The sequence below is a fragment of the Diadema antillarum genome, unplaced genomic scaffold (assembly GCF_040938485.1).
Source record: "Diadema antillarum isolate AM-2024a unplaced genomic scaffold, OU_Dant_1.0 seq00001376_RagTag, whole genome shotgun sequence".
Lineage (NCBI taxonomy): Eukaryota > Metazoa > Echinodermata > Echinoidea > Diadematoida > Diadematidae > Diadema > Diadema antillarum.
In genome coordinates, this window is record NW_027272136.1 from 216,966 (window position 1) to 289,054 (window position 72,089).

A 72,089-nucleotide genomic window follows, 5' to 3' on the forward strand; every position below is an offset into this window, starting at 1 on the left:
AAATTGTCTGCTGCCCTCAACGAACCCGAATCGGTCTATACAAATGAAATTCTTCTGCTCGTGGGCAAACTGGAACTCTGAGCTGGCTTGGTGCTTTAAAAGTGAGAGAGTAGTTTGATCCACATCAGAAATGATATCAGAAACCCTTTTCTTCATCCTAGTGGAAAATATATTACATATTTGTTCTTTCACTTTTACGACTCCTGAAATAAATATATTTTTTTAAAAACCTACATAGATGTGTAAATAAACAAAATTTGTTTTGACAGACTTCTATAATATACCAAGAATCCATTTTTACAGTCACAACTCTTTGAGTAATAATGACTGCTCATGTTTCTCATAACAAAATGATTATAAGTAAATTTTCTTTGTGATGCCAACAGTTGTAGAATGAATGAAAGGTTCTTGTTTCCATTCAAAATGCAGTACATATTGTACAGGTTAATATTACATGATTTAGTACTCAGCTTGGCTAAAGATCAACTAGGTTTTCAATTACATGGTAATGTTAATTACTTGAACACCAAACAATTTACAATAAACTGCATCAAAATATCAAAATGCTAATGTGAGACAGCAAAGTCTATCTCCTTCTTTCCAGTATAAGTTTGTTATGTACATGTACCTCAGTTGGGTTAGGTTCTTAGACAGTCCCACATCTCATTAACTTGTATTCTATTTCTGTCCCACCATTCTCATTCCTTTCCCATCCATGTTATTCCTTCCCCATTCATGTTTACAGTTATCACCTCAGCTTGTTGTCACATCTGATCCTTTTGTTTATCATTCCATGTCTGCAGTTCTCACCCCAGCTTCTAGCCACAGTCATCCAGTGTGTTTTCATTGGTTGTCTTCATGAATAGGGTTCCTTCATTTTAGTTGGTCTCTTCCATTTCTGCTACTCCTATTGGTCCTCTTAGTTCATTTAAATATGTAAATATGTAAATACAGTTTATGCAGATCATGTTCATGATGTTGAGTTTTGCTGAGGGCAGGTCAGCCTGAAAATAAAGCAGTGTGCTCCTCAGGACTTGAAGCGTGCAGGCCTCATGTTTACAGTCTGTGTCCCTAACCCTGTAGCTATCTTACACTAACTTAAGGTAAATGGCTTTGAATCACCTGAGTTGACAGAGGATATCATCATGGGTGGGAGTTGGCAAAGGCAAAAATGATGGGGGGAGGTTGGAAAAGAAACATTCTTCTTGCAGCCAGACTGATGGCTCATTAGGTGACCGATTTTGCTGTTTCATCATACAATTTGTATGTTATTGGTGTTGAAAATATTTTGTCATTTCGTTGGTGATGTTTACAGCAGAGAGAGTGGTTTTATCTTCAAGCGGTTGAAGACTCCATAAATTTTAAGAGATAGAATGCAAAACGCACTTTCACATTTCAGTTTGGGATTGGGCAGCAATTTGAAATGACATTTTGATGCACCATATTCTGACACAATATGAGAAACAGTTTGCCTTAGAGGTAAACAACTAAATGGGAATGATGAGATGTCATGACACATCAAAAAAAGATATCGTGAAGTTGGCTAGCCTGAGCCATTGCATGATCAGCCCCTTCACAGACAGTAAGCCAGCCACTGGGGACAGACTCAATCCCGTAGAATGCACCTGCAATGGCTCCTGCCATTGACCCTATGGTGTCTGTGTCCCCGTCAAGAGCGATGGCATACATCACGGTGCGCTCGAGGGCGCAAGACAGGTCGATACCCCTCACAGGTTTCTGGCAGCGGAGGAAGGAGTAGACAGCAGCTGGGACACTCTTGTGGGCTAATATTTCGTTTCCTGGGGTCAACATTGGAAGAAGGTGTGACAATTAGGTGCAGGGTCAGAACTCACTTGACTTTTTAATGTATCATCAGATTTCTCTCATTCTTTTTAGCCAGTGTCATAATTCAACTTCCCAACATTTCATAAGGCATGATGGTGACCAGTTGGGGGAGGCATTGATAAGTGAAGCTGAATGACTTTCTCATGCAGCCACTGGTCATCTTGACCTTATGCACTACCACTACTACAAAAGTCTACTGGTCACAAAGCCTTATAAATTTGTGACAAAATGTCATGAAATCAATATAACTTGTTGAGATGGCACTGTTGGTGCCCTTTGCTGATGACTGTTAGTCGCTTCCAATGACCAACATAGGTTCAGTATCATCTGCAAGCATGTAAACTGTTATGGAGTATGTGTGAGAGAGTGTGTGTTAGTGAGTGCGAGTGTGTTTGTGTGTGTCTTTGTGTGTGTGTTGTGTGTAGTGTGTGTAGGACAAGGATGAACCCTAGTATAGGGCCTGAAACCCAGGCTGCATGAAGTGAGGTGGGTTCTTCTATGCTGCATATATTGCCACTTTCTCATAACTCGGGAATTCTATAGTACATATGTCTTATCGGAGGAGACAGTATGACTAAAACACCAGATAGCTCATCTGGACCCATCAAGCATCAGAGCCCCGAATCTTTGATTTTGCACGGCTGACATGCCATTAACTCAGACCCCGTTTACAGTGCGGGGCTGGGCCGAGCCGCCGCCGAGCCCGGCCTCAATTGCGGGGCCGAGCCCCACAATTTTGTCTGTTTACAGTGCCGGGCTCGGCCCAGGCTTTTAATTCAAACCTTTCGATATTTTGTCGTAGTGGCGCTCTGCTTGTAAACAAACACAATTTGGTATACAGTGCACTCCCGTTATAACGAAATGCTCGGGACCACCAGTTTTCTTTCGTTATAACGATTTCGTTATAACACCGAACAAATACAATATAAAGCGAAAACAAGGAAACCACGCATATTAAATCATATTCTGTTTGATGAATACTCATCATACACTGGAAAGCTACATGGAATGGGATGGTACCTTTTCAATTTTGTTTAAATATTTCATTTAAAAGAGAGCATAATGTTGTTTGTATTGTCATACATGTATAGAAAATGATGGTTTAGGATTCGGTTACAGTTCGCTATTCCAAAGGTTCGTTTTGTACTAAAGTTCGTTACTCTGAAGGATCCTTATTCCGAAGTTTCGCCATTCCTGGGATTCCGAAGGTTTGTTCATCTGAAGCTTCGCTCTTCCGAAGATTCGTTATTCCAAAAGTTCATAATTTAGAAGGTTCGTTGATCGGAAAATGAAATGAAATTCATCATTCCGAAGATTTGTTAATCAAAAACTGAGAAAGGTTCACTATTCCGAAGGTTCGTTGATTGGAAAATAAAATGAGGTTCGTCATTCCGAAGGTTTGTAAATCAAAAACTGAGAAAGGTTTTCTATTCCGAAGGTTCGTTGTTCCGAAGGTTTTTTAATCCAAAAATGAAATAAGGTTTGTTATTCTGAAGAAGGTTTGTTAATCACAAAATGAGAAAGGTTAGTTATTTCGAAGGTTCGGATATCTTCAGATGATTATAAGCTAGGTTAGTGGATTCACCTTTTTCTCTCTTGGATTAACAAAACTTTTTTTTTTATGTTCTGATTAACAAACGTTTGGAATTTCTATCATTTTCAGACTAACGAACCTTCGTAATAAGAACCATATTTCATATTGTCGGATTAACGAACCTTAAATTGATAACGAACCTTTGGATGGACTAACGGCAAAATGTTCGTAATAACAAACCCTATTTCGTTTCCAAACTAACGGACATTTTAGGTGTATCGGAAACTGTGTGTTTTGTAATAAAGAACCTTCAGAACAATAAAACGAACAGTTATTTTAATAATTTCAGATTACCCATCGGAAACTGTGCGTGACACACGGAGCGAACACACAGTGATGTGAAGCGTTCGCCCATGCAGAGAAGCTATAAATGCTTGTTCCACTACGTATTTTCGAAAGCGATCCGCATTTCGTTATAACGGAGCACATTTCTTTTGTTTTTCTTTGTCAGTGGCGCTCGAAAAAGACTTCGTTATGACCGTGTTCGTTATAAGCGAATTTTGTACCATAGGCTTTAATGGCGATAATTTTGGGACCAGAAGTTTTACTTCGTTATAACCGTGTTCGTTGTAACAAGAGTGCACTGTAGTCTGGTTTCCAGACCCTTTGCCAACTGGACTACGCGTCGCCGCCGCCTTTGCCGAAGGAAAAATCCTTTGCAGGACAAAACCACCTTAAACTATGCTAGCTGTCGACGTTGAGGGCATTAATATCCTGAATAGCGAAATAGTACAGCAGAGGGTCTGGAAGCCAGACTAAATTTGGTACCGCATTTGGCGCAGTTTGCGTTTACACTGAGAAAAGGCCGGGCTCGGCCACGGCCGAGACCACCTCCAGAGCGTGGCCAAATGCGCGACCAATTTTGGCCCCGCATTTGGCCTTTTGCGCGTTTACACTGAAATGAAGGCCAGGCTTGGCCGCGGCCGAGCCCGGCCTTTTTGCTCACTGTAAACGGGGTCCAAGCCAGCTCATTGCTCATAGCATGTATGTGTATGCGTGCACAAACACACACTCATGCACACACACTCCTACACACAAGATATTAGTGTTTGAAATGCTGTTGCTCCTACCTAACTCAGCAGCTATCCTCTTGATGTCTGCATTCTCCTTCAGAAGAGTTTTCATCAACCTCAACTTCTGGCAGTATACTTTTGCTTCATCCTGCTCAGGTGTACCATCTCCTTTCCTGTCGATGCAAAAGTTATGAATTTTTAAAGTTTTGGTGTTGGAATCGCTGGATGAGGAGACTTCTTGAGGTTATGGCATCATGTGTGGACACCAATACAAAGAAAATATAAAGGGAATTCCACAAAAATTCATTTTTCATGAAAATTACACATTCCATCAACTTGATACTGACATAATTATGTTAAGAGTAGCAATTATTCCCCCTGCTTTCTGAAAGCGGTTTAATAGTCAAGTGCTCTTTCATTATGCTAGGAAAGTGAATTTTTGCAGAATTTTCTTTATATTCTAAGACTGCATGACTAAGACTGCATGATGTGCAGATACCTGGAGACTTTAGCTTCAGGGGGAACAGCCACCACCTCCTCTTTCTCCATCACCTCTAGGAGCCTGTCGACGAAAGTGTTGGCATCAAACGATGACGGGTCTGAGTGGAGTGCCAGATGAACCGCCAAACACTGAAGGATGGCCCCATTGTAGCCCTTGGCATTGGCATGGGTCAGCTGGGCACTCTGACGAGCTGCCTGACATGTCCAAAGGATCATGAATAGGGGTAACTTACCTGGTACAGTCAAACCTGTCTATAGCGGCCACCCAAGGGAGACGGAAAAAGTGGCCGTTATAGACAGGTGGCCGCTATAGACAGGTAATCCAACTTTGTGTGCATTGCTTACATGTACATGTATCATCGTTGTATCCTTACATGTACATGTACATAATTGTATGTGAGTACGTATGCACACACAGTGTATTTCATGCATTTAACCATGCCGGTGTATATGAAATTGTTGCACAGTATAGTATGTGTATTGTCGTGAAGTAAGCTTAACAAAAGTGCATTATTATGACTGAATGAGGGATGAATGCCGCGGTGACTATCACCGAACGTTGCCCGCATGGCTACAAAGCAGAAAAACACGCTGAATTATCATCTCGGCTACGGCTCCTTAGGGTTTTTGGCTGCTATAGACAGGTTAAAATCTACCGCGGGAAACAAAATTTGTGGCCGCTGGCCACGTTAGACGGGTGGCCGCTATACACAGGGTCTTTAACAGGGCATTTCTCTCGGGGGGATTTTTCAGTGGCCGCTGTAGACAGGTGGTCGCTATAGACAGATGGCCGCTAAGGCAGGTTTGACTGTATATATAAAAGTGGCTATATTGAAATGATAACAATAAAATGGTAATACATCTACTACTACTACTATTACTACTACTACTACTATTACCACTATTACTACTACTACTACTACTATTACTACTACTACTACTATTACCACTATTACTACTACTACTACTACTGCTACTGCTGCTACTACTACCACTACTACTACTACTACTACTACTACTGCTACTACTACTACTACTACTACAACTACTACTACTACTACTGCTACTACTACTACTACTACTACTACTACTACTGATATCCCTGCTAAAACCACTGCTACTTTTAGCTACTACTACTTATATCACTGCTAAAACCACTGCTACTTTTAGCTACTACTCTAGCAAGGCACCTTGCCCATATTGCTGCTCTCAACCATGGAGTATAAATGGGTGCCCCATAGGATGAGCATGTTTATGTTGGTTGATCAGCATGTGCACGCCTGTGAAATAATGACCGGCTGGAATGCTCCCCACGAAGTGGAGAGTGAGCACTGTCAGTGCTGGTTGGAAATAATGTATCCAGTGACCAGGGTAATAAATAGTCTGTAAAGTGTATTGAAATTCTTGAGATTCTGATGGAATCCCATTTTCTTTGCTCAATTTTCCACTTAAATTCTTAACAGTGAGCTTTCGCAAGCACAACGCGGCCGGTAGTTGAGTGTGCTGTGTGCAAACTTTGCTTCTGCACATGATCAAATCCGAGAAACGTCCTGTCCTGGGGAAAACGAGAATGGTACTCGGCCAAAATACCGTTCGGTCCCTATGCTGGGCTGGATTCAACCAGCCAATCAGCGATCTTGTCGCTACGCCTCCATCCAAACAGGAAAGCGAAACTGCTTAGATATGGGGACGGGAGTCCAAGTACAGGGACTGTCACAGCCGATTGCTTTCGTGTACTCTCAGTCTTTCCGTCCTGTAACGAAAGCTCCCTATAAAGTCTGAAATGCGCTTTGTAAAAACTAGCTATTGTTATTATTGTCATCACTATGACTTCTACTACCATTAGTCGTAACATGATAATTTATAAAGTAACAGTAGTTTAAATAGTAGTAGTAGTCGTAGTAGTAGTTATAGCAGATCATCATCATCATCATTAGGATGAGCATAACTGCAATTACAGCATTAACCTATTGAGGACGAGTCCCGAATATACTCGGGCAGGTGTCTATGGGATATGTGTGTTGTAGCAAAATCAGGCCGTCCTCAACAGGCTAATGATGCTATCGAAATCATGAATATGCTGAAGAAAGTTTGTGCACTATGAAAAGCAATCAAAAGCATCTTAACACAGAAATTAACAATGCATGTAGCAAAAGTTGATGCTAGACACCTCAATCATTTGGTCAAAGTTGTCGGCAGGACACAGACCAACTGGCGCCACTCTCATGGCTCCTCCATTGCCATAGGAACCAGATCCCCCAAACTGTGTCCTGGCTGGCTGGTAGACATCATCAAGATCCTCCCCCAGAGGTTTCAAGATAGAGATAACATCAGCTCCATAGCCTCTGTTGGGACTCTGGATATATTCAGCAGCAAATCTGAAAGCAGAAAGGACACAAATCATTATTCACAGCATCAACACAAAAGAAAGAAAAGAATAAGGAGAAAGAAGAACAGGATATAACTGTTCAGATTTCACTATGGTCTTACATCTGATTAGATCTAGTAAAGTCTTTGAGTAATTGAAAGAAACAATTAAATAACTAGATATATCGCTACGGCTACTGATATGCCTCCGCCATAATGCATGGTTCTCCTAATAGGTCTATAGTACAATGTCTTGACAATGTGTGATGACAGTTTCACACAATTGGCAAAATATTAAAATGACAGGTTTGACACAAATGTGCTGAATGTTCACTTTCCTAGAACTAGGTTCAATTGGATGAATGATTGAAATGTCAGAGTGCAGGTGTTTGGGGAACTGATGATTTTTACTTGACTTTTGACCCTTTTATAAGTTTATGCATTGAGTAATTTTCAAGGTATTGAGAAAAAGTATATAATTTCAGTATCAAATGGGAAAATAGCATTATCTAAACCTGGCCTTTGACCTTTGACCTCACAGTTCCAAAGAGAATCACTGTTAGGTTGAACATGCATAAATATGTAAGTTTCATGATGATACCTTGAGTTACTTTCGAGATATGGAGGAAAAAGTGCAATTTAGCACTTTCACTTGACCTTTTACCTTTTGACCTTTGACCTTTTGGCAAGAGACTTCCCCAAAAATATATATTGGGCAATACATGCCATACATCAAGTTTAAAAAAAAAAAAAAATAAAAAAGCAAAAGGGAATCAATCCCCCCTGAGATCTCGGCCATCGATTGCACAATAACATCATGAAAATTGGCACACATGTTACCTGTGGCGTAATCTACCAAAATATAAAAAAAAAATGAAATTTTCATTCTTTATGACTGATATTAAGTGACAAAGTATACTCAGTACTGCTGTATTTACTCTCAGCATTTCTGGTTTAGGGCAAGTCCAAGATAACACGCGCGTGACGTATGGGACATTCAGAGACTTTTATGACCTGAAAAATGGTGTTAATGGCCTTTGATCTTATTGAACTTTATCATGGTGATTGATATCTAGGAGAAGTATAATCATGTAAAAAATGGAGAAAAATGACCATCACAATTATATTCCAGAAGAGAAAATATGTGCCGTTACGTATGGGACCAGAAAATTTTTGTTTTTTTGAACATTTTTTTCAACCTCAAGTAAAATCAGTTGAAACTACTCAAATACTGATCCAGATTGTCAAGGAAACAATATTCCCCAAATATTTACCATCATAATCATATTCAATCATATCTTTATATTTTTATGACCAACCTGAGTATGCATGCCCTTTGTCCCCCATTTGTTTAGTGTGTTGAGAACCATGTTTATGAGTATTTTGCAAAATAATTTTGCAAAATACCCATAAACAAATTTTTGCATAATTATTGATGTAGAATCAGTTGAAATTACTCAAATACTGATCCAGATTGTCAAGGGAACAATATTCCCCAAATATTTACCATCATAATCATATTTAATCATATTCTATATTTTTATGACCAATCTGAGTATGTAGGATGCCCTGTATTTTTATCAGGATAGTTACTACTAAAAGATTGAATAGCATTGAAGTGTTTACTTCCATTGATGACGGGCAGTTTGCCATTCAGTTTCGATAAAAACACAACTTGACACAAGAAATATTACGGTAATTTTAATAAATATGCAATACCTGCTGCGTGGAACCCCAGTAATCGAGTAGATATATGATGTCTGTCTAGCAATCAGGTCATTGATTCGAGTCACACCTCAGTATGTATACCCATGAATTTTGTCATGGCTACTTCTGAAAACTGAATAAGGACAATTTGTTTATCACTTGCAATAAAAAAAAAAAATGGTACAAAAAACACTAATTTGAAGTAACATCTTCATTATCATCACATACATGTGTTATACAATGCAGCTACAACATAGCTAGAGCTCTACATTGTGTGGTGAACAGTACCCAATATACTACAATGTAGTAGTTGAACTGCAATTTTTCAATCTGCTTGTGTATTCGGTTTCAGAACCCTTAAATCAGAGGTCTCTACTTAAAGGGACTGTATAGTTCTGGTTCAGATGGGAATTCTGATTTCAACTTTTACAAGATAATTAGCACTTCTTTTATGAAATATTTAAATAGCATACAATTCTAGGAGGAATTTAAAGTTAACATGACAAAAATCCGTTTTGAAATGGCTGAGATATCCAGAAACGTGGTGTCCTAACAAAAGATGGGTCACATTTTTTATTAAGACCACTTCATTTTACTTTGTATTTGTTTGTTTTTTGATATCTCAGTCATTTCAAATTGGATCTCCATCAGATAAACTTTGAATTCCTCTAGTCTTAGAATTGTATGCTCTTTAATAATTCATATAATTGGTTTCCAATCATCTCGAAAAATGTTGAAAACTGAATCCCCATTTCTACAAAAACTACACCATCCCTTTAATGCTGATTTTCATTGTGTATTTTGCCATCTCCCCCTCCCCCTTTCTGAAAATTGTTCAGTCAAGTACATGTATTGTTTCAAGTGTCTATAACTCAAAAGTAGCTGCAAAGTTGGGATGCTTTCTTCAGGATTATTGACCATTTGTGTACTGAGAGACCTTCCCAGCTAGCTACATGCATTCACATGCAATATGTATGAGGATGTCCCATACGTAACGCATTTGTCCCATACGTAACATTATTTCATTGCCTAATAAAAAATATTTCTTTTACTATTTTTTCTTCTTTCTATGTTATTTAACTTCTCTAAACAATAAATTAGAACTTTCCAAAAGGGCATTCAAATAACCTTAGCAATCTCAGAAAAAACCTAAAAAAAATGACCTCAATTTGTTACGTATGGGACATCTCATGATAGGACACGAGCTAATTTGCATAATCATTTGCATAATCCCTAAATTTTCATACCAAGTTAAACTATTTGATGAACTTCTTATGTCCACATATTAATCAAATATCATTTGCTTTCCTTTGAATAAATATTAATTTTTATAAATGTCCCATACGTAACAGTGTGTTTCACATTTATGCAAATGAAGCCCTTGAAATTTGCATAAATTTACGTAATATCATTTTTTCCTCCATGGAAATCAAAACTTCAACTCATAAGCTTCAAAATGATACCAAACATGTCAATATTGAGCAAAGATGAAATTTTGCCTTCTGAGGGGACCTTATCTTGGACTTGCCCTTTAATGGAATAGAATTTCTTAAAGATTCTCTCTAATAGGGTTCTGGGCTCCCTGCCTGCCCTGCCCCCCCCCCCCCCCCCCCCCCCCCCCCCCCCCCCCCCCCCCCCCCCCAGTGGGAGCATGGTGCCCATTTGTACAAATTCAGATCCAATAAACCTAGGGGCACTACCTGCCAAGTTTGGTGAAAATCCATCATGGGATTTTCAAAAAAAGCTGATAATGTGAAAAGTTTGCGCATGATGCACATGTTATATGATGAACAATTGCTATAGCTCACTTGAACCTTTGGTTCAAAAGTGACAATATCCCAAAGTTGCAGTTTCTCACTACTAACGCTGTTGAAAATCTGGGCTTAAATGTTTTCTTGATGAATATTCTTCTTTGTATCTTCATATCCAGAGAACTTTGGTGTACATATGATCGTAACAAAATTAAGAGATAAGTATTGCCTATTGGTAGGATGGTCAAAATACAAACTGATATCAATAAATGACAAGTACACTTGACAAAGGTATCCTTCACATCAGCTTAAGTTGTCAAATCAAGCAGACTAGATCAACATCAAGATGTCTGCTATATGATATGCACTATGATACTGATAATGCCCAATGTGGACTTACTTCTTGGCCAAATCGCTGCCATTGAGCTTTCCTCTATTATCAATCAGGGACTGTGCAACACTGCGAGCCATTGCTGTGTCATCGGTGTAGCAGAGATAATCTGTCAAAAACAGTTTTCACCCACAAAACTCTTTAAATTACTTTTTTTTCTTTTTACATGCAGATAGTACTCACTACACATATTCAAATATATACAAACATGGGTTTATTCAGTGACTGTTTGCAAAACTCATATATGTACAGGATCTCCCAACTTATTTATTTATTTATTTATTTTTTTTTTGGTCTGCATCCTCACCGCATCCTTCACAAAGTTGTAGTAGAAATATCAATGAAATGAATACTAAAGCATGTAGCAGTATAACAGAATTGAACAACTTCATTAGCCTTTGATAATCATCATCATCTATCATCACCACCACCACCTTAATTCATATGGCATTGTCATGAGGAAAATGAATAGCGTAATACATTGTATCATTTACATTTCTTGTACAGTGTACAATGTAAAGCGTTTCATGCTCTTAAAGACAATTGTATCAAGACAGTTGCTGGGTAAGGGAGAATCATTCTCTCTAGAAGAAATTGTGCTTATATAGTTTACCATCTAGACATCTATTATATTTAAAAACTGAAACACCCGAACTCTGCATTTTCAATGAGAACATGTTACAAACTGATAAAAATATTAGCTTCCTATTATTTTTACAAATTCCATACCCTTTTCTGTTATATCTGTTCCAATCTGTTGAAAGAATTGCACGAGTTCCTGGAAGGTGTTAGCAGGCACACCTTTGACCTCATAAGGTGCACCAAGGCAGTCTCCTGCCACTGCACTCACCAGGCAGCCTTGGAATCTAGAGCGGAGGCTTGGGTTACCTGCTGCCATCTTCAGCATGCTAGTTGCCAGTGAAGTCAAACTCTGCTATGAAGGCACTACCTTGATCTTCTACTATAGTCTGTAAATCTTGAAGCTAGCAGATGTACACAAACTATTACTGCAACCATAAATATAATAGTGATCAATAATAATGATTAAATGTTACATAACATAATGATAATAAAAAATACAGCCAACTGCATTGCATATCAGTTCGGGAAACCCACTCACAAGGGGGGCCCCTCCTTATAAGTAACCCGTCCCCCTTATAAGTAACCCCGTCCCCCTTATAAGTAACCCCCGGGGCACCCCTTATAAGGAGTCTCCACGCTTTTTTGCAATGCAACGCGAAAATGAAAGGACTGCGGCAATTCGCTTGATTATGTCCATAAAGCTTCACAAGTTTCCTAGTTACTCACGAAATTTGAGCAAAATCGGTTTGAGGCATCATATCTAAAATCATGGATTTAAATGCGATGTCCAACGACCCATGCGAATGCTGAAATGCGAGCGATTACTGGCGTGAGTGTCGCCAGGCGCGGCGGCGCGGCAATGCTTGAGTGCAGACGTGGCGACTGAGTACGGAGACTCTCTCGTACTCAGTCGCCACGTCTGCACTCAAGCATTGCCGCGCCGCCGCGCCTGGCGACACTCGCGCCAGTAATCGCTCGCATTTCAGCATTCGCATGGGTCGTTTGACATCGCATTTAAATCCATGATTTTAGATATGATGCTTCAAACCGATTTTGCTCAAATTTCGTGAGTAACTAGGAAACTTGTGAAGCTTTATGGACATAATCAAGCGAATTGCCGCAGTCCTTTCATTTTCGCGTTGCATTGCAAAAAAGCGTGGAGACTCCTTATAAGGGGTGCCCCGGGGGTTACTTATAAGGGGGACGGGGTTACTTATAAGGGGGACGGGTTACTTATAAGGAGGGGCCCCCCTTGTGAGTGGGTTTCCCGAACTGATATTCAATAACACTGTTACAAATAATAAAGAAGTACCAGTGGTATATTAATCATATTCTACTATTCACTAACATTGATGAGAATTTGAAAGCTGCTGTCACTGCTCTTCCTTTAAAATGAAGAGGCACAACCATTGTAGAAATTATACATTATCTTTAAAATAAATGGGTGGGTCATACTACATGTGTCATGTATTCTTTTGCGAGAAAGTAACATATTCTTCTGAAATATTAACCGAGATTTTGTGTGGCTATATAAAAAAAACCAAAAAAAAAAACAAAAACAAAAAAACAAAAGTGAGCATACCTACGAATTTGCAGAGAGGAACTTGGGAGAAGACAGATGATTTAAACATCAACATGTTATGAAAACTATGTCAACCATTCAAAATTGCCTCTACATCTGCCCGGCCTTGTTAGCATTTCACACACCTTGAAAAAAGTTGTCACAGACGAGTCAACTTAATTATGAACATCATTTTGCTTTTGATATTTACTGTAATGTACTTACATTCTGATGATCGGAAGTTTTAACTAAGGAGAGAAAGAGACTTAAGTCTTAACGTTAGAGAGTCACACAGAAAGACTTACTGTGGGACTACAGTACTGATGTGACGGTGTACCTCGATTCAGTGACTGATTGATGAAGAAGGCGTAACTGCTTGGTTACTTGGTTCTGGGACCACACAGGTGACGAAAATAACAAAACCACTTTCCAGTCGAACTGGACTTAGCTCGGCCTAAACTATGACTTACAAATGCAGCAGTGACAAGGCCATGCAACTCCGGACATGGACATCGCTCGAAAAGCAGTCATGTTAGTCTCTGTTCATGTTTTCTGCTTTGACATGTGGTGGCGCTAGATTTGTAAACACAGCACGCACTCATTTCTAGTTTATTCAGCTCCAAACGCGTCTGCCGTATCCACGGATACAGACATGCATGTAGACATAAAATTATATCTAGATCATGTCATTTAGACGTTGTGATGAGGAGCCATCATGTCTCTTGAATCATTCCAAGCTGCTCTAACTCTTGGTATGACAGGTAGTGCATTCGGCAGTAGAAATGAAGACTGGGGACATGCGGAATCTAGCGCTGAAAAACAGCGGGTAGTTCAACAGCTTGGTGGTGTCGGGGCAATTACTGTCGGCCCGCCCGCCTGGCCCGTACCCGAGGAGAGCGTCTTCACCGTAGCTACGGTTCAATCCGTGGCAACGGGCAAAACCGGTGGTGATTTAATCCGTGATATTGCAATGAGATACGCCGATAGTCTGGCCACCGACATGCACAACCGACCTATAAGTACCTACATGCTAAGGGAAGTTTCTCGCTTGCAGCCGGCCGATCTCGAAGACGGCATATTCCAAGATTACAACGACCACGCAACTCACTCCTCAGCAGCTCTGCGAGGCCTGTGTGCGGGACTGCGATACCACAAGGCCAAACACGTTCGGGAGCTAGTAGCAGCCACTGTCGACATCGCTAGGATTCTTCATCACCACCCTGTAGCCTACATGGGTGCAGTGACGGCAGCCCTGTTTACTTCATACGCCATACAAGAAAAAGAAATGCGAGAGTGGGGCGCGGGACTCCTGACTACCCTCCCCATGATTTTGGAGTTTGTGGCCTCAAGCGGCAGAGACGTCATCCAGAACATGTCAACATACCAGGTGCATACCTCAGCCAATGTCTCATGTAGAGCCTACTTGAGGGTTCATAAGTTCAACAATATGCTGTACAGACATACCGTAGATGCAACTCTTCCATAGTAGCTCTTACAACATACCAGTAATCTCTTCTTCTTCTTGTCTTCTTGTCAGTAGTCTGCTTCCTTCAACCTTGAAGATTCTTGCAGAACTTGGTGATAGTGTGTGTCATAGGGGTAAGGTGCATGTGCCAATAATTCACAGGGTGCAAGTAAAAACTGCCTTGAATCTAGCTGTTGCTGCCTTCCGTCAGCAGGAGACGAAAGGCGTTAACTGAAGAGGCCGTCACAACATCGTCAGGGAGGGCATTCCAGGATCTAACAGTTCTAGGAAAGAACGAGTTTTGGTGCTGTTGTGTCTGGGATTGAGGGATGAGGTAGCCTTGGGTGTTCACACCTCTGGATGGTCTGGTGGATTTGGTGATGAAAGCCTCACAGTTGAATGGTACAAGCTGGGTGTGGATCTTGTAGAACATCACAAGACGCAGATGTTCACGTCTCTGTTGTAGTGATGTCCATCCCAGCTCCTGCAGCATTGATGATACACTTGATGTATTCCGATATCGGTTTAGAGTGTATCTGGCTGCCCTCCGCTGGATCATCTCAATCTTGCTGATCTTGCTGATCTCACATGTGCAAATAACGAGATACAGGAATCTAGGCATATGTGTATTCCCAAATATAATTTGTTTGTGAGCTTTACTGCACAAAAATGTTATGACAAATACTTCAAATGAATAATTTTCATTTCCTCAGATTGGTATCATTGTTTGGAGGATAGTGTGAAAAATTAACAAAAAGGTGGGAAATAGGACAAGGATGAGATATATCGTGAAATATATAGTCGTATAGTCTTGCGCATACAATATGATATTTTACATTATGCAGTGAATATATGAGTTATATTGATACAGTGTTATGTATTACAACATGATTATAATGTGATATGTAATATAATAGACTAATATGATAGATTTTGATGTATACAGTATATTTATGACATTTGATATACCATTATGTAATAGGTTAATCGTGATAAATCTAATATCATGTTATATGAGAATACATCTTTTCAATTTGACAGGTGTTTGAACAGACATGGAGGGAGTATCTTCACATGCGGGGGATAACTGATGGGGAGCGGCAGCCAAATTTCCCTCGGAAATATGACATAAAGAAGCGTGACATGCTCTACCAGAGCTTTGCTCTCCCCAACAAAGAGCTAGGGTCAACTGGACTGGATGCAACTCTTATAGCGTATGTACAATTTGTTATGAAACAAATTCATGCACCAGAGGTCATTTTGGTGTTGATGAAAAATAAAATACAGAAAATTGTGAAACAGTGATGCTCTTTTAAGATTAGGAGTATATGAGAAATCCTTTGTGTTATGTTGAAGTACACAGAAAGTTGTGAAATAGAATGATGCTCTTTTCAGATCAGGATTATATGAGAAATTCTTTGTGTTATTTTGAAATACATCTTTACTGAATATTGCCATTTTAGTAGATTTCAGAAAACTATAAACACTTTATTTTTCTCAAGTATATTATCCTGATGTTACCTATACATGTACAATGTACATTGTATTCTAAATTGAATAGTTTATTCTCCTTACAGTTCCACTTAATTTGTATACAGGCAAATCCCTGTACAACTATTGAAGTCCTTGAGACTGGCTGCTTTCTTTTGTTATATCAAATTTCATCATAGCAAAACAAAATATAAAGATACATGTATATAGATATTTTTACTCTGCTGAAACAAAATTTCATTGTAGCCATTTTCGTTACTGAGGGAGTACCTGATTATTCCACTTTTACAAGTTTTTTTAATGGAGGTAGCCCATTATAGCTAGGGAAATATTTTAATGAAATCATATCCATCATTGTTCTCTTCTTTATCTTGACAAAAACTATAGATATGTTTGTAGCACTTGATGTTCTCTTGGTTCAGGTATGATGCCCTGCTGTCGTCGGGTAGCAGCTGGGAGGCTCTTTGCAACAACTCCATGTTCCACTCTGGCCAGGGAAAAGTGTCTGGCGCCCTCGCAGCCAGCTGGTGGGGCATTCAGCACGGCTTCAGTCCCGTGCCCTTGTGTAATTATAATCACGTAGAATTCAAAGATCGCCTGCTTGAGTGTGCATCCAAGCTGTATGAACTCAGCTGGTGATGGCAGTCCCGAGCTTCCATGAAGAAAATTCAACCATTGATGATACACTGCATTCATTTATACACTGCTCTAATCTTATAAACTCACTCATCTGTGTATCAAATGTTATACAACACCTCAGAATGATGTCGAATTGTGATTGGCCAAGAACATGTCACATGACATTCAATAGAAAATACCTATCAAACTCATTGAGAGTGACAGCCATACAATAGGCCCCTGGCATGGGCCTATTGCACGACTCGAAGGTACTATAGCACGGCTTCGTGGGGGGCTACTAATGCATGGCCGCTCACAGAGTTCTGTGGCTCACAGCAGCAAAGCGCCTGCAAACTACATTGTACGTGCTGGCCGGCTGCGCTGCGATGCGCTGCCGGTAAACAGACCAATCGCGGCGGAGTACAGTGTACTGCAACGTTAACGTGTACGCGCAGCTACTTTACCTAGCTAGTTGCATGTATTGCGGCCTACCTACTGCTGTGTTTTTAGTTTTGACTCTGATCTGCTACGTGGACCACAGTGATCCCAAAATCAAGACTTCATTTCAAGTTGAGAAACCGTAATTTGATTATTTTTCTGTGTTTTTATACAAAATCATTTTCGGAAATAGAGAAAGTCTAGACCTACTACTAGATCTACCGACATCTCAGGTAGGCTTAACAGTCGGGCCTAACTCGATCTAACGTTAGCGTAGAATGGGTATAGACCCTGCGGAGTTTGTGATACCGGTACCTGTGACTGTGTGGTCGAATCATGACGAGTGTTTGAAAGCAGTACACAGGGTGGTTTACAATTCTCAGCCTAATTGTTACATTTATTTTTGGGCCTTCCTGAGTTAGCGGTGACTAATTTAGTACTGTGATTGTGGACAAGGTGTTGTATAAAACGAATAATTTATGATTTTGTTCGTGCATTGGGGCACGTAATACCGCACTCGGCGCGAGATTCGCCACTGGTCTATTCAACGCGGCGCTACGCGCCTCAGTTGAATAGACCAGTGACTTATCTCGCGCCTCGTGCGGTATTCGTGCCCTATGCACTCACAACTCATAAATTATTCGTATACTATCCTCTGGAGTGACTTCATTCCAAATAGAAATATTAGTGCTATGCTACATTGTTGATACTGTATCAGTGATTGAGATCACACTTCAGTGCTGTACTTTGTGGTATATTTGTCTTTGTTTGCTTACTCGGTGTTTATTTTCAAGAAAGTGAGTATTATAATGCTTGATAATCTTCCAAATGTTTGCACTTATGATCCCATTTCTGAGTGGTTTTGCCGTGAGCAAACATTACAGCCTTAATAGGATTGCTGTTACAGGTAAGATAAGTTACCGGTTATGGTACTCAATCAGTATCGTTCTCTCTTTCCTTTAGAAATGTGTTCGTGCTGCCATGTCTTTAGATTTTGTCCATTTCGCTTTTTTTCTTTTTTGTCTTTCTGAAGTATGCATGTATTTACCATTTACTGCTATATCGTCAGCCTTAAGTGTACACAATTGTCTGTTGACTATTTATGCAAAGATGCTGGTATTCAAATCCGAAGACAATATATATATATATGTATATATCTATATATATATATATATATATATATATATATATATATCAGGGGCGGATCCAGGGAGGATCGCAACCGGCGCACGCCCCCCTTTATTTTTTGTTGAAACAAAAGAAATAAAAAGAAAAAAATGGGGGGAGGGGTGCGTGCGCCCCCCTTTAATTTTGTAAACGCGCCCCCTCTTTACGGAATTCCTGGATCCGCCCCTGTATATATATATATATATATATATATATATATACATGTATATGAGATAATATATATACATATATATCATTATTATTATTATCATTATCATTATTGTTTTATTTTTTTTTTACTGCAATGAAACAAGTGCGCAAACCAGTGTGTCACTAATGTTTGTAAACATTCTTAGATGGCTGTGAGGAAGGGGAAGGTGTGAAACATCTCATTCCAATTTTGCTGAATACTATGGTGTTGGAACACAATATGGTAGCAATATGACATCATTTGTACATGGTTCATTTAACATTTATTTTCTAGACTGCAAAACGATTACAAGGAGATGAAGACTCAGCGTGACTGTATACAATCATCAGTAGTTTAGATATCCATATGGTGTATGAAAAATCTTTCTCTGGTAGTAAATGTAAAGACAAAAAATAAGGATTCTGAAATAATTATGTGAAATATCTATACTGCTCAAATCAGTGATTTTACTCTGAACAAGGAGGTCCTAGGCTCCTATTATAGTGCCTTCTTGCTCTGACTAACACAGACCTTTCAAAAGGAAAGTAATCAATACTTGAATTTTAGTCCCAGAATAAATGAAAAACCATACCATTCTCAATTAGAATTACTTCTGTTGTATTTTCTAGGTTAGCAATATTGTAATGCAATCTTATCATATATGAAACTTAGCGATAGATGACAGCACTCCAGGTTTTAACTTCAATATGAAAGTGACACATTGTAATTATGTTAATGATGTGATGCAGATTGATATCATGCCTTTCATAATGAGTAACCAGATGAGTTTATTTATGTAAGTTTCAAATGTTTTGTACAAGGCTGATGCCATAACTGACTGTAGATGTCTGTTGGAAACTTACGCAAAACTTCTATTACTGGCTAAATGATGTGCAGTCTGTAATATGAAGTCACATACAGTGTGAATAGCAAATGTACCTACAGTGTATTATTCATAGCAATATCACTTCTAGTATAGAAGTTCAGACCTATGCACTTGTGGCACTCTGTGCTTGCACAAATTGTCTGTTTTTATATTTATGCCCGACAGGTGTGCTAGACTATTGTGATTATTTCATATGTAGACGTAAGAGAGTCAATCTTCAGCCAGTGCCCAGTGACATTAATCATAACATTCATATCAGATAAATAATTATTGCTTTGGGAGAGGAAAACTGGGGAGAAGTACATTTTTATCACAACATATTAAATGTAAGTAAGTATTCTAAATCAGACTAAGTTCAAATTGACGCCATATAAATGCTGGTTATTATCATTATTGGTGGAACCTATAATGTATCAAAGTTTAAAAGATGGTGATTTTAAGATAATAAATGTTGAATTATTTGACAAAACACAGAGGGTGAGCTATAAAGTATATTTTCATTACAGTTTCAGGTCAGAAGGTACTACAGTGGACTCCCGTTATAACCTCGGGACTGGCATTTTTCTTTCATTATATTGAAATTTCGTAATAAACGAACAATAAAAAAACAACAAAGAGCGGATGATGTTGCAGCCTGAATTTCTACTTCGTTATAACCGATAACCGTGTTCGTTAAAACGAGAGTGCATTGTAGATGTATCTTTCATTGCCGCTTGAGTATGAGGTCAAAACTATCACTTAAAACACCTTTGTTTTACTTAAAAATGTTAAAGGCCTGGCAGGATTTATACAACTGCAGAAACTTTTAAAAAGGAAAAATTAAACCAATTATGTTCAATAACTAAGACCTTTCAATGCAGATCTACACAGGCAATTCGCCTACACAGGCAAAAGGTTTGCCATTTGGAACAACCGTTTGACAAAGAATAAATAAGACCGATCACTCATTTCCACACTTCCAAAGGAATTTCTCGTAGAATCAATGGTGTAATACGGTCATTTGCATAATCAAGTTTATGATGATTGTACAATATTGTTTATTCAAGATCACAATCACAACACCGCCTTTTGCCAAAACTAAAGAATTGTATCAACCATGCACATACAATTTGTATTGCGCGGAAAAGAATATTACCATGAAAAGAAATTACAGTACATTGTATTTGGGATTATAAAGTTGTATTTGTTGAAATGGTAGTGTATGCATACCCTGTAGTTTAGTTTTAATCCTCTCTGCCCCCTGCATTATCTTTATTCGTTGTTGTGCTTCTATTTCTCGTAAAAAACAACAACCTCAATGCTTGATATCTTTTCCCGATAAATATGACCCTCACTAATTCTCAAAATAGATGTGACATATAGCGCTTTCCTCATTTATTCATGAATGCGGGTTTGGAGGGAAGGGAAGGGTATAGGAGGTTAATGCATACTCCCGGATGGGGTGGGGGTGGGTGTCTGGATTTAGGGAAGTAAGTTGGTTGGGTATAGGCTGACAGAAGTCTATGTGGATTAGTGGGAATGGGTATGATGTAGAGTTGGGGTTCATATAGGTAGGGAGGGTCTTTGTCGCTTTGTTTGCAAGCGGCTGTTTCCGCAAAGTTATTTTCTCTCGTTGTCTGATTATGAGGTTATCATAAATCAACACAAATCAACATGCATTTGGATTTCAGGGCCCCTTTAATCAAAAACTGAAAATAGACATCCGGTGGCAATTGTAATACGTATCATTTCTTTCTATAGCTCAGTCGGTAGAGCACCGGGCTAGCTCCGCAGGAATCGGGTTCTAATCCCGATGGAATCCCATTTTCTTTGCTCATTTTTCCACGTATCATGATGTGCAACTTAAGGGTTTCTGCACACGGATCAACTTTCTTACATGGGACTCGACTCTTCCAGTAATGATCGAATCGCTTGTGGGGCTGTTGTTCATCCATGCATCCCGCCATCATGGGGAAAATCTGCACGAACTATGCGACAGAAAGCCATGCATAATTAGCTCATGTACACTCTTTATTTTTCTCTCAGTTGGTTTGATATCTCTCGTTTTCATAGCGGCATAATGCATAAGCTGACCCGATGTAACAATTTATTATGAAATTCATGTTCAATCAAAGAATGAAATTAATGTGCAAACAGTGAGTGACCGAATGGAATGTCAGCTATAGTTGACACGTCAGCAGGGATCCATTTCATTGAGTTTTGTAATGAATGCAATAACAACCTTTTTTTTCTATTAACAGTACCAAAATTTGGCAATTTTGGCAACATCCACACGACAGCAAGCCTGCATAGCATAACACAAAGCTTGCTGTCGGGTGAATGTGCAAGCAGGCACCAGTACTTGTAAGGATCACATGAATAATAATACATAACGGCGCGGATGCTTCTCTCAGAGAATTTGAAGACCAACATGCCTTCGGATTTTTTTTCTGCTCATGCGCAAAGAGAACTCTGAACTGGCTTCATGGTGTCAATACATATACATGTACATCGTACGTTATCCAATACAATAGTTTCCCCGTGATACTTTAACTTCACACGAAACACCTTCAGATTAAAAGAGTGTAAAACCACAGAGACAGACACTCACTTGAAATAAAATACATATGCTTCTGCAAATTTAAATATTATAAATGCATAGTAAGTTATGGTGGACTGTCATTGGAATAAGTCACATGTATGGGACACGACACAGCATACAAATCAAAATGGATATACAAACACCTAACGAAGTATCCAGCATGGAAGCTAAGCCAGCGTTCCGAGCTGGACCGTGACAAGAGACAATTTGGCACAAACAAACCGCTTACGCATGGACACACGCACTTGCACACACGCACACATACACACACACACCTTTTTTTCAATAATCTTTATTCTTCCGTTGACTCGTTTACTGACATATGTCTCGGATAATGTTACATACAGTAATATTATTCATCCGAACCAAAAGTTAAAACTGGATATTTTGACACACCTGACATTCCAGTCATCAAAATTAAAGATTGAAATGTAAGAAAAAAGCACACACACACACACACACATACACACAAACAAACGCACAACTGTAGTGTAGGCCTACAGCAAAACAGAATTTAGTCATATTGTATATTGAGCAAAGACCCCACTCCCCCGCAGCCCTCCACAGCTGCCCCTCATAACCCTGCTATTTATGATGACACGTATTTTTTTTTTTTTCATTCCCCTTCACCCCTTCTTGCCCTTGCACCTGTCAACCTCCCCCTCCCCGGCTTTCTATACACAAATACCTGGTACACATACATACAGACGCACACACACACTACACGCGAAGAAAAAAAACAACACACATACATATACACACAATTATACACACCCATACTTGCACACAAACAACACACGCACGTACTACACCCGAAAAATGAATACACACACACGCAAATGCATTTTATGACAAATATTGGTATACTGCTTTCATGCCCAATATAGCCTCCGCAAGAAGTGCAAGCTTACAGACGAAAGTTTTTCGAACAGGAGTACATGGGGAAATGTAGGGGGAAAGAGAAGAAAAGAAATTGAGAAAAAAAGACAGTAAAAGAAAAAAGAGAGATCGAAAAAGAAGGGAAAGAGGGGAGAGAGAAAAAGAAGGATAAAAGAAAAAAAAAAGATCAAGAGGGAAAGAGACAACTCCGCGCTAAAAACAGACTCGTTTACAAGCAAATACCATGCAGAACCTTAAACTGCAACCAAAACACACTAATTTACAAATCATTGACAACAACAACAACAAAATGTGTCCTTCAGTTAACTAGGAACGCTCTTAGCTATGATTCCACTAAAAACCAAACAATATTCCAGACTTATATAAAGCTTCTCGACACTTTGTAATGTGTTACCTCCAAGCCTTTATCACTAAATTCTGTTAGGCTTCTGTCATTTCCACAATAACATTTCGTATGTTTTCTTTAGAGGGCATCCTTTTTTTTTTCTATCCTAGATGTAAAAATCATGTATTTCATTAGAATAATCAAACTATTTACACACTTCAATCTTTTGAAAAACCCGAAATTCCACAAAATATCTCTCTCCATTCCATGTGTTTTAATTCATAAGATTGTATTCCAAAGTAGTCCTATGAGGGTTTGACCATAAAATTACAATAAATACACACACACACACACACACACACACACACACACACACAGAATCATGAACGTGAAGGAGCCGGTAAGGAAATCATGTAAGGTGTTAACACCATTTGCTGATTTTATTTTTTTTATCTCTTTTATTATCTACGTTCCAAAAATTAGCAGCTAGCTTTCATTCATACAAGGCTATGATAGACGGCCGTGTACGTCACTGCGGTTATTATACTAGTATGCGCTTTAACAATATTAACAAACGTATACACTCGACATGCGACCCATATTATGCCCATGTCTACATGACAAAAGCAAAGCCTAAATATCCCTAAAGAATTTAGGAAGGCACCTTAACCAAAATGCCTGGGACCAAAATGTTATTCGGAGTTGACCACACATGTTTGTTTCTCACTTCTAAACGTGTCGACGACTTGATTTTTAGCTAAAATCTAACCATTTGATTTCTTTTTAACACTGTGATACCTCATTGGAAACTAAGTGTCTCAAGATATCCGCGAGACCGTGTTTGTTATAGTCATATAGGTACTGCGTTATGTTAAAATAGAGCTTTTCAAGCTAGAGTTACCGCAGCGACGTCCGGGTAACGTCACGTCAGAGTATCTTTTTTTTAACCTTGCCTCTTAAAACAATACCAGCAAAATGTTGCTCGGATGTCGCGGTAACTTTTTTTTTGCCAAATTCTACCCTCGCATTGCCCTGGTATTACCGCGACATTATCCTGGCAACCCTTCTATTTTTGAACGTAACTGCGGTAACATCACTTTGATAGACTGAACCAGAGATCAGTGATTGCATGTACACATTGTACATAATCCAGAACAATAGGCCGCACTGGCCGCGCTGGCCGGTAGGCGTGGTAGTCTCGTCAGTGGACACACCCTCTCCGTGGAAACCAGCCCGGGTAAGGTTTTCAATGTGTGTCTGTTAAAACGGTACCCCTTTGCTCGTCTGCAGTTTTGTTGGAATTTTATAGGAATTTTGTTCTCCGGACTTTGTCGTGACGTTGCCGCGGTAAGGTCTGTTAAAACAGGGTTTAAGTCACTCCCCCCCCCCCCCCCGTATGTCCTGTGTCACAAATTAATTTTCTGGAATAGAAATGACCAACGAAATATTGGGGGGGGGGGGGGGAGAGTTTGTGCATATGGTGATGGGTGTTATCGATATCAAATTCTTATATACCTTAAAATGTGATATAAACTATAGACTTTAGACAAAACAAACGTAAAAACCCCGAAAAGAAAACAAAACAAGAATACAATGACTGTCCATACATGCTAGATTATACATGCATTCTTTATGTGGAAGCTCTCAACCTCATAATCTTAAGCCGCATGATAGACGAATAGATACGTAGTGTACATAGGATTCGGAACAATTTCTCTTTTACTTCTTCTTCTTCTTCTTCTCCTCCTTCTTTCTTTGATCGAGTTGGGTGTGAGAGAGAAGCTGAGTGTTTACATAAAATGTATTGGAAAAGTGCGTGAGTTGAGAAAGTTAAAATGGCGGCACTTGCATTTTTACAGAAAGACACCAAAGCACCAATACGAGGCTAGCGAAAAAAAAAACCCCAAAAACATAGATTGTGAGGAAGGACATGATCTGAGGTTTACGTCTGGTATATAGCAGATATAATCATGATATCACTTCGCTATCTGTTTTTATTGGCAGTGTTCTTATGCTCCTCAGTTGCTATCGTTGATTATCGGTCATTTGTATTTGACTCAAAGCAAACCTTTCTCAGACTATATAAATCTATATTGTTCGAACAGCGTAAAAGTTAACATACACAAAAATACTTATTCTGTGCAAATTGTACCGTGCATTTTAATGCAACTGTTCAAAGATAATCAAAAGGAATACACAAATCAGCCTCTATGTGATACGAGTCAAAGAATCATAATGTAGTGGCTTAAATGTCATAGTTTGTGCTGTCATAAGTGATGAATACAAAACGATATACAATGATTTTGATATCATCATTTGATTAAATACGACTCAAATACACACTTTAAAGGCCTATTATATGTTAAACGCCATGGATGACATGGCGGTTTAGATTTTGTTTCCTTGATGTATTTCTTTTACATGAATTCGATTACACAAATACATAATCAAAGTCTATAGATGTTCATAAATCTCCACGAACATCCGGTTATCTATACGGTTATCCATAAGGATCGGTATCTGACTGAGAATCCGAATCGTCCTGCATGACCTGGGGCCAGCGGATGTTGTTTCTCCTCATGAAATAGATAATACCCAGTGTTATCAGGTAGAAGATGACTTCGATGCCTAGAAGAATGGTGGCATGCCACCAGTCCGTGAAGATAGTGAGATGGATCTTGGGTAGTTCGGAGGAGGCGCTGGTGGCGTTGTCCACATCTGCATCGGTCCTTCTCGCCAAATCCTCAGCCGTTTGTGCATCCACCATGGCTGCGACCACAGACCCGACGTCGCCCCCAAGTGGCGATGTCGAGGTCTCTGCTGAATACTCCAAGGCGGGAAGAATCGTTGGTCGTCGATGGGCTACGAAAATTCTCACTGATCCAGTCTTTGATCCGACATCGAACTCGGATTTATGAACAACCGATGTTGTTGACGAACCTAACGTATTCTCAATATCTTGGAGAGACTCGGGCGTTTCTGTTGAAGGTCTGACACTCGTATTTGGCGACGTCAATGAAGATAAGAATGCCTTATAATTGTGAGTCGCTATACAGTCGAGAAGAAGTGTTCAAATCATTGGGAGTAAGCAGCTCTTCAGACGAGAACATCACCATCAACGCTTTCGTCGTCGATGACGAGGACTTTGTCGAGAATGACGGTAACGGTGAACCGGGCGATAGAAGACTTTTTCTCGTATCTGGAAAAAGATAATTACATTGTACGAGGCATAGATAAGTGAGGATCATAAAGTAGTTTTAAGTGACCAAAAGGGAATTAAACAGTCTGCATATATGAAGAGCTCAGCTTCAAAAACCAAAAGCAAGAACAGAGAAATAAATTTTACTCAAAACACAAAGTACGGGACATTTCAGGGTAGCAGTGCAGGTATAAGCAGATAACAAGTCTGAAAATACTTGTATTGAATCGTTCATTAAATACTTTATATACGTTAATTCTTATTTTTTTCCCTCCATGTCTCGCATCTAAATATCAAAAATCAGTTTCAGGGCTGGTGTGAATTTTCCAGCACTTCACGCGGACATGTGTCGGCCATGGACAGCAGCCGCTGTCACACCGACGCCTTATCAGCAGTGGAGGAATTAGAGGCTCGTGAATACCATGTTGACAGCCTAATGACACATCGAACACTACTTCATCAAGCCGTAATAGCCATCGTGACAGGAATCGTTTCTGGGAGCTATCATAGGAATGCAGAAATTGGGGCCCCACATTCAAGCGACACAGCCAGTCAACTTTTTGTAATGGACAAACGTTTTTTTTTTTTTTTTTTTTTTTTTTTTTTTTTTTTTTTTTTTTTTTTTTTTTTAATATCTGCGACTGACACTGAGGTGTCAAACGAGATGATGTAAAGGCCCATCCCTCCTTCCCTCCCATCCTCCCGGTTTGGTGTAATAATGTGCAGGTAAAATGTTAGAGGTAAAAATGTCAGAAGTAAAAATGTCACAGGTAAAAATGTCACAGGTAAAAATGTCAGAAGTAAAAACGTCAGCGGTAAAAATGTCAGGGCAATAATGTCAGTGGTAAAAATGTCAGAGGTAAAAATGTCAGAAGTAAAAATGTCAGAGGCAAAAATGTCAGAGTTATAAATGTCAGAAGTAAAAAATGTCAGAGGTAAAAATGTCAGGGGTAAAAATATCAGAAGTAAAAATGTCAGAAGTAATGACAGAGGTTATGTCAGAGGTAATGTCAGAGTTAATTATGTCGGAGGTAAAAATGTCAAGAGGTATAAATATAATAACCTACCCAGAGCAAACTGTATTTATCGAATTACCAATTCCAAACTGCAGATTTGAAGAATATTTAGGTAATAATGTCTTTAAAAGAGAGCAATCTCAATATTCTGAGTTTTTTTTTTTCCAGTGCAGTGGCGTAATCTGTCTGTTCAGAGGAATATTAAACCAGCTAAGAGCCTATAGCATATGGGAAATTATTATTATTACTATTATCATCATCATTATTGTTATTATCATTATTAGTGATATAAGGGGTTCCAACAATGCCGCAAACCCCTTAAACAGTATAATCCCACGTTGTTACGCCCAATGAAGTTATCACACACACACGAACCTACTTTTAGTAATAACGTTTACTTCTACTCAGATGTACATACTCTTACATACACACTCTTACACAAACGAATTCTGCCTATACGTCCAGGTCATGGTATGGTCATTATTGTTCAATTTTTTGCAACTGTTTAGTGTGAAGAAGTGAATGACGCATATTCTAAGCAAACCGCTAATTTTCCACCTGTCTTATGTTATTTTCTCAAATTCAGGCGGGTTTCGTATCTATCTCGCAAGGCCCGATCACGACATAAATGTGCAAGTGAAAAAAAAAAATAAAAAACGCAAACAAACAAACTACAGTAGATGTACCGGCAGACATCAACATCAATATTTTGATACAAGGTTCAAGTATCACATGGCGCAAAAACAAATATCTTGAAGTTCAATGAACACATTGTGACCAGTTTACAAACTTATGCCTATTACAACTGGAGACGAACTTTAGCAATAGACTGTTCTAGTAAGAGTGAAAACCGATAGTTTGCTATGGGATTTCTCTTGTGTTGTAACTCAATTATTGGTCCTTTCCATTAAACTGCAGAGGGTATCCGCGAAAAAAAAAGATGCAGGAAAGTGTAGGGGAGACCGGAAATGGGGCATTTTTGCATCATCATTAATATTCCTTATAACTTTTAGAATAATTTGTCAAGCTAGGTCATGATCATAATTATGTACTATAGATTCTGAAGCTTATAGTAGAGTATTTAGTGATACCCCCATATATATTAGACATTTTCGTGTATTAATGATTTGCTAAACCCTTAATTTCGGGGGAAATTGAACACCTCGGGGAGAAATGGAACAACATGGGGAGAAATCTGACAACCATGCACAAAAGAATCCGTAAACTTATAACAAAATATAGACTTGTGATAAAGCAAACACCTTTTTAATTTGTTTGCTTGTTTGCTTGCTTTTATTTCTGCATTCAATCAGATGCAATTTGAATGCAAACTTCAAAAAGTACAAAGACAAAGAATAACAAGTGCAGTGAAATAAATCGATAACAGTACATAAATAGATACACATAGGTGATTGCATTGAGCAATGTAGATACACAGAAACATAAAATAAAATATACAGTATTTTTTCAGTAAACAACAGAGATAATTGAATGCAGGAGACCACCATCATAAGCGATTAAGCTTGAAACGGATGGAGGCCTCATAAAATGACTATCCAACGACATAACTCTCTTGGAGGAAGGTGATCAGGTGAGTGCAGTGCAGTTGCAGGTGAGAGTGCAAGATGCAGTTGAAGGAAGAAAATAGAGATTGACAATAAGATGACAATCTATACTATAAATATTTGTTAGCTCAATTGGTTTGGAGAATATAATTGTATCAAATATCGTTTAAGTGAAGCTTTCAAAGAATAAATACTTGAACAAAACTTTATATCATCCGGGAGATTATTCCAAATATCCGGACCCGAATGTCTTATAGATTTATGTGTCACTAATAATTTGGAATTCAAAAGGTGGAAATTTCTACATATACGAGTAGGGTACGAATGGACAGAAGTATTGAACCTAAACATGTTATCAAACGATGATGGAAGTTGATGATGTATATATTTAAACATAATTACTGCTACTTGAATAATATTAAAATCAAAAACCTTCAATGTTTTAAGCTCATGAAATAAAGAATCAGTATGAGCCAGAAAATGCGATCCTGTACAAATACGTATAACTTTCTTTTGTAATTTAAATATAGAATTTATTTTGGTAGAGCCGCAAGTACCCCATACAACATTGCAATAACTTATATATGGGAGAATTGAGGAATTATATAATAGAAATAAAGTTGAACGAGGAAGAAAGAACTTCAGCTTGGAAATTATCCCTATATTTCTAGAAATACACGTTGTAACATGATGTAAATGCTCATTCCAAGTCAAACTTTCATCTATATATACTCCTCGAAATTTTGAATTCATTTTCCTTTCTAATGGGATATCATCAATGTTAATATGTATCAACGTATCTTCATTATGAGAATGAAGTTTGAAATGAATAAAATGAGTCTTTTCATATTCAAAGAAAGTTTATTAGACTTAAACCAATTTGATACTTTACTAATTTCAATATTTAAAGTATCATTTAAAATCTTAAGATCTTTATGAGAATAAAATATATTCGTATCATCAGCAAATAGAACAAAAGAGAGAAGAGAGGATGTATTTATGATATCATTAACATAAAGAAGGAATAATAATGGGCCCAGAATTGAACCTTGAGGAACACCACATTTAATTAAAAGGGGGTCAGATTCACAACCATTAAAAATAACATATTGTCTTCTATTAGTTAGATAATCTTTAAGCCATAAAAGTGCTTGTCCTCGAATACCATAATGACTAAGTTTGGTGAGTAAAATAGAATGATCAAGAGTATCGAATGCTTTACTCAAATCACAAAATATACCTGCAACATGTTCTTTGTTTGCAAAAGCACTCGTAATTTTATCATAAATTTGTATTAGTGCTTAATCAGTTGAATAATTTTTTCTGAAACCATATTGATTGGGAATAAGTAAATCATACTTATCAATAAATTTAAGAAGTCTATTATAAACAATTTTTTCTAAGATTTTGGATATACTAGGCAATAAAGTAATAGGACGATAATTGCTAATTTCATGAGGATCATCTTTTTTATGAACAGGATTAACTTTCGCTATTTTCAGCAGATCAGGGAAAATACCTTGTGATAAAGAAAGATTAAATATATAACATAACGGTTCTGCGAGTGGATAAACTATTTCTTTCAATAACACCATACTTATTTTATCAGAACCACAAGATTTAGAGCTATTTAAAGATTTAGTGATACTAATGATTTCACTGGGACTTGTTGGATTAAAATAAATAGACTCTTGATTTTGGTCAAAAAGATAATCTGTAAAATGAGCAGAAGTATTGCTAATTTTAGTAGCAAGTTCCGGACCGATGTTAACGAAAAATGAGTTAAATGAATTAGCATACATATTGGGATCATTTATTTTAATACCGTTTAATGTGATATCATCCGTTGGCGGAGAATCAGGCTTTTTACCTAGGACCTCTTTAATAATTTTCCATGTTGCATTAATATTCGAAGAAACCTTTTTCATTCTATCAGAGAAATATAATCTGCGGGATAAACTAATCAATTTTGTCAATTTATCGATAAACTTTGTACATATTCAAATTGAATTCAGTTGGGTTACGAATATGTAACTTATACAAAAAATTACGAGTGTTTATGGATTTCAAAATACCTTTTTGTAATCCAAGGATTTCTTGGTTTACTTCGGTTACTTTTTATTCTACATAAAGGAATACTATTTTCATAATAATACAATAATTTATCATTAAAACATTTATATGCCAAATCAACATTGTTAATACTATAAATATCTGTCCATTCCTCTAAAAATAAATTATGTTTCAATAATTCCACATTACGTTTTGACTCTTTATAATACCATATTTTATCATGTAATTCATTACGACCCAATTTACATTCACAAAGTGAAAATATTGGTAAATGATCAGAAACTTCAGAACATAATATACCCCCCCATAATTGTATTATTATACACATTCGAAAATATATTATCAATCTGAGTTGATGAGTGTGGATTTATCCTGGTGGGTTTATTGATAATCGACATAAAACCATATGAATACATTAAATGCATAAAATTAAGGGAATTATTGTTATCGGATGTGGGGGAAAAGTTAATGTTGAAATCACCAAAATAAAAACATGTTTACTTTCATTACCTATTTTATGGAGATATAAATCCAATTCATCACAAAATAATTCACAATTCAGATCAGGGGGTCGATAAATTAAACCTATGATAACGTTTTTAGAGATTGGGTTCTCAATTTCAATAAATAACGTTTCTGCATATCTTAACGTGCTTTCAGAACGGATTTTGAACTGTAAATTTTGCGCAATATAAAACGCAACACCGCCACCCCTTTTTCCTTGACGATCAGCCCTAACTAATTTATGATTGGGTAAATTAAAGATATCTGGGGAGTTTTGATGTAACCAAGTTTCACTTATTCCAATAACAGAAAATTCAAAATTGTTTAAAGACTGCAAAAGATTTTCCAAATATTCAAAATTTTTATTCAAACTCCTAGAGTTTATATGAAGAAGTGAAATATTATCTGAACTATACGGTACAATATCATTGAATTCAAGGGGTGTGTAATTAAGATATAAGACAAAAAGGGAATAATTTGTGAACAGAAGTTTTTTTTCTTTTATAAGAGACGTATTGGGATAGAATGATAAATTGTTGAAGATGCCTGTATATTATTTATGACAAAAAAATGGTATGGAAATGGTAGGTTTGTTTGTAAATTGATGTTTGGGACAAAAAATTAGGCCAACTCCGAGTACTTTAGGCAGGAGAAAATCTTAATTGCGCAATATAAAGATTTCCTAAGGTTTTCTATAAAGAAGACAGGATAACATAACAGCAGATATGGGGATGGGCAGGCAATGCGCATCCGTGTAGGGAGTGTTTGCACTTTACAGCAGTGAACGGATTGGTTGATTCTGCCTACGGAATCATCGCTTCACATCAGTGATTATTGTCTTTCGATGTGGAAAACAAACCCACGTTGGCGAAAGTATTGTCGGTTGCTGAGCTGAGCGGAGAAAATTTAGAGGTCGATTTGCTTTTGCTTTTGTTTTTTGCTTTTTGCTTTTATTGTATAATGTTTCTTCGGTTTCTTCACATCGCTTGCGCCCAAGGCTATAACAACGAGAATGTTCTTGCCAATTGATGTTTATATCAATGTCTAATCTGTCTATCTACACACACACGAAAAACTCCACTCCAAAATTTCATCAATTTCATAAGAATGGGAAAAATTCCCAGCAGAACAGTGCAAAAATGATCCAAATCGGATAAGAAATAGAAAGTTATGACATCTTGACATTTCAAATTTTTTTGGAAAACACTTTGTAACCAGTCGTTATGAATAATAATTCAAAAGCAAGAAGTTGATGGTGTCATGCTCTCACAATTTTTTATTCATTTCATAGAGGGATGACATAAAAATCTTATATTTTGGCAGTATAAGTAACACTTGCCTTAACACCACCCCCACCCCCCACCACCCACCCCCCCAAAAAAAATGAATCAATGTTAACTCTTGTATATTTTGGTGTGAGAACATGTTTTACCTGTATTAGCTAAAAACAATTTTTTTTTTCTGAATTTCATAAATAACATATACAATGAAAAATTGTGAGGGCATGGCATCATCTCGCTCAGTGAATATCTATAAGAACTGGTCAAGAAATGTGTTCCAAAGAAATGTGAAAATTTCAAAATGTCATCAGTAATTATCTTCCTTATTTTTTATCCGATTCGTATCTTTTTTTTGGCAACGTTCTGTAAGGATTTTTTCTTTCTTTCTTCTAGAGTTCATTCATTTTTGGATTCACCAGTAATGCCCATGATTTCTGCACTGTGGAGACATGTTATATGGAGGCATCGCCCATTCGATGTTCTCAAAGGTAGTGCCTAATAATGTTGCGCCTCCAATTGGGGAAGCCGAGGAAAGGAAGCGCAAACTGCAGTTTGAGGATATGGTGGGGGAGGGGGGGGGGGGAGGGGGGATGAATAATGCACTGTAGATATTATGGCGTACGTGCTAGTAATGTACCTAATAGTATTAGGCCTACACTTAATCGGCTTCAGTTGGCGATTAATCAGCATATTCATTACACATGCTTCGTCCACACGTACCTCATTTACGTGGAATTAAAGCCATGAGCGCCATCAGAGGGGCGGCTTTGATTGCCTATAATGATTATGACTAATCACTGGTATTGAAGGACGATGTCAGACCGTTGCGTGCGTCGTCCCTTCAAGAGTCAATTTCAAAAGTAGTGTGCAGTTGATATGGCCGGGAGCATGGACACACAGAACTGCAAACTACAACTGGACTCCATCCTCATTGTTCTGTGTCGTACAAAATGCCGAAGTCGTGCAAACTTGCTTTCTGTTTAGCTGTAAACTGTTTGAATGCAGGCGTGTTTGTTCCATCTGTTAAATGTCAATGAAAGTTTGCTGTTTGCCCAGTGGGCTCATTAGGCTGCCTAAACGGTAAATACATGATCTTTAATGCGTGGTCTTCTGTGACTATTAAAAATAAACCATCCCTGTGTCTACTTGTGCAAAACAACATTGTAACTAGATGACATATTCTTCGTTTATTAAAACAATACTCCATTTCTTTATAAAAAATCCTTTTAGTGTTTTTTTTTTTCCCCAAAGGCTACCTATAGTGATATATCACGTGACTAAATAGTCAAGAACATTATTCATGGCAGGTTCGATACACATGATGAAGAGATAGCGGAACATTTTTTTAAGTTTGCTGCTACAGGAATTCTGATAGCTCAACCTCAGGCCGGGTTCCATGTGGTTATAACATCGATCCCTTCATAGCATTTTAAACCCTATGGATGAAACAGTCGGTTTATGTTGTCTTCCTTAATAGTAATGTAATGTAATGTAATGTCTTAATGTAATGTCTTCCTTGTAATGGCACTATACCAACCCATTATATCTCGCACAAAAGATGCGAAAGCGTGCAGAAATTATTTGCATATCATTGTCAGCGCTGATAATCTCTTTGATGGTTATGTTCTCTATGTATTCCAGTCATCGCTTTGCAATCATGAAGACTTCGGTTCTTTTGTTGTTGTTTTTTTCCGGATTATTACCTGTCCATGATTTAAGAAGGGCCCTAGTTTTCACCGCATCCAACACGCTTGAAAGCAGCGGATCAAAGTCTTACTAGTATAGTTCATATCGCTATACTACATAAATAAAAGCAAAGGAGGATGGAAAACGTTTCTCTCTGCTCATAAAAATTTCGATTGGTTTGAATCTTTTTCCGTATTCGTCCAATCAACTATGAACAATGCATATACATGAACAGTACAATTCAGGGTGTTCAATAGTTAGGCCGTAAGTACGTAGTACGTACAGTCATATTTTGCGAAGTGTAAGGGTGTAAATTAAATTTGCTGTCAATTAAAGATAACAAACGCATGGCACACTAACATGATATAAAAAATGAGGCATACATTCATTACTCATGATCAGGTGGAGAAATTATAAAGAGGTGAGATTTTTAAAAAAATCAACTGCTTGTCTGTCGAGACACTTACAGAAAATTACAGTACAAAAATAAATAAATCATAGCATAATGTCGAACACAGTCTATAAGGGATAATCATGCAAGCGTGTTGATCATGAATGAAACTCCAAGGAATCTGTACAGGCTGTTTATGTCTGTTTGCTTTATTATATCTGAAGACAATGACAATAATACGGCATCAGCCGTGTATGCATTGGGTAGGGCAGGAGATGTCTTTGACAGTGATCCCTTTATAAAATTAGAAGATCCCTTTGTAAATGGGCGTGTATCATTGTTCATGACACTTTCCATGATGTACAGCATAGCATGGTGATTTTGCAAATGATGCAGGGTATCAAAATGCATATCGATGTCATTGAGAATGTTCATGGCTTAATGAGTACATTGTTCTATTAAATTGTCGAATGATCTCGAATTATCCACAAAAGAGTATTGAAGAATACTGCATGACAGGGTATATTATTCGTCGTATCAATGCGTACAATGATAGGCCTATGTAAGGATATAACCATTTTGGAAACTACATTGTGCTCGAGAGAGATTGAACAGTATTATAATGAAAATCATGCATTTATGGACCAACAATTCATTTAATCATAAACATTATCGTGGACACTAAAGTAGGTTGACACGAGTAGAAAAGTCCTTATTTTGTTTCGCAGAGAGAAGTATACAATACACGATCTATTTTCGCTGACGCCATCCACTCTCTCCGTCTTTAACTAGGGTAGGGTGATCTGATTCTGATTCTGATTCTGATTTTATTTCTGAATTTCTTTTTCATACATAAATGAAATACAAAGTCAATTGAACAAACAAATTGAGCACAGTATAAATTGAATCTGACAATTAAAATAAATAAATGATTAATTCAAATATTCAACTTTTTCCCCTGACACAATTTAAAATGAAAATGAATTATTTTGTGCATACATTTATGCAAATATAATTTACAGTATATCTCTTGCTCAAAGACAAATTAGGCAATTCTTGATGTACAGAAATTCAGGAGACCATCATCATAAGCAAGCGCTTGACGAGGACAATGGCCTTTGCATAACATCATTCGGGCCCTGCCAACCACCCAATCTTTTCTCACCGCATTAATTCCCCTCCCCATCAGTTTCTAGTCATAAAGGGTTAAACGACGTCTGTCATTTTTTTTTCTTCTAGCAAATGAAAAAAAAAAGCCTTTTTTTTTTGGGGGGGGGGGGGTTTACCTAGCGATCAATTCGAATCAAGCGATACGCCCAGATTGCAAATCCATTGCGCAAAACCAATAAACTGTACACGCTCTTCCAAAAAGAGTATCATAAAAGAAGTAACAAATAGAAATGTCGCTATGGCGACTGGTATAATGCCTCCGCCATAATGCATGGTTCTCCTATGGGCTTTTTACACTTGTAAATTTTTGCTTAGTCCCGTACCAACGGTGGGGCTAAGGGGGGGGGGGGGGCCTTCATGATGACAACTTGAGTCACTCTTGAGATGTGGAGGAAGAAGTGAAATTTAGCACTTTCACTTGACCTTTGACCTTTTGGCAAGCAACTTCCCAGAGAATCTCTATTGGGTAATACATGTATACACCAAGTTTCAAGAAAAATCCTGCAGGCATTGCATAAATATGAGGGAAAAAGTGAAATTTTGAGGAGTTAACCCTAACCTTTCACTCTGACCTTTGACCCCATGACCCCCAAATTTCCTAGATAATCACTGCCAGTCAGTACATGCATATGTACTAAGTTCCATGAAGAAACATGAACCACTTCGAGATATGGAGAAAAAATGAAATTTTAAAATTTTCACTTGACCTTTGACCTTTGAACTTTGACCTCATGACCAAAAACTCTGTCTACAGAATCTTCATTTCGTAGTAGATGTATACACTTTGCTTCAAGAAAACACCTTCAAGCATTGCATAGACATGGGGGAAATAGTGAAATTTTGACCATTTGACCTAGACCTTTGACTTTTGACCTTGAGTATGTGCACCCAAAAGTTGATAGGCACAACTTCACTCACTCATACATACACATGCCAAGTTTCATTACGATACCTCAAACAGTTTTTTTAGTTACGCTGTCCACAAAATCGATTACGGACGGACGGAAGGACGGAAGGACGGAAGGACGGACAACCCGAAAGCATAATGCCTTCGGCGACACTTCGTGGCGGAGGCATAAAACAGATGAGATCACAGCAAATTAAAACATCACTCAGGAAGATCACTGTTACTTTTGCCTGTAACGCTTTCACTTCTTTTTTCTTCGACAACTAAATTTTAAAAAATGTAGGCCCACTTTTTTTTTCATGTTAATCTCTCTCCATATAACCATGCGTCACCATCACGGCATGAAAACTCGGAAATATAGTGAACTGCATGTATATTAGAGGTTCAGCATTTCCTAAACTATTCACTATGCCTTCTGTTGGGTACCAATAGACATTCAGGTTGGTGTTTGGTTGCCTTCAGAACTCTGCTATATGCATTCGGAAGCATTCAGAGCTTACTGCTTGCTAGGATGGAAAGCGCAGTGAGCCTAATCTAATATAATAATTATCATACCGCAGAGCTTCGGTGCATTTCTTCTATTTCCCGCCTGCCCCTTTCAACATACTGTAGCCATTGGAGAGGAAATTTCGAAGGACAGATAGATACAATCATTTCTCTCAACTGCATTATGGCAGCAGTTAAACTGACGAACAACTCAATGAAAGTGCAATGCCATATTGACACCTTGATTAAAATGACATCCGAACAGAAAATACAGATTAGGTAAGACGATATATGATTGGTAGAAGTTTCATAACTGAAAATCCTCTGAATTTATTCTCAAATGCAGTTGAACGCAATATCGCTGTTTCGTGAATGTGTGAATCTTAAAATTCTTGAACTTTCTTGTTGTTGGTCAGTTTGATGAGACATATGCCGTTGTTCCCTTGTAACTTTTTTTTTGGGGGGGGGGGGGTAGGGAGAGGTTGTTTTAACGAGTCCAAAGTGAATATGGTGTGGTGTGCACTTAAAGATTCAGGAAAATTCCAGGAAAGCTAACGTGAAAGAGGTTTTGAGATGCGAAGTGCTGCGTATAGACATGTATGCCCAAGAGTAATACGCGTGAACAAACGCTAACTGTATGGTCTGTTGAATTTCATGTATACTGATTTCGTCCCATGGTAGGAAATTTGATGATATCTGACATTTGCAGCAGAAGCGGTAGCATGAACTCGGTCTATCAAAATTCAAGACTCCTCCGGCTTTCAAACATTGCACACATACACACTCCATTTACATCGTGAAGCGTTTATCAGTCCTGTTTTGTCAAGCACGAGGAATTTATGATTCTATTGTGCCCAGTCATTATTCATCTTTCTTTTTTCTTTCTTGCAATTTGCTCTCTTACAGTAATATTGTAAGTAAAAGTCTTTCTTTTGATGCATTTCTTGGAAGCGAGCAGTGTCGAGCTCGCTGTTGCTACAATTCTCCCAACTTATCGAAGACAAAAAAAAAGAAAGGAAGAAAGAACGAAAAAGTGTAGTTGCATGCACTCCATGTCTACTGTACTTGCAATAAACTAAGCCAGGTCACACACAAGAAACAAACATTGGCGTTCAAATGAGACGAAAATGATCAACACCTTCCCCAGGGCGGTGAGTTGGCTCAGTCAGTAGCGCGTCTACCTCACGATCCCAAGGGCGCGGGTTCGAATCCGAGTCTGGACTGAGCAATGTTAAGTGTAGGCATACCGTCCCCTCTAGCAAGAGGCAAGGCAAAACACTCTGTCCCTCGGATAGGACATAAAATGGAGGTCCCGTGTATGAGAGAGTAACAACTCATGCACGCTAAAGATCCCGCTTCATTCATTCATCGCAAAGGGCAGGGTGTTTAACCCGGTGAAGTGGTCCCACCTCACATCCAACTGGACCCCATGGAAGACCAGCTTAACGTAGCTGCATGTGGGCTATCCATCCATCTTCTCAGATGGAAATGAGCAAACAAACAAACAAACAAAACAAAAACCGATATCACTACTGCCTATACAAGACAGAACGTGAAATTTCAAAATTCTCCACCTCACCGATTTTTCCGTTTATTGCCGAACGCCTTGTTTGCCCTTGCCATGTTAATAACTTGCTTGCCTGCAAATTCTACCTGCTCACCCCGTTCCGACATAACCAGTGCCGTGGAGTCAGTGGGAATCTAAGTTGAGGGGAGGGGGTGTGAAGTTTTGTAGTGTTCCATAATTATAACTATATGGTGTATCTTAATCAATATGACCCCTCACACGAAGCAAAGTGTTCGCTAGCCTTCGAAACAAGGCTAATGAACAGTTTGCCTTGAACAAGCCTTTATAAAGAGTAGGCCTACAACCATTGCAATGCTTCAAGTGTAGAGTCAAGGTCAAGTTGTTTAAGTGTTACTTACCTTAATTGAAATATCAAATGAATTTAACTGAGAGCGACTGAGAAAATCAAATTAAAGGCTGCATGCGCCGGAAGTCATGCAACAATACCAATACAGCAGAAAGACAACAACGCAGCGATGCTGTTGGTATGCAGGGAATTTGTCATTATAAATGCTTTTGGATTACATTGTTCTCTTTTGTGTGTGTGTGTGTGTGTGTGTGTGTGCGCGCGTGTCTGTCTGTTTTTGGGGGTTAAATCTGGAGAAGATTTTGACTCACCGATGAAGTATTGTCTTATAACGCAAGGGATATTTGGAGAGGAATGGAGAGGAACATTACAAAAAAGCAGAATCAGCAGAAAGACGACAACAATAATGTTTACAAAGGCAATCGATCTTAAAGTCAGTGGCAGAAACAGCTGCATACTTATTGAACAAACACAAAACGTTTTAAATGTGAAAAATCCTGAAAGCTAAACGGAAAAAAAGAAACAATGATGACGCACAAAAAAAAGTATTGCTGACCATGATGGCATGAAAGTATTAAGTGATAAATAATCAAAAAGGCAGAAAACTTACTAAGTCTATAAAACACATAAGACCTCACACGATGGCTGTAAAAACCTGTATCTTCAATAATATGTATCTCAGGGAAATATTCGTTATAATTTTAGGATTGTAGAAGTGATGTGTCGGATTGTGCGAAGAAGAGAACCGTCACTATTTATCGAGAAGTGATTAATCTGGAAGAGAAGAGAAGGCCAGACGACGTAAGAAGTAGTAGTCAATCCGTCAGGAGTTACGGGAAGAGATACAGCAACCTGAAGGCTGCAAAAAAAAAAAAAATGGGGAAGGAACAAAACGAAACTGGAAACAAAACTCTCATACGCTATTAATCTCCTCTTAAATAATGGATCCTCGGAAATGAGAGAGGAAGTACCACTTCTTACCCTCAATCTCTTTATACACATTCAAGGTCTGAAGACTCGCAGAAGACGATGATGGGCATGCCATAACGAACATTTTCAGGAAGTTTCAAAAACAAAAAATGACAATGCCTATACATGCACAAAAATGTTCCGGTATGTTTGTCTGTCCTATGGGGTGCTGTATTCTGGTGATTGTTCCCAATATCTTCGACATGGGGTCATTTTTTTTTTCTCTTCCAGGTGAAATCATCAATGTGAGAAATGACGTTAGGGTTGTTTCAGCGACATTCTCTGCTTCACACTGTAGTTTCTTTATGGATCGATCGTGAAAATCCATCATGTGTAAACGGAACGATGTCCTCTTATACTCTGATGACAGTTAGTGGAATAGCTATAACACTAAACATCCCAACCTATAACTTCCATGAAATAACTTTTTTCATAAAGCCTGCATTGGTAATTCCTTCGGTGACGTTTGCCAGATGACTGTATAATTGGACATTTCTCGACACAACACAGATCGTTAGTTTGAACTATTAAGTGTATCATCCTTCTCTGTAGGCTTGAGCCAAAATGTAGAACTCCATTTCTCAAACGTGGGCGGAACAAAGCTCAGCTCAGTGGCCATAGAAGAAACGGAATGGTATAATATTGACACTATGATATGTTCGTTTATTTTATAAAATGCCGTCTAGGATTTGAACGCTATACTGTATGCGTTCGTGCATAACGGGCCCCATCACCACTAGGAACTCGACTTGCAATTTATCAAATTCAACTTGACATCGAATACAAGTATCGCTCGTTGGATATCTTCAGTTACATTTCTAGCCACAAGCTCTTGATGATCTCTAACAAAACGAGAGAGGAGTCCGCAGGGTTCACAGTGATGGTACTTTCCAGATGGGTTCCAGATGGGAGACACGAGTATATTTAGTGTCGTTTAGCCCTGTTATTTCTTTTTCGACATGGTGTTAGAACTACTTAATTCGTTCCCACTGAGCAGGGAATTGGATAACTTTTTTAAAGCTGTTCAGTAAATTGGCAAAAGTGCATGGCATTAGATGGAGTCTGCGATAGAACAGTGGAGTACGGTGTACAAAAATCTGCCACACGAAAGACAGATTAAGACCGAGAGAGAGAAGGGAGATGGGATAAAATCACCTCTGTGCAGACACGGACATAGTACAGTGTCCATCCGGAAGCCATGCATGTAGAACCATAGCAAACCCTGACCCAATTGGCAAAAGCTCGCTCAAGGAATCACCCGGCCTAGCCATGTGGCCCAGCCATGTTTGCAGATCAAGCAGACGAAGCAGCTTGGCAAGTGGTCCGCTGAATTTCACATGCATCGATTCACCTGATTTCCCAAGTATCCTTGAACTCGCTGAGAGAAAATAGAAAAAGACGAGGCAAATCAGATAGAAAGAAAATGAGAAAGAGAGAAAGTGGGGGGGGGGGGGGCTGAATTTTTCTAAATGTCACCAACATCGATAATCGAGACTCTCCAGAAAACGCATTGGCATTTTACGCCACATCATTAGGCCTACATACATTATTAGCAACTTTTGTTCTGACAACTTCTCACGTCTCTCTTTTTTTAACGTTGCAGTCCAGATTTGAAAACGAATACATGGTATAATCTGACAAATTCATAGCAATGAATGGCTATGATTATGATTATGATTATGATGATGATGATTATTATCATCATTATTATTATTACTATTATCATTATTATTATCATAAGGTGATAAGTGCAGGGGGAAATCAACAAGCTTTACCATTGTGTTGGGCATCTCTCCCTTGGGGTGCATTAGTAGTGATATAATCTTATCAGTTTGAGGGTTTGCTTTCAATATCTCTGTGTTTCCCTGTCACTGTGACGAATAGAAGAGTAATCTGCGTTTTATCCAATAATCTAACGCTTTTAATTGCCAAGGATAGGACTGAGTAATGCCAGTGAGTTTGCTTAGTGTATTATAAAGTAATTATGATAGGCAACTTATAATATTTTGTTGTTGTTTTTAAAGAATATCAATAAATCGAAACAATCGTGGTAGATCCTTCAGCTACACTTACTTCCATTCAGAATAAGTCATCATTGCGACATCATTGCGAATATCATCTAAGAATGCTCTTTCCGTTTGTTTGTCTGTCTGCCTGATTGTAAGTATATGTGAAGTTCTATGAGTCATGTTTTTGGTGTGTTTACCATAATGCAAACAAGAACACATTATGATTTCAAAACAACATTTTCACAACGTTCAGCAGGAAAAAAAAATACACCCGGTAAGGTATGACCTTCCTCCCGACTCCTTCAAACAGTATGCACACGTTTAAATATATATGGATGGTTGGCAAGAGAAGTGAAATCGTTACTATGCACCTGCTCTCTTGTCTTGTCAAAACCGGGCTTTGAGCTGCATGCCCAGATCATGTCGTGTTTGAGGTGAAATCAAGACGAACTCCGTACACACATACACTATGTTAAGTGTATTTGCACGATGGATCTGTATGGGAGATCCTGGCGCCTATTCGTTTGAGATTCAGTCGTTTCATTATTGATATCGTGAGAAATGTATGAATGTTTGCATTAAACATTAACATAAAATTGAAATCTCGTGAAATATTACAAATGAACACGTGAAATATCAAGCCTACTGATTAACACTCAACACCGTCGATTCGTTGGAAATATCAATTCGAATACCTTCGTCTATTTTGTTTCGTGAAGTGTGTGAAACACCAAAGTAATCATTCTCTATATAAAAGCAACACACGTTTATGCCACTCACGCACACATTTTACTTACATCAGCCTCCTTCCCCCCCCCCCCCCCGCTCTCTCTCTCTCTCTCTCTCTCTCTCTCTCTCTCTCTCTTATTTAATTCCGTCTTGCGATATGCATTGTGACAGCTGACCCTGTTTCCGTGTACGTAATATTTCGTTATCTGGTTTTGTGTCTGGTATACTAACAGTATTTCAATAACGTATTGCTGTAATGTTAGCCATAAGAAAGAACAAATGTCAAGCTATAATGTGTGCTGGAGTTAGCTTTTCACATGTGTAACGATAAACACTTTTTTTTTTCAAACTATACTCCGTGGAATCATTAGCAGTAAAATTACATAAAGAACATCCTATTTCCTTGCACATACCAAGATGGAACTGCCATACGTTAGAAATATAAGGTGCTTTAAACTACAAGAAGTCCCACCTAAATTATATGACATAGTGTTACCCTTGTAATGCTTATTAACAGGGCTGCTAACATGAGGGGTTGTGTAGTAGGTATTATTTTTTTTCTAAAATCCTTGCTCTCATATTTTCGCGTAATAAGTTCATTAATTCATCAGGCTGACGGGGCAAGTAAACTTCACTTCGCATACTGTAATTTGCTAATCCATGCAGCTTGACGAAAATATTATAATGGTCACAATCCACCATGTGTGAATTTGTGTGTGCTTGCGCGTGTGTATAGGCCTACTATACATTGATACACGGGTACTATGCATGTATGTGTGTGTGTGTTTGTGTGTGTGTGTGTGTGTGTGGTGTATCTGAGAAATGAAGGAAAACCCCATAAATTAGGATGATTCCCAGGACGGTTGCCAGGACGACTTAGATTGAATACTGCTGGGAGCATAGTGCGTATACGATCACCAAACTACCGGAAGATTCATGCACTGCAATAAGTCTCAGGAGATTGAAGAAGGAAAGTAGTACTTACTGCCTCTGGCCTGGAATATTCGGTCTTTGTATTCGATTTTAGGTACAGCAACAACAGCAGATATACGGTACACTGATACATTCACACTTAAAAATTACTGTTCAGGTTCTACTGTTCTTCAGAAGAGAAAAACTATTTTTGAAAAAGATAAGAAGAAAAGGATCATATAATTCTAATCGTGACCTTTCAATAGACGTCTCGACAGTGCTAATTCTAATCTTAAAAAGAGAACGACACCAGAATCTGAAGATAAAAAGGCAATAGGTGCACGATGATATTGGCTGTCAAGAATAAATACGGTGCATCTATTAACTTGACATTTCGTGGCCATATTAGGCCTTTATGCAATGTGATGCATATCTCAATGAGACAAGGATATAGTTATAAGAGGAAAATATCGAGATACATGCAGTGAGCTTTCTTAAAACCCCTCATCGTTTCAAGCACTATGTTCTACATACAATGAATAAACTATCTCATCCTCACCGTGCCTTCTTTGCATGACTTCACTCATGAAACCTCATCCAGTCCCACATTTGCTATGCTGGCTCGGTGCCAAGAATAATAAGGACGGGATCACAAAACTGCGTCAGCATGTTATACATGACTATAAAGATGCCGGGAACATAAGTATGATTTCCGGGCTCTCAGACCTACAAACCGGGATACGGCAAAAAAAGAGACTAGTATCTGCTTGAGCATGATGTCAAGTGATTTCTCCCTGAGTAGCTTTCTTGTAGACCTGATTACCAGCGAAATTTGATTTATTGAAACGCAAGCGGAAAGAGGACAGCAGAGTAAAAGCCTTTGGTGGTCTCCTATAATGATGAAAGAAAGAAATTCTGCGCAAACCCTTGGTAAAGAAGACTGTTGCAGCGTGCTTCACTACATGGTTTCTGGTTTTAAAAAAAATGTGAAGAAGCCGATCAGACGCTGACATCTTCTTGTTTGTTTTTGTAATAACAGCTTTATATCTTCCGAAGACGTAAATGCAAAGTCGTTTTCTTTCGCTTCCAAGGAGATAAATCGTGACGGTATTACAGGCACTCTATTACCCATGGGGGACTGTGTAGACTATCTAAAAGGATACTTTCCAAGCATTGTCAAGGCACGCTGCCCGATATAGTGAAAATTCACGCTGTACTGCATTCCGTCCTCAAGGGGAAATTGTATACACGTTGAGCAGGAATAAGTAATGTGTGAGCTTTCATATCCCTTCTGAGATTTTACCGGGCATGCGCCAAATGACAGCTGAAAGGTCATCGCATTTTGGAATCTCTTATTGATCTACCGGAAGATAAGAAATCAAGCGAACATTTGTTAAAGCGCGAAATTTATCGATCGTTTTCAGAGAAGAAATATGAGGGGCGAAAACGTTGAGAAAAAAAAGAAGACTGGTTTGCGTATCCTTAAAAAATAGAAATTTCTTAGCTATAATGATACAGCAAATCAGAACTTCTATTCATCTCTTAGTTTCTAGTAAAACTTGTTACTTGTCTTTGTGTTGACTTGCAACATGGGTACACATTATATTCCAACTTCAGTATATTATCATCTACGTAAGATATTGTTGCGACTGATCATTTTGACATAAGTCTTGGCATTTGTGTCATTACGTTATCACTATACTACGCTACACTTTACCTCGAATACCCCCCCCCCCCCTGTAATCGGCAAAAACACAGATGCCAATGCAAGGTGTGCATGGAATCCTGAAATCTTATTTCATAAAGATGAATAAAATATGAGATCGAAAATGAAAAAAAAAAATGCGACTGTCTGAAGCCATTCTAGTGCATAGAGATGCTTGCAAAAAAAGGAGAGAAAAAGTTGGTGAGGGTGGTGGCGGATCGGGGGGGGGGGGGTTAGGGGTTTACCCCCCCCCCCCCCTCCTCCCCTTCGGCTTCTTATTGTTTTTTTTTTTTTGGGGGGGGGGTGCTTTAGGGGTTTAGCCTCACCCCCCCCCCCCCCCCCCCGGCCGCTTGAGCTTCCCCCCCTTTTTTTTTGACTTGTTTATAGCGGAGAAGTGACAGCAAAACGAACTGTGAGGACTTTTTTCATCTATTCATTTTTTGCTTGTCTTGACCCAAACTAAACCCTACCACCAACCCCTTTTCAGCAAAAAGCTGGATACGCCCTGGAAAAGGATGACGTTCATTATTACTGACGATAACAATGGCAATTATGAAGGTATAATAGCTGTGTTATGATAATGATAATAACAATCGTAATGATACAAGTAACAACAACTCTAATCATAATGATACATTATAGTGTTTCTACATGAATCGGTTTCAGGGCGTTTTACTGATTAAAGCGACAGGAAGATCGATCAGTTATTGAATTAGTCTTCGGGATTTTTTTTTATGCCTCCGCCACGAAGTGGTGCCGGAGGCATTATGTTTTCGGGTTGTCCGTCCGTTCGTCCGCCCCGTGCGTGCGTCCGTCCGTCCGTCCGTCCGTCCGTACGTCCGTCCGCATTCGTTTACGCGATAACTTGAGAAATATGGACTGGAATTTTACCAGACTTGGTCCAAGTATAAAGTATGATGGGACAATTACATGATTAGTTTTTTAGTGAAATCGGACAGAGGTCAAAGGTCAAAGATCAAGGTCAAATCCTAAAATTTATCTGTTTATGTGATAACTCAAAACTGGATGAAGCAGCTTTCACCAAACTTGGTCCAAGGATGATGTATGATAAGGCAATTAGTTGAGAAGATTTTAGTGACATTGGCAAGAGGTCAAAGGTCAAAAGGTCAAGGTCAAAATGTAATGCTAAAAATGTTGCTATTTTCCCCATATCTATGCAATGCCCAAAGGTATTTCATTGAAACTTATGTTGTAGACATGTATTACTGCGTAAAGATTTTCTAGAGAGAGTTTCATGTCATAAGGTCAAAGGTCAAAAGGTCAAAGGTGAGGTGAAAATGTTGCAATTTCACTTTTCTCGCAAATGCTTCAACGTATCTTCATGGAACTTGGTACATATGCATGTACTGACTGGCAGGGATTATCTAGGGAATTTTGGGGTCATGGGTCAATAGTCAAGGTCAAGGTCAACTCCTCAAAATTTTACTGTTTCCCTCATATACTAGTATATAATGCAATGCTTGCATTATTAATTTTAAAACTTAATATATACATGTATTATCTAATGGAGATTCTCTGTGAAATTTCCAGCCAGAAGGTCAAAGGTTAAAGATTAAGGATCAAAGGTCAGGTTTAAATGAAAAAAAAAATCTATTTTGTACTGTAATTACACTCTTCGTTCATACCTTGAAAATTACTCAATGCATAAACTTATAACAGGGTCGGTCAGAAGTCAAGTAGAAATCCTCAATTCCCCAAATATAATGTACCTGCACTCTTAGACAATTATAGCAAACCCAGTTTGAGGAAAGTGAACATTCAAGACATTTCTGACAAACCTGTCATATCAATATTTTGCTAGTTATGTGAAACTGTCATCACACATTGTGAAGACATTGTACTATACACCTACTGGGAGAATCATGCATTATGGCGGAGGCATCAGTCGCCATAGCGACATTTCTAGTTGTCTTCAAGTTTTAAGTGAGGGTGCATTACGAATGTTTGCTGGAAACAGTAGTCAAAACGTGTAGGATTTGGAAGCAATGTCTGTTACTGTAGATATCAATCATAATATATTAGGGCCTATGATTTGTCGGTATATCAATGAAAACGTGGACAAGTTATGACGAGAAAGCTGTCAGTGATAACCAACCACTAATTACTTCCGCTGGTAAAGGTATACGTTGAATCATCTGATGGGAGGTATTATGATACCTCCTGCTCGAAGTTAATTGACACATTGGTACACGTGAATAAAACCCGGCCCCATCCATTAACACGATTAAAACGTGGATGCATCAACTCATGCAATCATGTTTTACAGACGAAAATGGTGACCTAGTAATGTACTGAATGATTAGCGCTGTGATTAATGGTGACATCTCATTGTACATTAACTTCACAATGCTCGATCTCAAGAGAGCAACTTAATGAATCCTTGTATGCGCTTAAGTACACTGTCTTGAATAATTATGATGGTACTTCCACATCAAACCTTTGTGTGTTATTTCGTCGCCTTTCGCTAACTCTTCAAGTTCCTGACGTCTGCGTGACTATTTTTCTTTGGTTCCAATTAACTAAAGCATACACTAACAAATTAGGAGCAAAAACAGTATCAAGTGTTAAGTTACCAGATTATGAGAGGTGAAATTGTCAAAGAAAACAATGCCAGATGCAATTGTTCAGAAGATTTTTTTTGTGTGTGTAATATTTCTCAAAGTGTCCGTCCGTCACTCTCTTCGCTATGGTAGGTTTGGTAGGAGCTTTAACGCTGCATTTTTTGATACAGAACTCTCACTTGACACAAAAGTTCGTGGCGGAAATGTGTGTGTGTGTGTATCAAAAATGATTCTGTATTTTTACAAATAACCTCACATTTGCAAAATTAGTGTAAAATATTGAAAAATGATTAGATATTTCTAACATACATGCATAAAAACAAAATTCGTCATGGAAGAAATGACTTAAATATTGAAAACATTCAGTAAGTCAAGTGGTCAAAATGCTTCCAAATGAGTATATTCAGTATGCATGCAAGAATTCACCTTAGTCGCATGATAAATTAGGCAAAGGTTTTAATACGTGAAATTTCGAAATACTTTTAATTCAGAACACACATTTTGTACCCTGTTTTACACGTAGTAGAAACGTTTTTTGGGTTAAAAAAAGAAGGATTGAAACAAATCTGGGACATCTAGTCTTCTGGTATATAAACCCTAATTACCATCACATGCAGTACCAATTTACAGTATATTCATTCCTAACTACTTCAAAATTCATTTCAAATAGAATGTAATGAACTTTGTTTTAAAATATGGAAATGAGTGAAGGTACATTTCCAAAGTCGCTCAGTATCTTACGGTCTCTACTTAATAATTTGCCAATAACTTCAAGCATAATAATCCAAGGTCTCAAACTATCCTATACACAAAATTCTACAAAATGTATCAAAGCAATATTTGATGAAAGGTTCTCTATCTAAGTGTCTTTTCCGTATTTTGCCTCATTTTATTTTGCCAAGCGGAAGATGTAGCTCAGCAGCTCTATCGGAATAGTCCAATATTTTGCATAGCTTATAGGAAACTGATGCCTGATAATGAGTCCTTGATGAATGTTGACATTACATTTAAAAAATACCAATGTTAATCAGGGAATATAATATAAATGCATATTCTGTATATATCCAGAGACAACATTCTAAGAAGACAATTTGATTCTTCATCTCTCTGGGCATAATTGAGTAAATTGGCATCAGATATGCAAATTAGTGACGCTCTCAGTGTAATTCTTCTATTATTCAAGGCAAGCAATTCACAAGCGTATTATTTTTCAGCAACAGTAAAAGGCAATTTAATTCGTAGGTAACATCAAATGTGAAAATTGGTGACACTTTTCAATGTACAATATATTGCTTTTATCAGTCAAGTCAGGCAGTTCACTAGTGTGGTAGTTTTCAGCGACAGTAAACATACATTCCTTTCGTGGGTGGCTGCTTGTGACATCAGTTGCAAAAATGGGAAAAATAGATAAAATCTTGTTTCGTTTGTACAGCAAACCTTTGACAGAGACGGCGTCTTCTGTAAGTATTAGGCAAATCCCCCCCCCCCCCAAAAAAAATCAACATATTAAACTTAATGCATAGAATTAGTCGGAAACGTGTCGGATCTCAATTAGTTATTAAATGGGTAGTTTGTTTGTTTGTTTGTTTGTGTAGCTTTTTTGCCATTTTACAGAAAATGGGTGGGGTCAAAAGAAAGGTTGAGGAGAGTGTGCAGCTTCAGAGTCTGTTAAAAAACATGGCGGCTTAATTAGTGCCAGCAGAGATCAGAGACAATACAAAGGACGTCAACTCTAACCCAAATCATTCCGATTTAATTTGGTCCTTTAAACATAATACACAAGAGCCCCGGGGTGCTTCACGCTAACCTAACCTTCACGACACGTCAAAGTATGATGCAACTTGTTGGGTGATGTTCGTTATTCCGAAGGTTTGCTAATACGAAAATGAAAATGATCCTTCGGAATAACAAACTTTTATTTTCATTTTCCGATTAACAGCCATTTGGAATAACGAACCTTATTTTATTTTGGGAATTATGAACTGTAACCATTTGTGGTGCCTATCATTGGTATTTCATTAATTGAATTGTAACTATTTGTCTCATATTGTCTTTGGGGAACTTCAATGTGTCATTCTTTACCTGTTAAGTTATCTGCACAAAATACACTTTACCTCTTATATAGCAAAAGAGAGATAGCTAGTGAAAGTCACAGTGTTCTGGCCCACCGTATAGCTCAACCCTAGGGCCCTCATTGAGGCTACAATCATGTACATTCTGAAGAACTTCACATTCCCTATACCCGTAATGATGTTCTTGCCAGAGCTGATGAGAATCCATTCTGAAGGAAATTATTACGGGGCAACATGTGCACACCAAGATACCTGCTTCCCGTCCTGTGAAGGTGTGTAAACACGATAATAACCACACGAATATCCTTCATGGTCTGGCTAAAATATCATCCGCAATAGTGTTTTGGAACCTTGGGACAAACAATATTATGCTACGACATAAGTGTTCTCTTCACGCTTGCTTTATGACTTACGGTCACAAAAACATACAAACAAACAAACAAACAAACAAGATGATTCAACAAGCGTTTAAAAATATAAGATAAAGGTATACTATGCAAATCGGTCCCATACCATCGTGAATCCCTTAAATGAGAGCAAAATTTGTAAAAAGTTATCACTCATACACAAGGAGTATAAGGAAACGCTGGCTGGCCAATCGCAAAGCAAGCAAATAATATGGCCAAAACAAAATGTAAAACCACATCACCAAAGACGTTGCAAAAGAAGACATATGCCAAATAGGGCGAATCGCGTCACGACCGCCCAGTGTTACAGACTATTCTGTGTTGTCTTTCGTCTGCAAAATGGCAAAGACATCAAGTTACACTGATACAAATTCCACCCTACTTTGGGCTTTTACCTTCACAATTAACATTCTTAGTCAGCTATAATGGATATACTCACTTTCTTCTTTCGGAGGTCTCACATTATGGGAGAATACGGCATATAGGCACCAAAGAATAGCACGTCCACATTGTAAACGATTTGCTTACGAAGGCTAAGTATGCTTTTCCATATGGATACCAGCATAATCAACACACAGTGTCATGAGCTGTATCGTATGGAGGTCAATACCAATTTAACGGTGTCGCTATCACGTGAACAAAGTGTCTCGATCTCGGTTTGACAAACTAATCCTCCATAGTGTGTTCCCCTGGTTGATAATGAATAATTTCTACGTGTAGTGAGCAATGCAGATTGGAAACGCGGTATACGCGGTATCAGCACGCATGTTTAAGTTACGATGATGGCGACTATAAGACGTTGTTCCCCGATCGTCCTAACTTTTCATAATACTCTGACGCGAAATTTCATTGAAAAGCCCCAAGGGACAGAATCCATCAAGAAGATAACTGAACATCCGGTACCTAATGGACAATTTGCCCTCTAGTCTTACATCGAAAAAAAAACACCCCAAAACAAACCATCATCAAGCCGCAAACATGCCATATATTTTAGTTTACCATGATATAACATTACTAATGTGATTGAATGCCCATACTCTATGTAGGATTGGTACCACTAATAACCAGGATGGTCCGTTTCATTTAAAAATCATAACAACTCTTTCGATCTTCCCTATATTGCCGTGTTTGCCTTTAATGATAAATGTAGATAGTTTCAAGAAAAGAGTCCAACTATCACTGCCTTATTGCTGAAGTTACTTAGAAGAATTGACATGTCCGCCGTTATTTTGGCCGTAAATCGAGTCCTCTGAGCCCCTCCCACTGCCTGCACAGAACAGTAGAGGGGATGGCTCAATGAACACAACACAGCAATTATGAACAACTCTTTTATTTACGTTGCCTCACTCAGCCTCATTTTAGCATGTTTTATCACACTAGGATCCACTGGCACTTGGTGCTTCTGTCATTACTGAAGACACAAAGATTGATAGGGGTATATATGCGCCTAGACATATTGTTACCGATGCCTAGGAACGTTAATCACAACGAAGAATAGTGAAGATGATAATAAGAAACTAACATTTAAAAAAATGTAACTTGACGAGCTGACTTCTGGCAGGGACCAAATTTTCAGATTGCATGCGTGTAGATATCGCACACGGACAATTATAGCACTGAGTGATTTCTTTGAGGTGAGATTATTCTTATTTTTGGAAGCGTTTTCACAGTGTTTTATTGACGATATAGAATAAACAGGTATTTATATGATACGCATTCTCTACAAGGTGTGCATTGATAGCGAACGTTATATTTGGACGCCAGAAACGTTTAACACGTTGGTTATGTATGGTAACCCGGTCGGTAGTGTGCAAAAGTTTTTGAAATATATGATCTTGAGTTTTTGAAATATATAATCTGAGTCAGTCTTTAAATAAGATACGTATATCATGTATTGGGTTTTGATTATTTTACTTTGCAAGCACTTGTATTATAACAAACACCGATTGATAGTCAGCAAGCTTTCACTCATCATCTGCCAACAGAATCACACCCTAACCTCCCCAAAACATTCGTATATGTTTGAATTGGGAAATACTGTCTATGACACATACACAGGAGACAAAAACAAATCATTTAGAAGAAATGGAAAGAGGCTTTTAGCCTTTTAGCCACATACTGTTATACTCGAAACAGATTTTCTTCATTACACTTCATGACATTTCATCCGGTACAGGCTTTCTGGCATTGCACATGGTTTTACGGCTGTTGGCGTAAGCGATTTGAAGCTTTTAGCAATTTTGGGGAAAAAATATTCAAACGAAGCTAACCTACTCTCCACTCTAACAAGGACCTGATTATCGCTTTAACTTTGTGTGTTTCATTACAAGCTCACAGAGTAGATCGATGTAAATGCAATTGGGAGCTGCCGTATACATGAATGCAGCAACAAAGGCAAATTAATCACACAGCTGGGCGTTTTTTTTTTCTCTGTTCGAATGTTAGATTGATGCATACATTCAGAAGATTGATAGGGTGCATTAGGTATGACAGGCGTAGCCATGTTACACGCATATCGAGGCATTAGCTCGTTCTAACAAGTAAAGTGTAGATATAGGCCCCTTAAGTGTTGTATCAATGGTATTGCGACAAAGCAGCAGTACAATATACAGGGAGCCCTTTTATCATATTCGTTCGTTTCAATCAAAACCGTGTTTTTTTCTTCATATACATACGTTTTATATATAATATGGGTTTTCCCATTCATTTTCAAACTTTTTTCATTCAATTTCACAAATTTTTACTTCAATTTCGACGCAGGATGTCGGGAATAGGCCAATCTTACTTTCAAATTCGTCTTTCGTCGTTCATTTTCAAATAAAGTCCATTCAATGTAGTCATTTGGCATACATTTTCGTCATTTACAGTTCAAATTCGTCAGTCTCACTCGCAGCACTCAAAACAGCAGGATCGATTTTGTCTTTTGTCAACCATTTTCTTTAAAGGGACATTCCAGACAATTTTCATAATTTCACATCATGTAGTACATAAATTGACAACTCCGTGTATAGATTTGTGGAATTTATCGTGGTTCTTGAGCAGAGAAACAATACTTTGAAAAACCTTAAACAAATTACACTGAACATGGATGATGACATAGGAGGTTCACATATTTCAGAAATGCAGCAGTATAATTCCATTACAATACTGCTTGCTTGCAGTTCACCTGTGTATTAATCTATGCATGCCTTCTTCTTTTGTTCTGCTTCCCTGAGCCCCAATTCATGCATTCTTATAATGACTCTGCCATGTCATCATCCTTGTTCATTGCAATTTGTTCTAAATTTTGAAAATATTCTTATTCTTCATCCCAATTATCACAAATTCTGAAACTCTGTCCTCAGTATTTCTAATTTATAGTTGTTCACATGTAAAAATCTGAAAATGATCCGGAGGTCTCCTTTAGATTTTCATTCATATTCGTCTCATATCTCTATCCGGTGTGATTTTCCAGTCATTCATGTATTTTTTTTTTTCTGTAACCGTTCACATTTTACATTCAGGAGTTAACATATACACAAGTGTCCCCCCCAAAAAAAACAACAACAAACAAACAAACAAAAAAACACACACACTCACACAGAACCACAGATACAGACACACACACAAGCAATCCGAGTACACACTGATACAAACAGGCGTACCGTCTCGCAAACGAAAACACTGACAAACGATTTCCAGGCAAACATGATTAAAGACAAAATTTAAGTGTAGAATTGTAGCCTATTTAATGTCAAAGAATGGATAACATAATTATGTTCGCTGCTTAAAATTTAAGATTTAAAGTTTGCTTCATGCATAATGATGCGAAAACCTGAAAATTACGAGTTAAAGTTCGAAATGTGACACTGACACTGCCCTGGGTTATGACTTTTGACTGTCGTTTATCCTTCAATCAATTTTGGTTGGCAGTCATGTTTTTCGTGTGTATTGTTTAAGCAAATGGTTGGGGAATAATGTGTAACGATACAATTTACGCGAGAAAGTAAAAATATGTCGGCTTAAAGTTGGTTCACTATCAAAATAAAGAGTCGGCAACATCGGACTAATTTGAATGAAAAATTCATGAAATTGTGTGAACAAAAACGAATTTGATCTTCACATTCTGCGATCCGTCAGCGGGAGGGATGAATTTGAATGACAATTGACGATTCTGAATACTATGTCTTCGAAAATGTTTGACAAAAAACGAATTACAATGACAACTGACGAAATTGAAGTTAGGATTTGCGTTCCACGTGCTTCTCGGGACGAAATTGAATAATAAATCTTTGAAACTGAATGACAAAAGTGCGAAAATGGATGGGAAAACCTATAATGGCTTCTACAGCACTATAGAATATGCCAGGATTCAAAACACTTCAACCCTCTTATACAAGCGTTTAACACTATTTCCAACCAAATCTCTGGTCTATTCTTACCCAAGATATAGTAACAATCAATATCCGCAGAGCATGCATGCCCAGTTTTAGCTCAGACTCCCTGTAATAAGAATTTCAGTTGTTCCTGGTTTTGTTCACAGCGAGCTCTTATTGCCTTAATCTTCCTCGGTGGAGTTTGAGCATAGTAAATAATTTCTACTTTGTGTTACTAAGAAGTGGTATAGTGTAATCATAATTCTCAATTTCAATACATGATACTAGTACTTAAATTCATACACTCTAGAATGACTGCAATGTAATAACATCATCATTCATTCATTCATTCATTCATTCATTCATTCATTCATTCATTCATTCATTTATTTTTCATTTCCAAAAAAAAAACCCCATATAAATATATTACAGAAATTGAATACAAGTACATAGATTTCATCATAATACAGGATAAGTTTACATTCTTAAATTCTGAGTCTGAACCTTACATTCGAAGCTTGTATATCATGTAAGATAGATCAATCGTAGAATTCTTTAAGCGATAAATCAGGCCTTCGCGCCGTCCATAAAAGACAAGAATGACTAAAACTGTATATATGTTCCATTTATTCTACCCTTAAAAAACTACTTGTATATATACATTGTATATTCAAAGACATATTTCGTGTTACCTGTTGTTTTATTCACACAGGAAACTTTTCTGTCTTTAGGCGGTTTCTTTGAAGGAAACATGAGCGCAAAGTAAAAATTGATACAGTTAAGGTTTCTACGAGAGAAAGTGACACTTCCTAAGGCCAAATATTTTGAGCAACCGATGGCATTACTATCACATTGGACTTAAACATTTATAATAGTGATGTCAAATAAACGAGAAAGATGTGAACCCTTAAAGGGGAAACAAAATATTGGTAAAGCTCTGGTTTCCTTTTCAGAAAGCATTAAGTATTGCGATAATATCCATTAACAAATCTGGAGATAATTTCTCTGTGATCAGAAAGTAGTGGCAATTCTTAAAAATGATGACCCCTTGGTGGGTGGGCTCAATTATTTGCAGAGACCAAGAGGGAAGATAGACAAAGGCACACATTGACATGACATGACGAACGTCATGTTCAGTATGCTTACTTCCCAAAACTAGATCGGAACGTGACTATATAAGATTCTATCATGATCTAGAAAAGTCACGTTGTGCACTGAGATGATATTCGGCTTCACTTAGAACGACTTCTACGTGGTTCCACCCATTCATGCTGCATATATATTTGTGTGTTCATTACACAAAGGATGATCATTATAATTATACACGCTTTTAATGACTGGATCACTTCGTCACCATAGAAATATAAGTACAATACAATGGAAAGCATGATAGACAAAGAGAGGGGAAGAAAGAAAGAACCAGACAGACAGACATAGAGAAAGGAGAGAGAAAGAGAAAGAACTCGTTTTGGTCACTCGAGAAAAAAAAAATTAATGTCCTCTCGAAATCCCCTTCCTCCCCCCCCCCCCCCGTAAATAACACTTTTCGTAGCGAAGGAATTGTAGAACCATGAGTTCCTAAATGTTTACAAAATAGTTTGCATTATACCAGAATAAGAATTACAAATGCCAGTGAGAGATTGCAATGAGAAGTTCAGTGCTAAAAGCTAAACGAATGAAAAGAAAAGAAAAAATCATACTTGACATTAAACGAAAGTAATAAAAAAGAAGAAAAAAAATCCATGTGCAAATTTCATTTTTTTGCTAAACAGCAAAACTTTGAAACCCATAGGCTTTGCAACTTCATGTGCTCTGTCGAAGAGAAGCAAACACGACGCCTAAATTTGAGTACTTTTTTAAAGGCATTCCAGACGATTTGCATAATTTCACATCATAGAGCACATAAATCAACAGCTCCACGTATAGATTTGTGGAATTTATTGTGGTCCTTGAGCAGAGAAATTGATACTCTGAAAAGACCCAAAACAAATTGCAGAGAACAAGGATGATGACATGGGAGCCTCACATATTTCAGAAATGTAGGAATGTAGGAATGTAATTCCATTACAATACCACGTGCTTAACAAGTTCACCTGTGTAGAATTTAAGCATGCTTTCTTCTTTTGTTCTGCTTCCTTGAGCCCCTATATCTTGCATTCTTTTAGTGAGGCTACCATATCATCATCCTTGTTTATTGTGATTTGGTAAAAAAATTGAAAACATTCTTCTTCCTATAATTCCAGTCACTATAAATTCTGAAACTCTGAACCCAGTATAACCAATTTATAGTTGTTTATATTTGAAAGTCTGAAAATCATCCGGAGGTCTCCTTTAACTTCGGTAGTCAGGTAGTATTATTAATGCTTGAAAACCGTTATTAAGGATGGAGACAGAAAGTCGCCAGAATAAAGACACAATCCAAGCAAACTAAATCTATTTGGATATAAATGAAGACGAAGAAGACTCCATACGCGATGACTATTACTCCGTTACAGCACCAAATGGAACTTACTGAATTCGATGAAATATTAACTGGCTGCATAGACCTAAGTAATGGGTGTAGCTGCTACCAAAACAATGCTTTTAGACAATTCTGTTGTACATTCAGAAGCCTAAAAAAGATAGTTAATAGCAGCTATAGCGGAACACACACAAAAGCCGTCGATGAATAGCATTTCATCTACTATGGTTCGGTCATGTTCCGTCATGATGGAGCAGTAGAAATGGCTGATGGATGATTTAAACCGCAAAATCTAAAAAAGCAGCTTGTTGCTTGTTCAGTTGTATTTTCTGCCAACACTTTTCTAGCGCAATTTGAAATGAATCATTGTGCCAATCATCATTACAATCATAACCCGCGCTCCTCCAACTTACTGAAATCGCTAATTGCGTAATTATGTTCAAACGCAAATGGAATGGTGTGGTATGGTTGATACTCGCTCTGACATAATGAAAGTGAGTGCTGTCCTCTACTTCCTCATTAATTTTTATCTAGTTTAAAAGCATTCTATTCCACTCTCTGGAAATAGAAAAAAAAAAACGACTTTGGACTTTTTTAATATATTGATTTCGATCGTTCATACAATTTGTATACAAAAGACAAAAGTCATCATTCTCTTATTCAATGTAACATCATGAAACAACTTTTCGGGGAATTACTTAGTAGTTAACACACCCATCCACACGCATGCACGCACACACATGTATAGTAAATATGGCTCAAGAATACACAGATCAGGAATCTGACATAATTCACAACAGCTAAAGGGCTCTCCTCTCACCTTTGCGTTTCCACGCGTATAGATAAGATATTGAATCACCGCAGGAAGTCCGCGTCGTGATGTAAGAACCCATTAGAGCACCATGCACAGCGCTGCTGCAAGTATTCAATTTGTTACGAGAATGATCTTCAATAAATGATACGTTTCACACGAGAAGTTGGCTAAACACTTTCAACGAAGTATAATATATCTTGTTGAAGAAAGTAGGTCTCTTGCCCTGTAGAATTTTCAGCGTATATATGACCGTATGAAAGGCTTGACCGCACGACGCGATGAAAGTGTAAAATAGTTGCCGGAGGGTCCCGTGATCGACTGTTTGTTAGCGTCCATTTGCAATTATAAGCAGACAAGACAGATGGCCTCGTACAATTACATAAACACTCTCCAAGAAATCCATCTGGAGCAACTCCGCCGTGCCTTCGACGCATTCCACTGCCAAGGGTCATCACAACCATGACAACGAGGAAGAGGGTTAGAGTGAGGCCTTACCTTTTTACGATAATCATATTATAGGTTTGTCATGACAGTCTGAGAGGAATAAATGTTTTATCTTATAGAAGCAATTCTAATGCCACGTTTCCTCAGGTGCCTGTGCTGGTTCCATTGCATTTCCTCCTGCGACAATTGTTCCCATGAAATATCTGCACGTCAAGCCAAATATAAATTCTACAAACATAACCTTAGGCCCGATCCTAATTCTAACAGCAAACTAAACCGAAAACCCTATCACACCCCTAAAACCCTAGCCCTAAGTCCTGGGAGAAAATAAGACCGGAGCAACTGTCGCAGGAGCAAATGTCGTTAGATAACCGTCCTTTTCACATGCACTAACACAGTCATCATGGTTTCCGTTCACTGACAAAAATATGGACATGAATCCCTTTGGGTTTATGTCAGGATGGTGATGAAGTCATTTCATAATCTTCAAATAGCTCTGAAGATCAGTTTCACGGTGGCAAAACAATGCGACAGATGCGTTAGATCATGGACCACCTCCGTGGTTAGATAGGGTGAAGTTTGTTATTCCGAAAGACACAAATTCCCTATACCTTCAAAAGGTGTTCGTTTATTCGAACATTTGTGGCGTTATTCCAAAGGTTCGTTACTCCGAAGGTTGTTCATCCAAAAATGATATAAGGTTCGTTATTCCGAGGATTCGTTAATCCAAAAATGACGTAAAGTTTGTTATTTCGAAAGTTCGATATAATCCGAAAATGAAAAGAATGTGCGTACTAATATATCTTCGAAATTACAAACCTTATTTCGTTTTCGGTTTAACGAACCTTCGGAATAACGAGCCTATCCAATTCACTTTCGGATTAGCGAGCCTTCATAATAAGAAACTTCCGGATAACGAATTGTAACCGATAAGATCTCTAAATCTGCAGTGTAAACATGACTATGTAGAGGGAAGCACATGTGCGAAACATTTAAAAAAAAAATCATCTGGGTGCTGTAGATTCACTTGTCCTCTATACTGGGGCAACTGTAACTCACTATCGGGTCTGCAGAAAAATAGATGGATACCTGCTTGTTCAAAGCATGCAGTCCTTGCCCCATTTGGCAAGTGAGGGAAATTTTGTAGTGCCCTTTTACGTGGAAATTACCTTGCAATAAACTGCCGTGAGACGTAACTTCTTGAAAATGTAATAAAACTGTCCAGGTTCCACAAAGTATTGTGACTACAAACTACCAATGTCACAACTTTGACCGTATAACTGAATCAAATTAGCTTCTGATGAACGGTTAACTTGTCGCGGATTTCACATTACTCCGTAATGATGTAATTTAGCCAAAATTAGAATAAGTGTAGGAAAAAACAACTACAGTTATATACGCTTTACGCCATACATCACTTTCCACTAGCTGCCGGTACGATTGCTTTGCTCTCAATAATACGGTATAGTGTTATAAAAATTAAAAAAAATCTAACTTTTACTTTGATAACTCGTATATTCTTAGTATCAATTATTCCTGCTTGGTGGACGTGACAGGTGAAGTAATCAAAAACTGCCCCATGCTTCCACTCAAAGTGAAATCAACAGTATAAATAGATCTTTTGCTTGAACGAGGTAACTGCGAGTCATTATGTGATAAAATATCACTTAAAATCTGAAAAAAAAACCTTCTTCGTTTGATATTAATGGCATTGCAAATTTCAATACGGTGGAATTTATAGTCATATACTAATTTATTGTTTGCAAGATCGAATTCAATCTCATGACAGAAAAAGATCTCAAGTAGGCCCTACTTTTTGACAACACCGGTTTCAAAAGTGGTGATAATAATATAGAAAATGGAGAGGGCGTCGTTTTATATTGCATATTCACTAATCGAAAAACAAACTCAAATTCATTTCGAGCGTTCTTTGGCAACTTCATTTAATTGCAGGGACAAAGACATTGTTTTCTTTTTTTTTTCTTCAAGACAAAACATGGACACATGAATAACGAAAGACATCCTAACCACCACTTCAAACAAGATCAGTCTTCTCTGGAAAAGTGCAAAGACAACAAAATTCCCATCAAATCCTTGATCCACCCCAACTAGTATTCTTGTTTAATAGGACTGCTTGAAAGCGAGTGAGAGGTAAATGGCATGTTGTTTTCCACTATCATTATACCCTAAACGTGAGGGAGTGTTGCTGGGTGACTTCATCAGTTCAGGCATCACACTTTCCCAAATTTGGGGAAAGACAAAAGAAATATTCCAGTTCGGCTTTGATCGTATAAAATTGGGTTATTCGTGAGGGCATCTTAAAGCCATCTTATAACCACCGGTGGAGTTTCTAAGGCTGCCAACAAACGATCTTAATTGCTTTGGTTTTTGATCGGCGTTTTATAACCAAGTTCGGGTGTAACATCACGCAAAATTGAAAATTCCAATCTCTATGGCTATCTTGTGTTAATTTCTGGACAGTGTAACGCCTGCCTAACAACCGTAACTAAGGAAAACGAGGTGCGAATGAACCATCACGACGACCAATTAATCTACTGAAAGGATGACGATAACAAAGGCGATCTCAGTGACTGCTTTCGTAATAATTTTTGATCTCCTCATAAGATAACCGTATCGAGATCACTGAATTAATAGTGTAACATTGTAGTATATAGTGTCCGCAGCGGCAACGAGTGAGTTGACCATCTTTCTTCTCTTAGCCAACGTACGAGATCTCGTCCTTCGTCCTTCGTCTACTGTCACTGCAATGTATGTATGTGTGTGTGTGTGTGTGTGTGTGTGTGTGTGTGTGTGTGTAAGTCCCTCAAGAGTGCATGGCGATTGCGATCTTTCTTCTTTTTTTTTCAGGAAGGTCCCAGGGAAGCCAAAACTTAATTTGCGAGCTATGCTACAGGACCACCAGGATAATTATCTCGTCATTAACGTCCAGAGAATGGCAATATCCGGTCAGTAGTTTCGGCGAGTACATGTACCACAGTTGCTCGTCGTTGGTGGCCATCAAAAAGCATGTACATATCAACATAGTCCGGGAAATAATGAGCACACTGCACTTCATGAGCGTGCTCTGATTAACAGTGGGAACGTGACGAATAACTACCTCCTTCCACGTAATGTCTTCCATCAGGTCATGGGTGTGTAATGGAGTGTATAGAAAAATTCCTCCGGAAACATGCTGCACATCAACTGTTTATTTTCAATACACAAATTTTCCAATTTGCCAAGTGATTCTGTTCTGCTGCGAATTATTCTCTCTCTCTCTCTCTCTCTCTCTCTCTCTATATATATATATATATATATATATATGTGTGTGTGTGTGTGTGTGTGTATATATATATATATATAATATGTATACATTATACTACATACATAATTATGCGTGTGTGTGTTTTAGGGCTTTATGTTTGTGTGTGCGTATAGATGGGTGTGTGTGATTGTGTAAATAAGGATATATATGTTTTGTATCTCTTCATGATGTTTTATGGAACAACTGTTTGACAAAGATTCTATAAGACCGATAACGTTAATACGCCTACTTCAAAAGTTTTTGGTTTAAGGGATGGAAATATTGCATACATCCGGAGATTCTTTCACTCCAATTTAAAAAGTAGAACATGATGAACATTATTCAATATTGGTATAAAGTAGACAAGGAGTATTACTGTAATATAATTATTTCTAAAAAGAATTGCGAACAAATTATTACCTTAAAATATGTGCACTCGAGGGAGATTAAATTTTCACACATTGTGTCTTTTTCAGAAATTCATCTTGCTTAGAAATCAGAAATGGCCGACAGAAATTTGATTTCTCTGAAAAAAAAAAATTGAGAGGCCAAGCACCTCAACATTTATTGGAGATCTTAGAGAATTTCAAGAAAAATTTCTTCACGGGGTGGTTTATAATACTGAGCAATTTCTGAACTTTGGTTTGCTGTTGGTAATTCAGGTTCTTCTTGTTTTTGGTTTGTTTTTAATTTGCGCTGAAATTTAAACCTTCTGTTATGGCAGGACGTTATTGAGTATTTTTAGGTGGTACATAGAAAAGTAGATTCCCAAGATATACACAGGGGTATAGAAGGAACATTTTCATTATCAAATTTATATGAGTCTACATTACGATAAGGCAAGGTCATAATAAAATACCCTTATTGGCAGAATTAAAAGAAATTATTAATCACACAATAGTTAGGACAAAAAAAATCCCATTATAAATAAATTGGGACTGCATTTACTGAAATGGGAATGTTTGAATATTAGATGAATTTTGTTTCATCCCTCATCGCTTTCTATGCGCTTTAGTACTTCAGATTCGTTATAAGAAATGCTTTTATATTTCCTTCTATTTCTGTGTGGAAAAAAGACGCCAATAACGATAACTACAAAACCGTGGAAATGTTTTGAGTCTTAACAGGAAATGACGAAATTCGTTTGTTTTATCATCGATTTTTATATTGTTGCATTTTGTTGACTGCTTATTATGTTGGAAATTTTCATTTTTCATTCATCTGTCATGCTATCGACCAAAACTGTCATTCGGGGAATAGAAAACGACCTTAACTGTTTTGAGTATGAAGTACAGGTAATCTGTATATTTTGGGGAGGGTGGAGTGTATGGATTCGTAAAAGATTTCATTCATATACATTCCATTTCCAATTAAATTTAATCTTTAATTTCATTTTCTTCTTCCACAGAACAAAATGTAATATACGAAGTCACCCTCTATAGTTTACTTTGCGATGAACGTGAGAGGTAATTAACGAATTAGATTAAGGCACGAGATGTTATGGTTTCTATTTTGTTTAGTACATTTATATATTAAAGTGGAATGTATATTAATCAACTAAATGGAAGTTTAAAGAAAATAATGCATTTGTCTTTGTGTGTCCGATTTTATGGGCGTTTGTGTCGTGTGTGTGTGTGTGTGTGTGTGTGATGGCTGACGGTCTGTGGCTCCCTTGAAGGCTTTTTGTCAGAGCTTCGGCAAAAGTTCAGTTTACCCATATTTTGTTCTAAACTGATACGCATAATATACACAACCTTTTAGCCCATATAATCCCAAGGTACTTGTGCTCTAGAATTTATCAAATTGTCCTCATCAAACGGGCATTTCTGAATTATTTTTTTTTCAGAAGAAGGATTATAGAACATAATGATTTGAAACAAATATCAACTTGAAGTTTTTTCTTTGTTTTTTGTTTGTTTGTTTTTTAGTGTCTTAAATTTAAGGGCTTGAGGTTGCAGGCTTAAATAAAACCAACATAATGCCTAAAGTAGATATTTCTTGGAGAGCAGACAAAATATATGCCCATGTCATAATGTTTAATACAGAGTAAATAGTGTGAAATGTATAGATCACCAATACAAAAAAAAAAATAGAGAAAAAAAAACTGGAGGAAAAACAAACGAGTGTGTACGAAAATTCGGTTTACCTCATATAATGTACTGCAGGAAGTAAAAGGTATTAGAAAACAAGATTTCCATGAAGCAGTTCTTTCGGCAGCAATCATTCCTTGAAAACAACATAAATTTTAGCTTATTTTTCTATCATCCTACCACTGATATAGCTGCATGATCCTACCATGGTGGTTAGAAATCAATATACAGCCACCACCGTTGCGCACCTGATCCCGCGGGTTTCCCCATCATAAGCTCTCGCTTTGACATCACTGTCTGTGATTTATACACCATTCTTTTTTTTTTCAATTTCTCGTTCAGAGTCATATCGCTGGTGATAAAAATGTTGCTTGATACTCCTCACTCTATACCCCCTCCCCTGTACTGTATGAAGAATAAAATGGAGTATATGGATTGAAATAACATGCTTGTCTTTCAACAGGAATATTTCGCCAACTGACTACAGCCACTATCACTTCAGTTTCAGATAATGAGGAATACGGCATCACATATGGATAATCGTCTGTATTCAGACTCAGTGACTGTCAGTAGCATAATTAGGTTGGTGAGCTACTGAGGTTTCCATACTGTGGGAAGAAATGTTCTACACTTCTGTTTGCACCACTTTTTTTTCTTCACTTCGAGCAAACTTCTTGATTGAAGTAGATGACTTAATCACGATGCGTGTTGTCAACTCATAATGCGTCCTCGATACCCACCTCCTTGATAAAAAGCTGATGATGGCGTCTATTCTTGCAGTATGCTTTTCAAAGGTTACATAAAAAAAACATCATTTCAAAAGATCTGAATGAATTTGAGAGCGACTTCGTTTTATCCTTTTTTTTTTACAGTTTCTTTAGTTCATCTTATTCTTCGTCTTATAGATTACGCGCATTTTACACATGCAAGTGCACTGGGGTTGAAAATCAAAGCAAAATGAACACTCTTTCTCTCATCGCATGAAACATTATTGCGCATTCTTTATTAGATATAAAAATTGCAGGTTCCTTTTTTTTTCCGTGTCAGACCAAAGGTTCGTTATAAAGTATAATCAGTTATTCAGCGTAACTAATAAATCCCAGTCACATTTATTAGCCTTGTCTTCATAAATTTCTTGACTTGTCTCCAAGATAGACTATCAAAAGGTTTAATAAGTTTTTTACAGAGTGGAAACCACACCTGAAAGGAATGAGCAATAATGATGATGATGGTGATGATGATGATGATAATGATAATGATGATGATGATGATGATGATGATAATTAAAAAAATTATAATATAAGTTTGCCCGGTCAATTTCATACTTTTGTCACTCAAATTCATTAATGTGCATTCAAATTCACGCAGCGCACGCACGCGAAAATATTGGGGCATTCAAATTCAGAATCCGAGCGATCAATTTCATTTATGAGCGTTCTATTTCGTTTTCGTGAAATCAAATTCACGATTGGGCATTCAATTTCAAAATGCGAGCACCGACTTTCCTCTTCGTGCATTTAAATTCATGCGATAGTCACGTGATAGTCCCAATGAGCTTGTTTGGAGCGTTCAAATTCATTTTTAGGCGATCAAGTTCCTACTTCGTGCAATCAGTTTAACGAAGAAAATGGAGGAGATTTTTAAGAAAGGAAAAAGGGCCAACACAACCAATGAATGCTTGCATATACTAGTAGTGTAATTAGGATTGTTTACATGTTCTGCATTGTTCTCTGTTCATGTATTCTTTGTTATTCATCTCAATAAATTTCAAATTGCAATGTCCAATCAGCAGTGCATCCAAACAACACAACGACCAGTAATCATATTTCTTGATGATACTGCAACGCCCCAACACCAACCACATAATGACAATTCATCAATTTAAGACAAACTAACACACAATGATCTCACATAGTCCCGCAAAATTAAATCAATAAGACAGTAATACACAACAAACAACACGTATAAAATGCTCAGTATCAGTTTCAAAATAGTCGAAATTGTGTTTTTTTTTCCTCGAAAGTGTCAACCAACCCTCCGTATTATGCTCGTCTGTAGGCCTATACAGTGCCTAATTTTTGTTTGTTTGTTTCATTTTCTATCAAAGAAGATGACTGGATAACCCATATTCAGCTGCAGAAGCTGGTCTTCCATATGGGGTCCAGTTAGATGTTTTGCTCTTTGCGATGAATAAATGAAGTAGGATCTTTTACGTGCATGAGTTGTGACTCTTTTACACGTGGGACCTCCATTTTATGTCCAATCCGAGGGGCATGTGCCTGTATATTCCTATTGGCTAAGCGCGAGTTCAGAATTATCAATTAACAGGTGGACCTCTACTGCAAAATAAATAATCGTCATAAATCCCAATATATTCAAAGCCAAGTGGGAAACACATGCATACACGGCCCCAAACTAACTAAATTCAGGACTTCTTTTGAATTGAATGCAGTTATTTGGAACATGGTTGCCTATTCACGAATTTGAATGACCGACGAGATTCCGTTGCCAGCTTGACATGAATTTGAATGCTCATGATGAAATGCGTGCTCCTCTCTTAAATTTGAATGCTCCGATGGGAATTTGAATGTTCCGATAGTGAATTTGAATGCTCCGAGAGTGAATTTGAATGCTCCGAGAGTGAATTTGAATGCTCGGATAGTGAATTCGAATGACCGGATTTTGAATTTGATTGCTGATTCAGCGCTGCGAGCGTAGAATGCGTGAAATCTAATGCTCGGAATAGGAACTTGAATGACAAAAGTATGAAATTGACCGGGAAAACCTATAGTAATGATAATAATGATGATAACAATAACAATTAGAATTAATAGCGTTCATATTTCACCTTCATTCAGTCATCACTGTATATACCTATATATTATACAAAAGATAAATAAGATTAACATTCTGGGAGGTATCATGTTTGTTCGTCTGTTTCATATGCCGGAAACACTCGTTTATTAATTGTTACACACAATCATCAGATAACCGTGAGGATTCGTCATGATGATATATGGAAATACAACTTTCACATGTCAAATAAAAGTTGCTCCGTTCCATGAGTCTGTTGTATGCATTTCACGCTGCCAGAAGGCTTCCCTACAACGCCAATATGTCCCTTTTAGATGTTTTAGATGTAACATTTTGGATTTGGGATATATCAACACCTCCTGAAAGCAATTATTGTAAGACTTTGAACCTACTCCAGATCATTAAAACGATATCTTAGCCTTTATACCCTGGAATAAACAGATCCCCTGTTTTATTTCGTAGAAACTGCGATACTAGTTTTCAGAAACACGTGATTTGAAATGCCCCGCAGATACACACTTGTATATAAATTAGTTCAAAATGTAATGCATTCAGAATGCCGGATACATCACCAGAATTCGAAGAGCATATCTATGTTTGTTATACATCAGAATATATCACAAAAATTCGAAGAGCATAATTATATTTGCTATATAAACGCATCACTCTGTGAAGGATGACGGTATATTTTCCATACTAGTTGATTATCATATGTAAATTCATCTGACATTGATAAGATCTCACCTGCTTAATAACTTTGTTCAATCGACTTTGTGTTACATTTATGCACGAGAAATGAAGATATAAAATCAATCAATATCAATTTCGATAACAACATCAATTTCAATATCAATATCAAACTAGGTAGCTAAAACACAAATTAGAAAGCCTGATCACTCACCGTATAAGGAAGAACAGATGTTGATGATGTAAGGCTGTCTCCGCAACTATAGAGAACGTGGATGGTGGAAAGGAAAATGAGAAAATAGATACAATTAATGGACGTCATACTGGGCCTAACTGTTCATATACATAGATTCATTCTTATGTCCCATCTGGCAGTCTTCTTTGATATGAAATAACAATGATGTTCGCAGAATGTCGAATTGTATTTTATCAACAGAAATAAAAGTATATCAAATATGTGTATGCATATATATATATATATATATATATATATATCATGCTACAAACATAGGCCCAATACAACAACAAACTCAAGGGGAAATTTCGCAATTGTTAGAAGGTGGAAGGTAGAAGGTGGATGTCCGAGCGCTTCTGCTGCCTCATTATGACCACACTTGTCAGCAGAAAGCAAACATTTCAGCATAATTCGTCGGTGATTTTTTTCCCCATCCGAAATCAAGCTACTCCGTTTGCCATGTACACATTATTTGTCTCTCTTGGTGCTCTCCTCCGCGGCGCCACATCGGTATACAACGAAATACAGGTGAACGAGCAAACGACAGAGTGGCTGACTGAAATCGAATAGTGTGCGCTTGCAACCCGGTTACAGCAATCTCCGCGCCCATGGTGAATTAGAAAACAAAAAAAGAGGAAGCTTTTATTCAAGCCATCGGCGTAATGCAGTACGTTTAAAACACACATCAACACAACAGGCCTGCACGCACATACGCATGATACAAGAAATTAAAAATTCTGGGGTTATAGGTTGATGTGTGTACATATAAAACCTGTCAAATAGCCTATTCTATATAGTCATTATGCCAGTGACATTATTGATCAATGTGAAATGTTTTCTGATTACCAAGATTCATGATGTATAATCATACAGAAAGTGGATCGCGTGCTTGTGATTAATTCTAGGTAAAGAGATATTCAGTATACGCAGTTTATTCTCACGCACTCACTGACCGCAGTGAACAGCCGGAGACAAAACTTTTCTTTTCCTTTCTTACAGCTACATAATATGCACATAATTATTTAGGCTCCTAAATGTATTTGATCTGGCTTTTTTTAAAGAGATATATTCAATACTCAGCGTATAGTCCATGTTTGATTGGGTTCGTGTCCACAGACGTATAGGCCTACATGGGCACTACACTGTCGATCATAAAGGTGGATTTTTGTTCAATAAATGTTCATATCAATAAAATTCCAACATAAACAATTTATGGTGCATATATACGTAATCAATGTACATTATCACTTTTGCCCCTTACGGACCTTTGACAAGGATCTTTATTGATCAGGAGCTTTAATTGGTTGTGTATATTATTGAAGATAAAGAGATAAAGACAAGAGTAGACAGTATGATAATAAAGTATCATAACACATTTCTTTTCAATCTCTGTCGTATATATTCATATAGTTATATAATGCCACATGTTATCATTGTGACATTCTGTTTTTCCCTAATTCATTTTGTATATCTGTATATATACAACAAACATATAAATTAAGCCGCGTACTTACCATACAGGACTGGTGATAAACAAGGACGGGCACTGAACAGGTTCATACGAGAGCATCCGTTTGAATCGACAGCTAGTCCGCAGCATATAATCCACTCTCACCGACCAGCCTTCGTAGCTTGTGGTCGCCACAAAATTTAATTATCACAGCATCGTGGAAGAGTAGTGTTCAGAGTCGAGAGGAGTCACAACGGCCGCTCTGCGGGACTGGCATGTAAGCGAATGAAGACACAAGACTCACCATGCCTCGTGTATTTCGTCAATACGAGGCCAGTTGCAGTACCCTTTTCTGCGTATTAGGCGGTGTGCGTCGCTATGATTCTGCTTCTCGGATAGTTATTTCTTTGAATGAGGGTCGGGTTCACGTGATGCACTTATCTTCAACCTTTTTTGGTGAAACAAAAAAGGGGAAAAAGGAGGGATGGAAAAATGGCAGCGAAGTGTCATTATCGATGGTACAAGTACTATAAGGGGCCGCGAAACGGGGGATCAAACAGGGGGTTGGTATGGAGAGATCTATACATCCGAGCATGGAGGTACCTCCATGATCCGAGGCCCCCCACCGACACACACACTTCTGGCTATCTAAAAAAATAAAAAAGAAAAGAAAAATCAAAACCCAACCTGTCCGTGGGTTCCACCAGGCTGGAACCCCCCCCCCCCCCCATTCACACATGACTTTTGGCTCTTAAGAAAGAAAGAAAGAAAAACGAGAAAGGGTAAAATCGGTAACACACAAAAACTACTACAAATTAATGTTTTACGACCCGTGCTATATTGCATCAGTCCGGGGCATACAGGTTTGCACTTAGCCCACACATCATCAAAATGTAGAACAGTGAACACCTCACTACGTCCATCCCAGCTCACAGATAGCCTGACGGACTGATAAGATATATGGTAATTCGATATCAAGAGAATGATATCCTTTAGTTTCTCTTCAACTAAATAACGGAACTTACGTAACATCGCTGTAGCTGTTACCAGTTTATGGTAATTTGATGAATTTTTTAGCTATATGAATTAGGTCAGTATTCTGAGGGTTTTATCTTATCTGATCTTTAAGTCCGCATGTCACGACCGATGTCGATCTGTTTGTATGGACAACGTCAATTGTATTTTGATAATAAAAGTGGTTATGGTGGACCATAAAAGGTTATCTTTTATGTGTTGCTTGAAGGTTTGCATGGTGAAGTAAAACGAGAGAGAAAGATTTGCGGTGACACCATTGTGTATGTAGTCCTTAACCGGATCGTTGTTTGGCAAAAGAAGAGCCTATATAGAAAGAAGAGAATTGAAGAAGGAAGCGACATGGGGCTGTAAGGAGGGCAAAAAGTGAAGAGTGGGGAACAGCAATGTGCTGGAAGTTGAGGTTGCACTGGTGTATCAATGTACAGTTTTCTTAATAGGTTATTTCTCTTGCCTTCTCCCCTCAGGACTACACCTTAACCTTATCTTAATCTCTCATTTTGCATTTCTCCCGCAGGAACCTTTTCAGGATTTAACTGTCATTATTTTTCCTTTCCACATTTTTTTCCCTCTCCTCTGCAGCATTTATTTCAAGGATCCACCCAATCCCCTCTCCTTTGCTTTCTTGAATTTCATTCTTTTTCTTTCTTTTTTTCTCCGTCTTCTTCTCTTTGTTTTCTCTCCCCCCCCCCCCCTCCTCTCCCTCACTTCTCTCAACATTGTCTCAGTCTCTCTTCGACTTACATTTCCTTCGCGGGATTATTCATTTTCTCCATTGATTCCGCATTCCATAGTCCACATTGTTCGCCGACTTCGTTCTTCTCCTGGTTTCATGAATCTTCACTTCTCTCTCCTATCTCAATGATTTTCCAACCTTCAACTTCTCTCTCTTCCTCTTCCCTTCCATTTCATCTTTCTTCTCCTAACGATGTCCGAACATATTCCTTGATTCTCACTCTATTCTTCCTTACCCCTCTCTCTGTTCCTTTCTCTACCGTCTCCACTAGTGCAACTTCAACATCCAGCCCATTACTGTTCCCCACTCTTCACTTTTTGCCCTCCCTACAGCCCCATAATATGTCGCTTCCCTCTTCAATTCTCCTCTTAACAGGCTCTTCTTCTGCCAAACAACGATCCGGTTAAGGACTACCTGACTTATAGACAATCTTTCTCCCTCATCCATCTCTTAATGTTGTTTTGTGGTAGACCACAGTATTTTCTTTTCTTGTGACAGGCTTCTGAACATATAAAGTCGAACTAAAATGTACACATAATAAATGCCGCTAAAACCTTTTAAATTTTCGCAGGTTGGGTCAACAGAAGCCTATGGATAGCGTCAAGGTACACTGCAGGGGCCGCGGAACGCGGGGGTTGGGGGTTGGATGGCAACCACATGCACCACCCACCTCCCTTGACCCCCCCCCCCCACACACACACACACACACACACATGCACACATGTACACACACATGACAACCTTGTGAGGCCTCTAAC

General features: G+C 38.0%; 2 protein-coding genes across 5 annotated transcripts; one reads left to right on the plus strand and one right to left on the minus strand.

The window, feature by feature from the left end:
* Positions 1–1,306: 1,306 nt before the first annotated feature.
* LOC139708819 (ADP-ribosylhydrolase ARH3-like) lies at positions 1,307–13,848 on the minus strand. 4 transcript variants are annotated; one of them, XM_071620774.1, is made up of 7 exons: positions 13,783–13,848; positions 11,899–12,176; positions 11,179–11,278; positions 7,124–7,331; positions 4,952–5,148; positions 4,510–4,625; positions 1,307–1,799 (listed from the first exon to the last, which is right to left on the minus strand). In XM_071620774.1, exons 2-7 carry the CDS (start codon positions 12,074–12,076, stop codon positions 1,519–1,521), a joined length of 1,080 nt encoding a protein of 359 aa, XP_071476875.1. In that variant the 5' UTR covers positions 12,077–12,176; positions 13,783–13,848; the 3' UTR covers positions 1,307–1,518. The 4 variants fall into 4 exon arrangements, with proteins under 4 accessions (XP_071476875.1, XP_071476874.1, XP_071476873.1 ...); XM_071620773.1 differs by having other exon boundaries at positions 11,899–12,152; positions 13,650–13,842; XM_071620772.1 differs by having other exon boundaries at positions 11,899–12,152; positions 13,618–13,842.
* Positions 13,849–14,027: 179 nt separating this feature from the next.
* Positions 14,028–16,907, plus strand: LOC139708820 (ADP-ribosylhydrolase ARH1-like). The gene is made up of 3 exons (XM_071620777.1): positions 14,028–14,699; positions 15,819–15,991; positions 16,691–16,907. Exons 1-3 carry the CDS (start codon positions 14,028–14,030, stop codon positions 16,905–16,907), a joined length of 1,062 nt encoding a protein of 353 aa, XP_071476878.1.
* The last annotated feature ends 55,182 nt before the right edge of the window (positions 16,908–72,089 follow it).

Coding starts and splice junctions, on each gene's coding strand:
- LOC139708819 (XM_071620774.1), bottom strand. CDS start 12,076: ATGCTGAAGATGGCAGCAGGTAACCCAAGCCTCCGCTCTAGATTCCAA. Junction 7,332..11,178: donor GGCAGCGATTTGGCCAAGAA/GTAAGTCCACAT, acceptor TTCTGCTTTCAG/ATTTGCTGCTGAATATATCC. Junction 4,626..4,951: donor CCTGAAGCTAAAGTCTCCAG/GTATCTGCACAT, acceptor TTGCATCGACAG/GAAAGGAGATGGTACACCTG.
- LOC139708820 (XM_071620777.1), top strand. CDS start 14,028: ATGTCTCTTGAATCATTCCAAGCTGCTCTAACTCTTGGTATGACAGGT. Junction 14,700..15,818: donor AGAACATGTCAACATACCAG/GTGCATACCTCA, acceptor TCAATTTGACAG/GTGTTTGAACAGACATGGAG. Junction 15,992..16,690: donor CTGGATGCAACTCTTATAGC/GTATGTACAATT, acceptor CTCTTGGTTCAG/GTATGATGCCCTGCTGTCGT.